At 45.1% G+C, this 71,725-nt stretch overlaps 2 protein-coding genes across 2 annotated transcripts; one reads left to right on the top strand and one right to left on the bottom strand.

The window, feature by feature from the left end:
* Nucleotides 1-15,251: 15,251 nt before the first annotated feature.
* On the bottom strand, nt 15,252-31,868 carry TMEM199 (transmembrane protein 199). Its single transcript, XM_029611370.1, has 6 exons — nt 31,592-31,868; nt 31,422-31,495; nt 30,666-30,755; nt 29,077-29,119; nt 20,351-20,463; nt 15,252-16,655 (listed from the first exon to the last, which is right to left on the bottom strand). Exons 1-6 carry the CDS (start codon nt 31,770-31,772, stop codon nt 16,560-16,562), a joined length of 597 nt encoding a protein of 198 aa, XP_029467230.1. The 5' UTR covers nt 31,773-31,868; the 3' UTR covers nt 15,252-16,559.
* Nucleotides 31,869-31,880: 12 nt separating this feature from the next.
* POLDIP2 (DNA polymerase delta interacting protein 2) lies at nt 31,881-66,907 on the top strand. Its single transcript, XM_029611369.1, has 11 exons — nt 31,881-32,098; nt 39,347-39,428; nt 41,085-41,182; nt 51,781-51,877; nt 63,662-63,737; nt 63,934-64,041; nt 64,396-64,532; nt 64,673-64,699; nt 64,791-64,916; nt 65,894-65,973; nt 66,538-66,907. Exons 1-11 carry the CDS (start codon nt 31,941-31,943, stop codon nt 66,650-66,652), a joined length of 1,104 nt encoding a protein of 367 aa, XP_029467229.1. The 5' UTR covers nt 31,881-31,940; the 3' UTR covers nt 66,653-66,907.
* The last annotated feature ends 4,818 nt before the right edge of the window (nt 66,908-71,725 follow it).

Below are 71,725 nucleotides of genomic sequence, written 5' to 3'. Positions count from 1 at the left end.
AGTCTGAGCAGCTTTCCTGTTAACCCAGTAACAGTAAGATAATGCCGACCAATTCTACTTTCTCCAGGGCAAAAGAGAAACCTCCTGAGCATTGTAAGAAATGGAAAGATGCAGCTAGGAAAAGAGAAGCTTCCTCAGCTTTACTGCTCTGCTGGTAAATCTCCTGAACCTCCCTGGTTTTAGGGAGAGCAGCGGCAAAAACCTGTTCCAATAGCGCCCGAGAACGGCTGCTGCAAAGACGCCAATGTTGACGTTTCGCCGATGCTGCGTCAGGGCGATATAATCCTAGAATAACATTACATCAAATGAGACCACAAATCACATTTCAATTTAATTCATAGAGTTACCATTACTCACTTGAATTTCTTGTCGTATCAAATTTTCTTCCAAAAATTCCCCCGGGCTATAACAGATTTATTTATTTATTTATTTTTAATTTGTATATACCGATGTTCCTGTGTAGGATACATATTGCACTGGTTTACATGAAACTGAACTGTCGCCGAAGGGCGGATACAATGAAACATGAGTTACAATGAACATGCGGAAACAAAGGACATGTGGAACATTAGGAATACACTATAGTATAACAATATAATAATACTACACATAAAATAGTAAAAATAAAGTAATAATAATAATAATAATAACAGTAACAATGATAATAAACAATAAACAATAGCAACAAAGGGCTATGCCTAATGGAGCTTCTAAATAATCTTTAGGAAGATGCTATCGGGATGGGAAAGGAGGGGTGACTGATGGATAACAGGAGAGAACCAACTTAGCAAGTGGGCAGGTTAAGGAAAATGCCATCGGGACGGGAAAGGAGGTGTAACTGATGGATGCCAGGAGAGAACTAACTTAGTTCTCTCCTGGCATCAGATATGGCAAAAGCTCGCTATTTAAATCAAACTGGACCAATCACAGCATATTGAATCTTTACTTTCATACGTATCTACGTTGTGAATACGTTTAGTGATGTAATTTGACAATTGATCAATCAATTCAGTTTTTAAAAAATGACACTCTCCTCCATTCTATTGTGGACAGTCTATTATTTATAATAAACTACTCCATTCTGTTTTACTGTTCAGTCCACGAAGTTCTTCCACATTTAATCTAAATATCTATTCTTGCTCTCTATAATACAGTGATCGTACCTGTGCTCCTCCTTTCTCTCCTTTGCCATATCTGCATTAATAGTATGTGACATTCACTGCGTTAAGAAGATTTTTGTGAAAACCTTATTGAGAAATAAGTATAAAATATTCTTGTCCTCCATCGGGTGAACTGTTGCTAGAATTAAGTTGAATACATTAAGTGGTTACAAGGACTGTTATAGGCACAGACAAAAGAAGATACATTTGGCTGCGTATTGAGGAGAACACAGATTCTTGAAGATTTTTAAAGGATTAAATCAAATAAAATAGATTTAACCTAAAATTTAAAAAAGAAGAGAGGTTTCTTCTGACCTATGATTGCAACGACTGGTGTTAGACTTGATGAAATATACAGTCAGAACCAGTGCTGAGGATGTTTCCTTTCTCAGAAATAAATATATGTACAAATTCAATTAACAATATAATTAAATATAAGTAAACATGAGAATTTAAATGCTAGCAACATTAATTCATTAATAACACCAGCTAGTTTATTTTGATTGTTGTTTGATACTGGTGACTCCCTGATTTTTAGATATACTGGCCAGTGTCAGGGCCATACAGGGCTCAACGGACCTTGGGCTTATCCAGCAGGGCATGTCTTAAGGATCTTCAGCACCTCTCTGGGACACTCTGGAAGAGGTAGCACTTTACCCATTGCTCTGGGCCACTCTCTGGTGCTTGCAATATCGTTGCAAGCTTTCCTTTTGCTCTTTGGTAGTTTGTTTTGCAAACAGCATTTGAAGTAAGGGAGAGGTCCCCTCCTCCCAGTTATCATTACCTGCTGGGGGTGTCTGTCTGGCTCTTCCTGCCTCTTGGAAGCCAACAGAAGACTGAATCCAGAGGAAGATACTTTAATTCCACTCCCAGCTGCAGAGGCAAGGAATGAGCAGGTGGAGAGGGATAAAAGGAGCCCTGAACAGGGAAGGAGCATTGCAGGCAGCCCAGTCCAGGGACATGGCACAGCATCCCCCAGAAGCCTAGCAGGGGATCTTCAAGGGCAGAAGCCGGCGACCCTTGGAAGGTAGCAGCAAGCCTACCCCTGACTTTCATAGGGCAATGCTGGGCTCATGGTTTGAGATTACTGAGGGGAGGGGAGGGGATTGCTATAGGATGCAGCACCTGACAGAGGGAGGGAGACATGGGATGCAGTTTCTAAGTGAGGGCCATCATGGGTTAAGGCTCCTACTAATTTCATGGGGGTGAGTTCTGGACTCCTGCATACAGCTGAGCACTTCTGGCATGCAGGTTATCAGCTACCCTGTATAGTGGGTAGGAAAAAAGGTGATTGTTTTGGCATTGATTACACAACACACTTATTTATAAGTATAGAAGTTTACTTATATGTCTGAGAAAAAGCAATAAAAACATAAACGGTTAGAGTTTACATTAAAGAAAATTCACAAAAATACTTCTCCTCACAGTTCCCCAATTTGAGTCTTATATATCTTTGTAGATCTGGGAACACAGCACTGGGAAATCAGCAACAACTCATCAGGCACTTCATTAACCACTGTTAATGTGCAAAGCTATTCTTTCTCTAATTTCAAACAGCTTGTCTCATGTTGCTCTTTTTAAGTTAATTCTTCTGACATTTGCTCTAGTTTCTTCTCCGGGCCTCTCCCATGAGTTCTTGAGGCCCCAACTGTCTGTTCATATTACATCAGCAAACAGTGAGGTGTGGCCAAATGGCTACTGTCCTGTTTTCCTATGATATCTACAGTTAGCCTCCTGAATAACTGCTCTTTACTATATCTGATCATGACTTGTTTTGTTATAAGCAGGCTAAGAAAAATAGGATATTTAGTCTCAGAACGTATAGGTCTTATATAAAATAATTACACTAGTATCATCAGTGATTCTCTGCTTCATTACTTTCTATTGCAGTACAATATTCTTCCACAAGATGACTCATTAAAACAAATTTTCCACACCCTAGAAAGAACAAGATGGTATAAAATGAGTTTATCTGCTGCTGAATCTAACCCCTTTAGGAGAAGAAAAGAAGCCCCAATCTGAGAAGCCAAACAGGAGAACAGGGGGTCCCTGGCATTCAGAGGAAGAGGAGAACTACCTTGTTGCGACCGTCGGTCTGCGACTGCTTCGCCCCACCTACCTTACTCTTCTTGCTGCTCCTCCTGCTCACCTCGGACTACTGGCTGCCGCGACGTCTGTCTGCCGACCTCTCCGGCGTCCCCGGACCGGCTTTGATGCTGCTTCCTGCCATGCTCCTCCAAGGTACCATAAGGCGCACGCCACCCTCATCTTTATTTTCTCATTGGTGCAAACCTCAGGGGTGTCCCCCTGAGATGATGTCATGCTGCCCGGATATTTAAGCCTACCTCTTTTGCTAGCTAATCAAGTTAACAACTACTCAGATTACTACGGATGGGATTTGCTCTGCCACTCCAGCATTAACTGGAACTCTTACCGCTAACGGGGTACCCGCTCCTTGGGGGCCTCTTCTGCTTCTTTCAGGTGCTATTAGGAAACTGGTACTCGCTCCTCGAGGGCCCATGTCCCCTGAGTCGCTGCCTGCATCTACAATCCTTTCTACTTGGAAGACTTCACTAATAGTATCCATCTGTGAGTACAACTGCCATCTAATCCACAGTACTGCTTCCCTGGAACCAGGTACTCGCTCCTCGAGGGCCTGCCCTCTGTTCCAGTGCCAGACCTCTCGTCTAGTGGAACCGCTGTGTGAGTATAATACCACTGAGTCTCCCTACTCTAAGGGATCAGGTACTCGCTCCTCGAGGAGTTATGAGTACACAGTTTCTCACTGTGTACTCATAACTCTCAGTCTCTTTCCACTACAGCACAGCCAAGCAGAGGATCCGCTGTTCCAGCGTCCTGTGGGATACTCACCCAGCCGGGCTCAACATCTACTACTCACTACTGCCACCTCTGGTGGTTTCCAAAACTGTTTAAATAAAGATTCAATCTGTGTTTGTGTGTCGAGTCTAGCCTGACACCATGGTCCCTCACGAGACTGCTCCCCATGAGCGTGGTCAGCTGCCACAATGTCCAAGGATCCACCCAAACACCAATAACCATAACATACCTTCAGCTGGGCACAGCTGTCTGAGCGAGAGAAGGTCTTTGCTGTGGCTTCTTATCCTGATATCAGCATCTGGGAGGACCTGGCTGTCAGTACCAAGCTCCCAGAATCCAAAATCCAGGTGACAGCAGCATGCCAGAGGCCACCTCCTTTCCCCTTAGGCAATTCTCTTCTGTTCCTATGATGATTCCACCTCCACCCAAGATCTCTCAGGAGTGAGGAGCCTATGTGTGAAGCATTGGGGAGAGGAAGGGCTGGAAAAAATAATCTCATCTGAAAAAGCTGTTAAACAGCACCCTCTATCTCTCTCCCATCATGCAGGGAAACAAACCCACTTTGGAGGGACCTCCCCATCCTCCTGGGCATATATTGGAATCAGAAATGCCAGTGAACGAGGGAGATCATAGGATGGACAAGGTGAGAATCAATTCATGTGTGTTAGCTGTAATTGAGCCAGTCTCATATATGTGTTTTCTGTGATGCGTTTGTGTAAATTAATTTATGATTGTATTACTTGTACACCACCTAGTGAGGCAACTCTTGCCTCACAAATTTGCTTCATTTTTATGAAGGGATTAATAAACATGTGGATAAAGGTGATCCAGTAAATGTAGTATATTTGGATTTTCAGAAGGTGTTTGACAAAGTCCCTCCTGAGAGGCTTCTAAGGAAACTAAAAAGTCATGGGATAGGAGGCGGTATCCTTTCGTAGATTACAAACTGGTTAAAAGACAAGAAACAGAGAATAGGATTAAATGGTCAATTTTCTCATGGAAAAGGGTAAACAGTGGAGTGCCTCAGGGATCTGGACTTGAACTGGTGCTTTTCAATATATTTATAAATGATCTGGAAAGGAACATGAGTGAGGTAATCAAATTTGCAGATGATACAAAATTATTCAGAGTAGTTAAATCACAAGCAGATTGTGATAAATTGCAGGAGGACCTTGCGAGGCTGGAAGATTGGGCATCCAAATGGCAGATGAAATTTAATGTGGACAAGTGCAAGGTGATGCATATAGGGAAAAATAATCCATGCTATAGTTACACGATGTTAGGTTCCATATTAGGAGCTACCATCCAGGAAAAAGATCTAGGCATCATTGTGGATAATACATTGAAATCATCAGCTCAGTGTGCTGCAGCAGTCAAAATAGCAAACAGAAAGTTAGGAATTATTAGGAAGGGAATGGTGAATAAAACGGAAAACGTCATAATGCCTCTGTATTGCTCCATGGTGAGACCGCACCTTGAGAACTGTGTACAATTCTGATCACCTCATCTCAAAACACATATAGTTGCGATGGAGAAAGTATAGAGAAGGGCAACCAAAATGATAAAGGGGATGGAACAGCTCCTCTATGAGGATAGGCTAAAGAGGTTAGGGCTGTTCAGCTTGGAGAAGAGACGGCTGAGGGGGGGATATGATAGAGGTCTTGGAAATCATGAGAGGTCTAGAATGGGTAAATGTGAATCAGTTATTTACTCTTTTGGATAATAGAAGGACTAGGGGGCACTCCATGAAGTTAGCAAGTAGCACATTTAAAACTAATTGGAGAAATTCTTTTTCACTCAACGCACAATTAAGTTCAGGAATTTGTTGCCAGAGGATGTGGTTAGTGCAGTTAGTGTAGCTGGGTTTAAAAAAGGTTTGGATAAGTTCTTGGAGGAGACGTCCATTAACTGCTATTAATCAAGTTGTCTTAGAGAATATCCACTGCTATTACTGGTATCGGTAGCATAGGATCTCCTTAGTGTTTGGATTTCCTTGGCTGGTTCTTGTAGCCTGGTTTGACCACTCTTGGAAACAGGATGCTGGGCTTGATGGACTCTTGGTCTGATCCAGTATAGCAATTTCTTACATTCTTATGCTTGCTTGCTTGTTTGTTTATTTATTTATTTGGCATTTTTATATACCGATATTCATGTAACAAGTTACAAATCACCTCGGTTTACATTCAAACAATAGCCTTGCACAAGGATGCATTACATTGAACAGGGAGATCAAGACTTGGAACCAATAACTGGGGAAAAAACAATTAGATAACTTGGTTGGAGTATTACAGCTGATGAAAATTTGATGGTATGTCAGGTGGTATGCTTAGGTGGTTTATAAATAATTTGATGGTATGTCAGGTGGTATGCTTAGGTGGTTTATAAATAAAGAGTCATCATCTAACCAGTCTTCCTCACTTCATAGTTATGATTCCAAAACGGACATGCAAAGAGAACCAAGAGTGGGAAAATGGATAAGTCTGCATACCAAAGATCTTCAGCAAACACTTCATGTGAAACTCTACCCATCTACCACTGCTCAGGACTCGGGGTACAGTCAGAGCAAACCCCTCCTCTCCAGGCAGTATGTGCCAGAGCTGAGCCTGCAGTGTACCTCACCCCAGAAGTGTCCCTATATCATGGACAGAACCCTCCTTCTCTACAGCCTACAGAATGCCAGGAAGCAGCCCGGTGGCAGGAGTTTTGTTTCAGTGCCAGTCCTAGTTCAAGAGAGGCTATACTGGTCAGCACTGGATAGGACAGTTTGCCGCAGAATCGCCACAGCTGCCTTAGTGGGAGATATTTCCGCCAGTCATGGAGAGTGAGCAGCAGACCTCTCTGAGCTGCACTTCCACTCTTATTTACAATGCAACTGTAGTCACCAACATTGGTGAATATTAGCTCTGCTCTAAAGACAAAATACCTACCTTATGATCAGGGACATCCTGACCTTTTCTGTGCTGGCTTAAACTAGGCACATCTTCTTGCAACGAGAATAGGGTCAAGGTCAGGCTTAACTCTGAGACAGGACAACGGCTCTGCAGACCAGCATGGCCCAGCCCTGGGATAGGGCAGCAGCTCTAAGGTAATTCTGCAAGGACTACACACAACAGGGATTTAGAAATCTCAGTGGTGACATTCTCCATACCCTTCTCAAAGTTGTACTTTATTTAAATATATTTATACTGAAAACGTATTTTTGCATCGTGAAGATTACGGTAAGTTATTTTATGACAAATCAAGCTTGTAGAAAACCACAAACTCACAAAAAGAGTTTATCTTCATTCCAAAATAGAGTGGAGGCGAGAGCACAGGTTAGGGGAAGTCAAAGGGGCTTTCCTTTCTAGGAGCACCCCCCAGGCCTGCTGCAGCTGCCCACTGCCCATTACCCCTGCTCCCTTCAAAACATCCTCTCTAGAACCTACTAAAAGGAAGCAGTAAATACATAAGAAAAGATGGACCTGACATCATGCTTTCCTGCTTGTTCCCAAGACAAATCTAGAATGATAAAAGAGAATACTAGTAAATTAGTACTGTACAGAATCGATGTCTTTTCTTTTCCACCAATTTCCATGGCATTACATTACTTGCTCTCATCTTTACAATATAAAGAGGGGGGGGGGGGGGGTTAAGGTTGCACTGTTCAAAGCAGTCTGTACTGTAGAGCTTGTGGCGCAGCCTCTGAATCTCAATAATACCAACTAATCTTCAATTTCTATTTGCAAATGATTATGGAAGGGAAAAGGTTCTGGCTTTAATCAACATAACCTTAGCCCAAGGCCACATTAAAGTGCATTTCAGAAGGGGCTTAATGGACTTCAGAACATTAATCAATATTCTTCAGCTTTTCGGCAGCTGAGTTACCCTGCAACCACTCTGCACACTCATTCCCAGCCTGGCACTCCTCAACATCAGGCACCACTCCTACCCCGGTGATCCTTTGTTCCACAACACCCATCCCCTTAGACTAGAGGGGGTGGAGAGTCACTAGCAGCTGTCTTTTGCAGCAGAGATGCAGAATTACCTAAATCTAAATACATATTTCTCTCCTTTCTGCTAAGTACTCAGACCACAAATCATTTTTAATGTGGGGAGTGTTGAAAATGCAAACAGAAGTGAGAGATAAAGAAATTAAGCAAACACGACTAAGATGGCTGCCAATGCATCTCACCCCTGCCCTGCAGCATCCAATGTGGGCAGAGGCCACAGAATGATTAGCCATACCCTCATATGCTGGGTATTGACCTACACCACAAAAAACCTTCATGGGTTCACACTCTGTGCCTGATAACCCCATATATAAAACATAAAATATGGCTGGCTCAGTGTGTTTAGTACTAAGGAAAATTTGATTACTGAAGTAGTGTCTTCAGTCATGAGTATGATATGGGACCAAGAAAAATATCACTATAGCCTTCATATATCTGAAGAAACCTGAAAGCAGTACCTGCATGTTAAAGGAATACGTATCATATAATAATAATTTCAGAACACTTGATGTATGTTCTGGTAAATGTACTCAATTCCATCATTATGCCCTGTATATAAGTTCACCACTGCATACAACTGTTTTTGTTAATGTTTACTGCCACTGTTTTTTGCACTTTCTGTACTTCTGTATCTCCTTAATTACTTATTTTCCCTTCCCCTACCCCTGTTCTTTGTATTTTCAATCTTTCAGTTGTAATGTAAACCGGTATGATGTTTGCACACTAATGCCGGTATATAAAAATCTTAAATAAATACATAAATATTGTATATATGTAAACAAAATCCTAAGGCAAGTAAAACATTAAATACTCATATAGAAATGGGAAATATAGGAAAAAAAAGGCAATATTTGGAAAACTATGTACACTAGTGCTCATAGCATGGGGAATAAATTCCCAGATCTAGAGGAAGTCATGGAAGAAGCTGATTTAGATATAGTAATTGTCATGGAGACCTGGTACATGGAAAACCATAACTGGCATATACCTGGCTACAGTCTATTTAGGAAGGACCGGGTAGGAAGGAAAGGATGAGGCAAGGCATTATATATAAAGAACAATATGAATGTAACAGCACTGCTGGGTTTATGAGGTAAACAGAAGGCACTGTGTGTTAATCTGGAAAGAGGAAATGGAATATCTATTTATATTGGTGTAATACACAGACCTCCATCACAGACAGAGGAGATGGATAGAGATTTAATGGAGGATATTCACAAAATTGCTATGAAAAGGGAGGTGCTATTACTAGGGGATTTTTATCTTTCAGATGTTGATTGGGACATCACAGCTGCAGCATCTTCTAGAAGCAGGGAGATCCTGGATTCTCTTTAAGAACTGTTCTGTCAACCGGTAACGGAACCCACACAGGAGGGGACAATACTGGACCTGGTGCTAACATGGACAGTTTTTCTGATGGTGTAGTGTATGATCATCTGGGAACCAATGACCACTGGATGGTGTGGTTCAATATTAGGATGCAAGAGATTCATTCTAAGGCGAGGGTCCTAGGCTTCAGGAAAACTAAATTTCTCAAAGGTTCATTCTAAGGCGAGGGTCCTAGGCTTCAGGAAAACTAAATTTCTCAAAATGGGGGAGGTACTCATGGAGGGAAGCAGAAGAGCAGTAGGAAAAACTAAAAGGAGATATCACGAGCGCAACTAAACTTTTTGTAAGGAATGTAAATAAATAAAATAAAGAGAAGAGGGAAGAGAGACTCATGGTTTTCTAAAGTAGCAGCTGGAAAGGTAAGGGAAAAAAGGCTAGCGTTCATAAACTACAAGAGATCGCAGAAAGAGAAAGACAGGCAACAATATCTGGAAAAGTTAAGAGAACCTGGGAAAGTAGTCAGGAATGCAGAAAGTAAAATAGAAGAAAAAATAGCAAATATGGCAAAATCAGGGGACAAGACTTTTTAAAATATATTAGCGATTGAAGGAACTGCAAAAGTGGCTTTGTGAGACTCAAAGGTGAAGGGGAGAAATATGTAGAGGCTGATGAGGAAAAAGGAAAATTACTTAAATATTTCTGTTTGGTGTTCACTGTGGAATGGCCTGGAGCAGGACCACATAAAACAAACACAAATAAGATTGGAAATCAGATAAATCTCAATCGATTATCAGAACAGTGCATTTGTGAAGAGCTAACTAAACAAAGTAGATAAGGCAATGGAACCAGATGGGATATATCCGAGGGTAACAAAGGAACTTACATGTTCTGACAGCTCCACTGGCTACCTTTTCAATGCTTCTTTAGAGTCAGGAGTAGTTCCAGAGGACTATAAAAGGGCAGATGTGGCTCCCATTCATAAAAGTGGAAGTAAGGAGGAGGCTGGAAACTAAAGGACAGTTAGTCTGACCTCTGTGGTGAGAAAACTAATGGAATTGTTGCTAAAATAGAGGATAGCGCAATTTTTGGAATCCAATGGATTGCAAGATCCAAGGCAGCATGGTTTTACCAGAGGTAAATCTTGTCAGAAAAATCTGATCAATTTCTTTAATTGGGTGACCAAAGAGTTGGATCAAGGGAGAGCGCTAGACATAGTGTACTTGGATTTCAGTAAGACCTTTGACATGGTTCTGCACAGGAGGCTTATAAATAAAATGTGTGCCCTTGGTATGGATCCTAAAGTGACTGACTGGGTTAGAAACTGGCTGAGTGGGAGGCGACAGAGGGTAGTGGTAAATGGAGTTTTCTCTGAGGAAGAGGATATTACTAATGGTTTGCCTCAGGGATTGGTCCTTGGACTGGTTCTTTTCAACATTTTTGTGAGCGACATAATGGAAGGGTTGATGGGAAAGGTTTGTTTTTTTGCCGATGATACCAAAATGTGTAACAAGTTGGACAGTCAGAAAGGTGTGGAAAGATGAGGAGGGATCTAGCAAAGGTCAAGGAATGGTCTAAGGTCTGGCAGCTAAGATTTGATGCTAAAGAATGCAAAGTAATGAATTTAGGCTGCAAAATCCCAAGGGAGAGGTGCAGTATTGGAGGCAAAATTCTTCTAAACATACAAAAAGAGCAGGATCTGGGGGTGATTTTATCTGATGATCTTAAGTTGGCCAAACAGGTGGAGAAAGTGATGGTAAAAGCCAGAAAGATGCTTGGCTGCATAGGGCGAGGAATGGTCAGCAGAAAATGGGAGGCAATATTGCCCCCTCATTTGGAATACTGTGTAGAGTTTTGGAGATTGCATCAGCTTAGAAAACAGCAAAATAGAGCAAGATACGCGATGAGATCCCACTGTATTGGAATCACTGCTGGCCCTCCTGACAGCAAATGTGTTGGGAAAAGTTTTATTAAAGAAAAGCTTAAAGTTTCCCTCCCCAGCATGTGAAGTGTTTGATTCATACCCCAGGAAGCTCTCAGTATGATGTGGCATTCAGAGGTGGGACTCACCTATCGGCTTTTTGGAACCCTTATGAAAAAGTGAAGGACACCCCAGAATGGAAGGATTTCACTGCATCTCTCCCATCACGGGACACAGTGAAAACAGTGTATGTGATTTCTAAAGCTGAGGACATCCAGACCTATGAAGTGAGCACCTGGCTGAAGAGATACTGGACGGTGCTAGAAGAACCATGGCCTGTGTTGGATTCAGAGGGGATATGGACTGCGGGCTGGAAAGCAGTCCTGCATCTCCCATTGGCTGATGGCCGCATAAGGCATCTGCCTAAAAGCTTCATTACAGAGGCTCTTGCTTCTACCCTGGGCAGATAAAAAAATGTTTTAAATGTGCCTTTACAGAGCATTTAACTCATCTTGAAAATATGTAGTGTGACCAATCTGTTCACATCTCTCACACCTCACCCCATCTTACAGAGTCGTCTCCACTCAAAAGCCAGGCCCTAAGACAAAACAAAGTTGGATCTTCCATGACCACAGACCCTTGAACCAGATAACTCTGTGCCTTCAAGCAAGCAAAAAGGCCAAGCCACTAGCAACCGCATGAAGTCCACATACCGTCGTTGGCGAGGCCATCTGGCGCCACCAGAACAACTTGGTTGATTTCCAGTTCTACCTTCATAGTTATATGCCTATGAGCACCCATGGAGGGAAGGCATACAGAAGCACTTCCTCTGGCCAGGGCTGGACGAAAGAATCAATGCCCAATGACCCCGGCTCCCAGCACCAGATGAAGAATGGTCTACCTTTGCATTCAGTTGGGTCACCATCAAATCCACCTGTGGACAACCCTACCTGCGACAGATCTGGAAAAAAACATCTGGGAACTCCCATTCTTCAGGATCCAACTGGTTCCAAATGAGAAAGTCAGTCTGAACGTTTTCTTGACCAGCAATGTGCAATGCCAAGAGCAACCCTGTGTTCTCCTCCACCCACAGGAGTGATATTTCCATTGAAACTCCCCGATTCCAGGTTTCCCCTGCTGATGTACATATGCCATAGGTGTGGCATTGTCCAAGAGGACCCAAACAGCCCTCCTTAGAACCAGTGGGAAGAAGAAAAGAAGAGCCAACCGAATGGCCCTGGTTTCCAATCTGTTGATGGATCAAGAAACCTCCGTTGGTGACAATCTACCCTAAGCCACCTGCTCCTGACAATGAAGCCCCCCCCCCCCCCCGCCAATCAGAAAGGGTACTGTCCATCATCACCAAGATCCACAGCAGTGTAGCCAAGTGGACCCCTTTCAGCAGATGTGAACAGTCCATCCACCAGGCTGACTCAGAGGAACCCCCCCCCCCCCCGTAGTCCTGGGACTCCAGAGACCATCTTGACAGGAGCGACGCCTAGAGCAAATGCATATGTGCCCTGGCCCATGGAACCAGATCCAGAGCCACCACCATAAAGCTGAGCACTTGCAAATAGTCCCATGCCAAGGGGACCAACAGAAATCTATAAACTTGCTGGCATATCTAAAGGACCTAGTTGTCCATGAGAAACACCTGTCCCACTTGAGTATTGAACTAAGCCCCCAGTACCCCAGGGACGGTGTGGGCTGGAGGGAACTCTTGGCGAAACTGATTACCCAGCCCAAGCTTTTCAAGATCTGCAATGCCTCATGTGATGTAGCACAGATTAACTAGTTGTCGAGATATGGGTGCCCTGTAATCCACTTTTGGAAGAAAGGCAGGTACTGTCCGTATCTGCACCCTATCTGGACTGATTATAGTCAAAAAAGGTTCTCTGCATAACAAGGCTTGCAATTCTGAAATCTGCCTCACTGTACAAACAGCAACCAGAAACACCGTTTTTAGGTCCAGTAAACGCAAGGAAATGCCCCGAAGATGTTGAAAGGTCAGATCTGCCAGAAAGGAGAGAACCAGATTAAAATCCCTAAGGTGTTTCATTTCCCTCATGAACCTACACACGTCTGGATGCGAAGAGAGGGGCCTACCCTGCACATGGTCCCGATAACACACTGTTGTCATATTATTCCATGAGTTAATCTGTAAACCGATGTGATATGCCATATCGAATGTCGGTATATAAAAACAAATAAATAAACTATAGCAACTACCTGCACCTTCAGCATGTTCAAGGAAACCCCTTACTCTGACCTTCTTATAAAAAATCCAAGATTAAGGAAATAGATGCCAAAGCAGGAAGACAAGCGCGATTCTGACACCAAGGCTCAAAAACCCACCATATGCAGATTTAGGCCAAAGAGGTGGAAAACATACGTACTCTCAGATGAGTTTCCATCACTGCCATTGAGTAACCCTGCTTTAAGAGTTAAGCCCTCTCAAAGGCCAAAACGTAAGACAAAACTGACACATGTTGTCGTGAAATATTGGACCTTGCTGCAACACCCCCCCCCCCCCAAAAAACAACAGCGAGCTGCCATAGATCCTCCATCAGAAGACAACGCAGATCCACATTCCACAGCCAATCCGGGGCCAGCACCAGGTTTGGATGTTGCATTTTCTTTTTCAATAACTGGTTGATCATGGGCCACAGCAGAAACGCATAGAGTAACTTCCCCTGCGGCCAAGACTGAACTAGCACATCCACTCCAAGTGCTCGAACATCCCTCATCTGACTGTAGAAGCTCTCCACTTTCGTATTCCTGTGACTATTAGATCCAGAAAGGGACAATCCCAGCGATCCATGATAAGGTGAAAGACCTCCGGAACCAATTCCCATTCTCCTGGATCAAACTCATGACAACAGATAATCCACCTGCACGTTGTTGACTCCTGCTATATGTGAGGCTGACAGTGCCTGAAAATGAAGTTCCACCAATGAAAGAAAGGCATCTATTTCTAGAGAGACTTGCTAACTTCAAGTTCCCCCCTTGGTGATTTATGTAAGCCACTGCTGTCGCACTGTCTGACATAACTCTTACTGCTTTTTCTTCCAATCAGTCCACGAACTGCAGGAAGGCTAACAGGATCAATCAGGCCTCTAGCCAGTTGATGGACCGAGACACCTCTTCAGGAGCCCACTGACCTTGCATCACCAACTACTGACAGTGAGCTCCCCAGCCCTGGAGACTGGCATCCATTGTGACCAAACAGTTCTTAGAGTTTCAGGAGAGCCTTATCCTCAGAAAGCCAAAAGCTTGTTGTTGTCCATGCAAAAAGCAGCAATTCAAACGAGCGTGGAATAGGAACTCTTTTTCCTAGGCTAGTAACCAGGGAGTGAATGCTGGGTTATAATGATAGAAACCAAAACTAATGAGTGCCTTGGGGTGTTTTTAGCTTTGGCCTAGGATACGGAGTTGCTGAGGCAGCACTGGACCCGTTTTTGTCTCTACCTCTATCTGCTGGCCAGAGGGCATAATCCCATTTCTGCAGACTGATCTGGCAGGACTCAAGTGGAATGCTGTGAAAGTGTGAAAGCCAATTAGCGGGAAAGAACCATATTGGCTAACAGTGATAAAATGCACCCCCCCCCCCTCCCCAAGGTAGAATATCATTGTTAAGATGGAGCCGTGTCAGGGTGTATTCCAGTGATATAAAAAACTGCCCGAGGTGTACTAATAGTGCTGAGAAGTCACCTCAAGCAGTCACTGTGCTATTTTATCTGCATTATGAAAATGATTAAAATACAGACACAGTGCTGTGGACATATTTCAGTTCACCGATGATGAAACATAAGGCAATTGAGAGCTCTTGAGCTATGCAAGCTGTTAAACTATGTTACCTAGTATAATGGTGACAATCAAGTAATATTTATAATTAGGCTTTATGTAGCAGGTTCAGGCAAGTTTTTTCTCTGTATCCTCCTGCTGGCAGAGATGAATGAGCCCATGCGTCTGGATTGATCTGGGTATGTACAGAGAATGGAGATTATAGCAACAAAAGATTCTTGTATTTTTATATCTTTTCTTGTTACAAAAAAAACAACCCAACTAAAAACCTCATCTTTTCCCGAAAACCCTTCACATTCCCTCCTCTTCCCTTGTGGTGGTAAATGTTAAGTCCTTAAAAGCCCAGAGCTGGCATTTTCCAGTCCTTTTATTGTGTCTTTCCTGCCTGGATTAGTAAAGTCAGTATATTGATGAATACTTATGACAGTGGCCAAGGTTACTGCCATGCTCCCAAGGTTATTAAATGCAGCCCTTTGCGAGTTCCTCTAATCCCGTAAGAGACTTGTCCATCACAATATTCTGGCGTTATCTGGACTTCCCGTTTCCTCCTTACCAGTGCAAACCTTCGAACGTACTGCATGCTTACAGATGTGCACAACAGGAGTGTTAATGGGGGGGGAGGTAATTAATCTCAAAACACACATCCTCTCCCACTACTGTAAACAAAATTACCTGCAACAAACCAGAAACTGATCCAGATCTGCTCAGCACACTAGGAATCTTTCCATCTGGTACTGCAGAGAATGCCAAGATAGGAATCCGTTTGGGGGCTTGTGAGGTGAGCTAGCACATGCCAAAGGTGTTGAAATTAATCAGCTCTGGCTTGGTATTAGAATTTCAGTCCTTAAGAAAACAGACAGCCCTCCCCATCCCAAATCAATGCTTGGATGTCAGCATGCGCCCAACCCCACCTTATTTGCTTATACACACTGCTTTATGGAAAACCTTCTTTAATCATATAACAAAGCGGAATGTATGTTTCTTGTGTCCTTTTTCCTAGGTGCAGTGGATCCCTTGCTAGCGGAGGACTGGATGGAAGTCTCCTCCCTTCGGGCCCCGTTCGATACAAACTCTCTTCCCCCCCCCCCCCCCAATTATTCATGGACCATCAATCTCTTACCAAAGACCCTGGAGGCTCTGCATCACTCAGTGATACTGAGCTCCCAGGATCCCCCCTCCAGCACATCACTGTACAGCCAAGCATGGGGGCAACCCACAACTCAATCTGAAGGAAACAAGGAGATGCTCGACCTGCACAGTAGAAAACTAAATGAGCAGAGTTGGGCCTGGTCATGGTCTGCTGACATCAATCCACTCTTTACCCTATAACATCCAATCCCAGATAAGGAACTGGAAAGACTCAGTTCTCTACGGTATGGGGCAGCATCAACTTCAGCAATTATCTTCAGGTCATTGTTTCTCCTTCGAATCCAGCTTGCCACTACAGCGAGCTGACTTGGCTTGCCACGCTCTTCTTCTTTTTCTTAGTCCATGGAGACATGCAGTCAGCAGCAGCAGTCACTACAGTTCTCCAAGTTCCCCTTCCATAGTCCGCACCAGTACATAGAGCTCTGCCAGACCTACCACCGAGGCCACGATGACTGCTGACAACACCCGCTGCAGAAGAGAGACAGAGTAAAAGAAAAAGGATGAGATGGGCCCGAGCCTCACAGATTTGAGATCTAACAAAACTCATTGTCCTCATCTCTAATACAGGGCCTGAATAGCTCAATGATTCTGAGCACCTCTCTCTGAAGCTGTAGGTGCTTGCACCCTGCAAAGTAAGAGTTCAGCCCGAGGGAGGAGCTTGCACTGCGGAGATCGGAATGCCCAGGCCCTGCTACACTCACTTCTAGTAATGCAGGGCTTCCCAAACCTGTCCTGGGGACCCCACAGCTGGTTGGGGTTTCAGGAGATCCACAATGAAAATGCATGAGATCAATTTGAGTGGATTCACTGTGGATAACCCAGGACAGGTTTAGAAAGCCCTGCAGTAATGTATCTGACACTGTTTATTCCTGGTGGAGAGGGGAGGTGCATTTCGAAACTTTGTCTTTATTGAAAGGAGCTTGTATGGACAAATTACAATAAATAAGACACTTTCCACAGCATTCCAAGTCTTCCTCTAACTATTCCTTAATCACAATCCATGAGGCTTTAGCAATAAATATCCCCACCACTGTACTGCTGATATACTCTTACATAACCAAGATTCACCAATATTGCTACTTGCTAACTCCTTCCAGATGGTATTAGACAAGAAATAAAACAAGAATTCTTTAACGGGGAACTCTCAGAAGTGAATATCCAGGTCTCTGCATCCTTTAAGATGAAAAGCATACATAAAGCATCCTAATTTACCGAAAGTAAAGAAAGAGTATTTATAATTTAGACCAACTAACCTCGAAACATGTCAGAATATGAATTCAAGACGCTGGAATACTATTAAATGACCTTCATACTAGGCTTCATTGGGAGGGAATGACCACTTTACAGCTCAGCCTTATATATAATCATGGGTCATTGTTAATGTCCTCACATAGTCCATAAACTTGAAAACTTTTTTTTTTAATTATTTTGTATGCAAATAAAACAGCAATTTTTTTCAATAATCACAACTATTTGAAAAATAAAATACATCCACAAACTTCTCTATGGCAATTGCGAAATAATTGAAAACAATTGTATCCAAATAAATGGAAAATAAGTTTATCTTTTCTTCTTGTCAACTTGTAACCTTGTCTGAAGTATCCACAGAAATGTTACAGTATCACCATCACCCATGCTGATAGTAAATACAGCTGGAAGTGAAGCCCAATTCATGAATGCCGCAGACACACGCCGTCATATATCGAAACGCATCTCATTGGCCCCATAAAAAAAGGACCTAGCGTCTGAAACACGAACCCATGTCTGGCACTGCTAACGGCGGTAACAACTGAATCAGGGCACTGCTACTGGCGGCAACAATTGAATCTTCATAAAGTTATCCTTTATATTTAATGCTGAATTGGGCTTCACTTCCAGCTAAACCTTTTCAAGTTTCAGCTTGGAGAAGAGACGGCTGAGGGGGGATATGATAGAGGTGTTTAAAATCATGAGAGGTCTAGAACGGGTAGATGTGAATCGCTTATTTACTCTTTCGGATAATTGAAAGACTAGGGGTCACTCCATGAAGTTAGCATGGGGCATATTTAAAACTAATCGGAGAAAGTTCTTTTTCACTCAACGCACAATTAAACTCTGGAATTTGTTGCCAGAGGATGTGGTTAGTGCAGTTAGTATAGCTGTGTTTAAAAAAGGATTGGATAAGTTCTTGGAGGAGAAGTCCATTACCTGCTGTTAATTAAGGTGACTTAGAAAATAGCCACTGCTATTACTAGCAACAGTAACATGGAATAGACTTAGTTTTTGGGTACTTGCCAGGTTCTTTTGGCCTGGATTGGCCACTGTTGGAAACAGGATGCTGGGCTTGATGGACCCTTGGTCTGACCCAGTATGGTATATTCTTATGGACTATCAGGCCGATTCAGTATGGTGCGCTCAGGCCGAGCACATCGTTAGCCCCCGTCTAGATGTGCGTTTTCGACGCGCTAATATTACCCCTTATACAGTAAGGGGTAATAGCGCAAAGAAAACGCATGTCAAACCCCCCAAAAACTAGTAGCACCCGCAACATGCAAATGCATGTTAATGAGCCTATTAGTTAGTCCCGCGCGATACAGAAAGTAAAATGTGCAGCCAAGCCGCACATGTTACTCTCAGAAATTAACGCCTGCCTATAGACATGCGTTAATTTCGGCCGGCACTGGGAAAGCGTACAGAAAAGCAGAAAAAAACTGCTTTTCTGTACACCCTCCGACTTAATATTATAGCGATATTAAGTTGGAGGCCCCAAAAATAAAAAATCGTAAAAAAAAAAAAAAATCTGCCGCGGGTTGGAAGACTGATGCTCAATTTTGCCGGCGTCTGTTTTCTGAACCCACTGACAGCCGCTGCTTCTGTCAATAAGGAGGCGCTAGGGACACGCTAGTATCCCTAGCACCTCATTTCCGCGGGCCCTAATTTAAATAGAGAATCGCGCGCCCAGGAGGGTGGCCTGGGCGTGCGTCGGGAGAGCGGGCGCTCGCCTCGGAGCGCTGGCTCTCCCGCGCATTTTACTGAATCAGCCCGTATGTGAGGACATTAACAATGACCCATGATTATATATAAGGCTGAGCTGTAAAGTGGTCATTCCCTCCCAATGAAGCCTAGTATGAAGGTCATTTAATAGTATTCCAGCGTCTTGAATTCATATTCTGACATGTTTTGAGGTTAGTTGGTCTAAGGCTTTTTTGTATTGATTGATAACCTCTATTCCTCGCCACAAATGTGTTTGTTTGCTGAGTCCACCATTCGTTATTTATAATTTAGGACAGGGGTGGCCAACTCCAGTCCTCAAGAGCCACAAATGGCCTAGCTTTCAGGATATCCATAACGAATATGCATGACATATTACCATACAACCGAGGCACTGCATACAAATTTCTCTCATGCATATTCATTGTGGATATCCTAAAAACCAGACCTGCTTGTGGCTCTTGAGAACTGGAATTGGGCCCCCTGACTGAGGCTGTCTGTTATCATCCACTGTTGGCAGTCTGAGGTTTATGAAAGCAGAATCAGCTAGAAGTATCCCACATTTTCTGGACAAATCTTTACCATCATTCCTGGCAGCACCAGCCTATCCAATTTGTACATATCTTGGTAGCTCCAATTTTTTTTGCACTTATAATTTCAATCATACACACTTTAAATCTGAAGAGAGAACAATGCCAAGATTCTCTATTTTTTGAACTGCCTTTTGAATATCTGCTTCTGCATTAACCTTTAATCCAGATACCTCACAGACAAGCTGTATCTTATCTAAAGCTGCACTTCTATTTCCTATTCAGGACTCTCCAAATGTAAACAGGAAAGACATGGCCTATATTTCTCTAGTAAAAGCCACTGTCTGATACCTGCCTTTCCTTACAGATTCCAAACACTCTTAGGTTTAATCTCTTGCACAGAAGCTAAATGACCACCAGAGGGGGCAGCTGCTCTCCATGCCTCCAGGATTTCATTCCTGGCCATTTCTAGACTGAGTTCTGTCTGTTCTGAATTCCACATTCTAACTCTAGGAAAAGCAATAAAGCACAGCTCCAAGTCCCAGTCTGGCTCGCTATCTCAGTTGATTCTCTGGTGCAAAGTTGTATTGTACTACATTCACATCCCCTTTCCTTGGACTTTATTCTTACAACATTTCCTGGAACCCCCTTTATTGTACTTACTGCTGCAATTTCAGTGAAGAGATACTGACTTCCCAGGTAGGTACAGACAAATGCAGCTCCCACAGTGACAATAAAGTTGAATATGGTTATCACCAGAGCTTTCATGGACCTCACTGTGGCAAAGAAAACAGACGGAAGAGAAAAAAAACAACACAAATGTATCAAATTAAAAGTTGTTAAATGGAGCAGGAGAGAAAACAAGCCTATAATATAACCCCATGCCCCTAACTGATATGAGAAACATGGAAAATAGGGACGGTAAGAGCCAGTCTGCCCAGTTTACTTCCTGATTTAAAATTCTTTGTTGCTGACGTGTCATCCGCTCCGCGTCGGGGAGGTAATTTTTCTGAGATGCTTGTTCGTAGGGAACAAAAATGGATTTACACTTTCAACAGTCTCTCTCTATACGGTCTTAATAACGAGATAGAATGGGGTCTTTTCACTTAGTATGGATATGTAGGTTTCTGTCAGGCCCGACTTACTTTTGATTGGATAGTGGTTTTTCGCACCAAATCTCTCAGCATTAAAGGGATCTCTGTTTCACCTTACCTGTGCACTCCCAGCCACTCTGTGCGCAGAAATTTTTCAGGTATGTTAAAACTTTTGTATTTTAAGATGTTTCCCATCCTTTGTTGTGTTTCCACACGCTTATTTTTTTGTCTTTTTAGAATTGTTAAAGTTTACTGCTGTCCCTCTCGACGCAGCCGCACGGCGAAACACGGATACCGTGTTGGGGGGACTTGCTGAAACATGGTGATGTGCCTAATGTAAACTGTGGAGTTGCCTTACCAAGTAAATAAGTGATACAACTATTTGACTAAAGTGTGGATCTTTAAATATTCCTGCACGTATTCCCTTGGATTATCTATCTTCCTGATTTAATGCCATTGTGGGGGACTGGCAACTCACATCAATCGGTAGAAGGCCACAACTTCGGGAGTTCTGAAGCTTCTGAGGGTGGTCTCATTGCTTTAACCTTTGATATTTACAGATATCCTCAGAAATCTCTACTCTTCTCAGGCTGTGAGGCCTTTACTCAATGCACAAAAGCCATTTCCTAGTTTTTCCTGCGTGGCCTGGAAAAGCTCAGGCACAGCAATGTCTGTGGAGGATTCTTCTATTGCTCAAAAAGAAAAGAAATGCAGCTTATACAGAATCCAGCTCTCTCTACAACTGCCAGCTGTCATGGGAAGTGATTTTTCAGTAGCCCCAAACACCATTTCCCTATCAGTTTATTTACTGAGCAAATCCTGCCTTTGAGAGGCTCTATACACAGTTCACCATGTACTTTTTTTTTTTTTTTATTAGTCTTCATGTATATTTTTAAATAATTTCAAGAAAATTTCTTGATAGAAGATACAGAGATAGCATAAGGAATCAGAAGAAAGCAAAACATTTGAGTCATTAGTGTGAGGCAGAGGTTTATATGTACTTTCAGGCACAATCATTTAGTCAGTTAGCTCTGCAATGGCAATAACAGGGTGTATCCAGAAACTATCTGAACATAAGCAATGTTACTTTCACAGGCTGGTATGACACTTAAGAACAAGAACATAAGTTTTGCCATACTAGGTCACACCAAAGGTCCATCAAGCCCAGCATCCTGTTTCCAACAGTGGCCAGTCCAGGTCACAACTACCTGGCAGGATTCCTAAGTTCAATGGATTCCACACTGCTTATCAGAGGGACAAGCAATAGACTTCTCCAAGTCCACCTTAATGGTTTAGGGACTTTTCTTCCTGGAACTTGTCCAAATCTTTTTTAAACCCAGATACATTAACAGCTTTTACAACATCCTATGGCAACGAATTCCAGAATTTAATTATATGTTGGAGTGCAGAAAAATTGGTTCTTACCTGCAAATTTTTGTTCCTGTAGTACTACAGATCAGTCTAGACCTCCCTTCCAGCAGATGGAGACAGAGAACCAAAAACTTTGAGGCACTGCTACATAACCAAGAGTGCCACCTACAGTCCCTCAGTATTAATCTGTACCCAAGCCAATGCAGCGTCAACCATAATACCAAGTAAGAATCCTCCCTCCTAGGGTGAACATAGAAAGATAGGTTGGAGCCCTCACACATCCAAGGCTACAGCCAACTAACTTCGTATAGGTCCTAGAACTCAACTATATACAGCTTTAATTTCTGCTGAAAAAAAGAACTAACCACAATAATATTGTCTTTCAGAATCAAGGGGATGGGTCTCTGGACTGATCTGTGAAGATGTCAGAACTGTAATGCAAACTCTAATTTTCTCAAACCTAGACTATTGTAACTCCTTATTTCTTGGTCTTCCCACATAACTCTTAAAACCATTACAAATACTGCAAAATGCCTCAGCAAGGCTCTTGCTAGGATCCAGGAAATTCGATCACATTATGCCCTCGCTGATTTCACTACACTGGCTACCAGTATAATCACAAATCTATTTTAAAGTATTAATGTTAATATTCAAAATCGGTGGCACCTCAGAATGGCCTTCAAGCACCCCAAAAGGATTGACCCCCCGGACTGCCCCAGAGGAGAAAACTGCCTTTGGGTCCTGGACACAGGTCTTGACGGCTGAGCCCTCCTATCCAACTGAAAATGAGAACGTGTCTGAAAAAAACGTTTGCCCCTAGGTTTATCCTCCGGCAACCTGAGGACTTTATTCTCCTCAAGAGACAGCATCAATTGTGTTAAAGATCCTCTCCAAATAAGAGTCGACCCTTAAAAGGCAGCGAGCCTAACTGTGCCTTGGAGGAGATGTCCGCCGCCCCAATTTTGCAGCCAGAGCAACCTTCTGGTGGAAACCGCAGATGCCATAATGCAAGACAAGGTACAGACCAAATCATTTAGAGCAACCGCACTAAAAGCAACTGCCGCCTCAGTTCTCTCAGCCCTGTCTGCCTCCTTGCCAGAGGTTGGCAGGTTCTCTTGCGACTGCTGCACCCAACGGAGACAAGCTCGTTGCATAAAACTAGTATAAATAGCCGCGTGCAACCCCAGGGCAGAGACCTCAAAAATCAAGGTGCACCTCTAACTTACGATACTGAACATACTGCAACGCTGTGGACCTACCACCGGGATGGTCATCCTCCTCGTAACCGCTGACACCGCCACAACGACCTTAGGGAGAGCAAAAAGCTCCAATGCCTGTTCGGATAATGGATAAAGCCTCGCCATGGCCCTTCCCACATTTAAACCGGAATCGGGAGGACCCCATTCCACATCTACCATTTTCTGCACCGACTTGTGATACAGGAAGGCCGTGGGGGACCTCGTATCCCATCCGGGACCAGATCCGCCCCATCCAAATCAGAGTCCTCCTGTGGGATCTTAACCCCAAGAACCTGAAAGGCCAGCAGCGGCAAGGCTTCAGGCTCTTCCTTCCTAAAAAGATGTACAACCTTCGGGTCATCCCCTTAGGAGACTGGGACCGCCATATCATCCCCTGGATCCGCATCTCCAGCCACCAGAACTGTCAGATCCACCAGAACATCCTGACCCTGAGACACCTCTGCCTCTATGGGAACCTCGACAGACTCATCAGTCACCCCCCCCCCCCCCCCCCGGCCAAAACCCAAGGGGGAGCCCGATGACCTCTGCACCAGAGAGACCCGATTTTGCCCAAAGCGAACCTATTTGGGGTCTAACATACGTGTGTTCGTTCGTCCCCCCATAGGCTGGACCATAAGGAACCGCTGCTCCCTGGCTGCAGAAGCTGCTTGGCCAGGTTAAGCCTCGCGCAGTAGCAGCAGGACAAAGAAAGGGCCTCATAGTTCCAGCTTTCGCAGACAAGGAACCAGAAAGTGGCAGCATGGGATTTACTACCTCCTCAAAGTCTCCCTGATCACGGCTGGAGACAGAACGGGTTGGAGACAAACATGGAGGAGCATCCCCCTCCCCCCACCCCAGCAGCGCGGGAACGGCCGAATGCAAATCCAAGATGACCGCTGCCTCCCACGCTGATCGGGAAGGATTCATCACCCGGTCACAGCAGCCCGATGCGACAGCGGGGGCAGTAGCGGAAGACACCCCACCCTCCCGCCGACACTGTTTTGCAGCAGATGGACCGGACAAGGCCCTCCTCACCCTCAGAACATACGGCACAAAGCTAGAGTCTGCTGACTCGCAACCACGTGGAGCCGCACGTGTGGCAGGCCAACCCGCGTCCCATCACTGAACGCTCAGTGACTAAGAGGGAGAAATAAAGCTGCCACTTAAAACTGAGGAGGGAGCCACTGAAAGATAAGAAAAATACCCAGAGAAAATAAACCTACCGCTTTAGAAGCTGAGGAGGGAGCTGCACAGCCAGCAGAGCTGAACACTGCTTCACTTTTTTTTTTTTTTTTTTTTTTTAATTTTACTGAAAACTACCCTAACAGACAGAATCCTACAAAAAAGCATAGGCTGTCCCAGACAAAAAAAAAAAAATGTACCTGGATCCTGCAGTCGCCTAAGCGGCCTCATGAAGTGGAGGGATCTGGACCACCAGATTTTCACCCCAGGGGTGCACGGGTCGAGCACACACACACACACACACACAAGGGTCACCAACCCCCGGCCCACGCGCCTCAACCGGACAGGGAAGAACCCCTTGGGATTCAAAAAAAAAACCAAACAAAACCCCCAGGAGAAAGGCTCAAAAGGAAAAAAATTGTCTCAGTTGCAGAACTGCAGGTTTGCACCCATCTACCATCTGCTGGAGACAGAGAAATACTGAGGAACTGCAGGTAGCACTTGTGATTAAGTAGCAGTGTCAGTAAAACTTTCCCTGTCTCCATCTGCTGGAAGGGAGACAAAACCCAGGAATTTGGACTGATCCGGGTACGTACAGGGAATGCTAAGATCCCAAAATAAAGGACTACTGACTGTCCCCACAATATGGAGCACACACTTGACGCATGGTAAGAGATCATGTTTTCCCCCATTGTGGGCCCAAAGCATTGGAATTCTTTACCTGAAATGTTACGTTTGATTCCAGATAGAAAGAGATTTAAATGGGAACTAAAAACATGGCTATTCAAAAATGCATACAACCTAACTTAAAACATCAGAAAGCAGAGATGTACATAACAAGGACAACAAGAGATACTAAATTGATGCATAAGGAACAAATGTAATGAGAGAATGTAAGAATCTCAATACAACACACAGAATATGTAAAACTTATTTTTTTTTCTGTACTTCACGTCTTATGTCCTTGATCTTCAATATATATATATATATTGATCAATTCAATTGATAGATGTTAACGCCTGCTTATGAATACTTCCTCTGAAACCCATCATTATTTGCTGATTTATACCTATGAATGCCATTATTGTAAACTCTTGTAATCTTTACATTGAACAACAGTCTATAAAATGTCTGAATATATAAATAAACAAACAAAACAATCTGTGGTACTACAGGAAGGAAGAACCAAATTTCCTTTCCTGTTTGTACCCCACATCAATCCAGATAAGTGGGATGTACCCAAGCTCCCTATATGGGGCAGGATCCCGAAAGACCCGCTCTCAGAATACTCACATCAAATATAGCCTCCTCCCGCGCTCATACATCTAGACGATAATGCTTGGCGAAAGTGTGTAAAGATGACCAAGTGGCTGCTCTACAAATCTCCTGTGGTGACACTAATAGACACTCCGCCCAGGAGGTTACCTGCACCCTAGATGAATGCACCCGCAACCCCCTCAAGACAGGTCGATGCTTACAAAGATAGGTCAAAAAAATTGTCTCCTTTAACCAATAAGCGATAGTGGCTTTAGATGCCTTGGTTCCCTTCTTTGTGTCACTGAACAAGACAAAAAGATGATCCGACCAACAAAAGGCATTCGTAACCTTGAGATATCGTAACAGCATCCGCCGAACATACAGACAGTGAAGCTCCTTCGCTAACTGTCCTTCCCCCATCACACTTGGGAACGCAGGAAGTTCTACCATCTGGTTAAGATGGAAAGACGAAACAACCTTCGGCAGGAAGAGGACATGGTCCATAGAGAGACCCTATCATCCAAAATTCTTAGAAACGAAAGCCTGCAACTCTGAAATCCGACTGGCCAAGCTATCAGGAACACAGTCTTCAAGGTAAAGTCCTTTAACAACACCCTCCACAACAGTTCAAATGGAGGACCACAAAGACCCCGCAATACCAAGTTCAAATTCCATGAAGGACATATCTTCTGAACCAGAGGTCGTAAATGCTTTACTCCTTTGAAAAAACACACAATATCCGGGTGAGCCGCTAATGGCCTTCCTTGAACCTTCATCCTAAGGCTGCCACCTGTACTCGAAAAGAATTAAAGGAGAGTTCCTTCAATAAGCCCTGCTGTAGAAAGGACAGGATGTGTGAAACATCCACCCATAACGCAGCCACGTGCCTGTCTACACACCAGGCCTTAAACACCCTCCACACCCTGACATAAACCAGGGATGGGAAGGGTTTCCAAGCCTGAAGCAACGTAGTGATCACAGCCTCCGAATATCCTCTGGATCGTAAACATCTCCTCTCAAAAGACAAGCCACGAGACAAAAGCGATCCACCAGATCCGAGAAGATAGGTCCTTGCCTGAGTAGGTCCTGTAGGTGAGCCAATCTGAGGGGCCCATCCACGATGAGATGAACCAGATCTGCAAACCAAAGATACCGAGGCCACTCTGGAGCCACCAACACCACCACGCCTGGATGCTACTCTATGCACCGCAAAACTCGGCCTACTAGTTGCCACAGAGGAAATGTGTATAGCAGAATCCTTGTTGGTCACAGGAGAACCAGAACGTCGATTCTTTGGCTCCCAAATCTTTTCTGTGACTGAAAAATCTCTTTGCTTTGGCACTGCTGCTCGATGTCATCAAATCCAGCTGGGAATCCTCCCTTCTAGCCCGAATGAGGTGAAAGGCCTCTGTCGACAACTCCCATTCTCCCAGATCCAACTGTTGTCGGCTGAGAAAATCCGCTTGAACATTGTCCACTCTTGCCATGAGATGTCATGATCCCCCGAAGGTTTTGCTCCACCCAAATAGCTCCTGGGCCTCCAGGGTTACTCCTCGATTATTCACTCCGCTTGGCGATTGACATACGCCACCATTGTTGCATTGTCCAAAATAATTCTCACAATTTGGTCCCGAACTTGAGGAAGAAATAACCAGCACCTCTCGAAACACTCTTGTTTCCAAAGTGGTTGATAGACCAGGTGCTCTCTACTGAAGACCATAGGCCTTGGACCGTCCTTGCAAGACCGCTCCCCAACCTTTGAGGCTGGCATATGTGGTCGCCACTAACCAGTCCGGGCCCTCAAGATCCACTACCCTCTCCAAATTGAGTTGCGACAGCCACCATGAGAGATTGGACCTGGAGGCCCCTAGCAGTGGTAAGGGCTGAAGAAACTCCTCCGACAACAGATCCCAACGGGACAGAAGCATCCTCTGTAGCAGCCACAAGTGAGCAAAGGCCCATGGTACCAAATCCAGAGTGGACGTCATAGACCCCAGAATCCGCAAATAATCCCATGCCCTGGGTACCGGCATGCGTAACAGTCAGGTCACTTGAGACTGCAACTTCAGAATCCTCTCTGCGGTGAGAAAAGCCTTGCCCAACCGGGTATCAAATCTCACCCACAAATACTCCAAAGACTGACTCAGAATGAGATGACGCTTTGCCAAGTTCACAATCCAGCCCAGAGACCATAACATCTCCAGAATCCTCTTGACCGATTGGCTCCAACTTTTCCCGAATAAGCCAGAATGCTAGAAATTATTAGGAAAAGAATGGAGAATAAAACAGAAACATAATGCCTCTGCCTCTATATCACTCCATGGTGCAACCTCATCGTGAGTAATGTGATCAATTCTGGTCACCACATCCCAAAAAAGATATAGCAGAATTAGAAAAGGTACAGAGAAGGGCAACCAAAATGATAAAGGGGATGGAACGAATTCCCTATGAGGAAAGGCTAAAGAGGTTAGGACTCCAGCTTGGAGAAGAGATGGCGAAGGAGAGATATGATAGTGATCTATAAAATGAGTGGAGTGGAATAGGTAAACATGAATTTTTTACTCTTTCAGAGTACAAAATCTAGGGGCAGACAATGAAGTACTAGGTAATACAGTTAAGACAAATAAGAGAATTTTCTATTTAGTCCTACTCTCTATTTTCTTTTAACCACTTCTCAATCTACAATAGGACAATGCCCCCTTTCTATTACTTTTTAATTTCCTCACAAGTCTCATGAGGAGACTACTGTTTTGTGTGTCTTTTGTCTACTTTGTTTTATATTATGCATGTTATTGTGTATTCTGCCTCAAACTTTGTTATTGTATAAACTTAGATTGTAAGCCCTCCGGGGATAGGGAAATACATACAAGTACCTGAATGTAATCCGCTTTGAAGCGCTGAAAAAAGTGCGAAAAGCGGAATATAAATAAAATAAATAAATAAAAAATTATGAGGGTGGGTTAGTAATTTTTTTAAATAAATAAATAACCAGAAGGTGGAAAAAAAACACCATTCATATATGCCATTTATACAAGTATAGAGATACCAATGCTGATATTTTCATTGATTTGTATGCCACTGTAATGAGTTTGAGAGCATAAAAAAAAAACAAAACACAGAGGAAAAGAAAAAAAGATATATACTTCAAGGTCCCACCTCCACAGCAACACTTCCTATTGAGTTCAGCTCAACACCACATCCACTTTAATTCCACTCCACAACAGCACTTTATATTTAAACAACTCACCGTGCCTTCCAAAATCAGCTAAAGATCCATACCGATTCAATTCCTGTCAAAGAAAGGTATAATTTACTATTTAAACACACTTTTAAACATAAAATGGATGACTGTAAAAGCTGCATTCAAACAAGGACTCAATATCCTTTCCCTGGATGATGGTTATTAAAGGGGTTTGTGGAAATTGCTGATTGTTTATTTTCAACATCCCTCTTCTCTGTCAGGCCGATTCAGAAAAACGCGTGGGAGAACTGGCGAGCACCCACTCTACTGGCGTGTGCATAGGCCACTCTCCTGGGCGTGCGATTCAGGAGGGTGGCCTATGCAAATTAGGGCCCGCGGTAAAAGGAGGCACTAGGGACACTAGCGCATCCCTAGCGCCTCCTTTTTGACAGGAATGGCGGCTGTCAGCAGATTTGACAGCTGACGCTCAATTTTGCCGGCGTTGGTTCTCAAACCCGCTGACAGCCACAGGTTTGGAAAACGGACACCGGCATAATTGCGGGCCGATTTTTAATTTTTTTTTTAATTTTTACTTTTGGGGCCTCCAACTTAATATCGCCATGATATTAAGTCGAAGGGTGCACAGAAAAGCAATTTTTACTGCTTTTCTGTGCATTTCCCTGGGGCCGGCAGGCGTTAATTTCTGAAAGTAAAATGTGCGGCTTGGCTGCACATTTTACTTTTTGTATCGCGCAGGAATAACTAATAGGGCCATCAACATGCATTTACATGTTGCGGGCGCTATTAGTTTTTTGGGGGGGGGGGGGGGGTTGGACGCGCGTTTTCGACATGCTATTACCCCTTACTGAATATGGGGAAAAGCTAGCGTGTCGAAAACACGCGTCCAAATGCGGGTTAACAGTGCGCTCCATTTAAAGATGCTTACATGGAAATGCTCCAGGCACGGAATGATTTTTGCAGGGCAGAAGGTTGCAGTCCTGTGCGTTTAAGATCATATCAGAATACAACAGAATCTGAGCAGACTAAATCCTTTCTACAACAGGGTAGAATAGTAAAGAAGAGTGATGTGAGAACCTAGCTAAAGGAGAACAAATTATTCAACTAGCATAGTTAGGGAAGTAGCGTGTGGTAGAAACCCTGGTTTGGGGCCAGATTGCAAGTTCAAATCCTAAACTCCCCAGTTGGAAGCCTCAGCAGTGACTACAGTATAAAGTGTATAACCTTTATACTTACCAGTATGTTATGATTCCTTCTATTGCAGCAATAGTAAAGATGCTTTCAGCATCCCATTTAAAGCAAGGACTGATGTGGTTTTGAAAATGTATATACTACAAGGACTGCAGCTCTCTCATAGACTATGGGTACTCCTGGATCCTGTATATTGTTATCTAGTGTGTCACATCTGACAGTCTTCCACTGCAATTTATCAATATGGTGCATCAAGGCACCCTGAGAGATATCAAATCTCATGGGTTCCTAAGAACATAAGAAGTTGCCAAACTGGGTCAGAGCGAGGGTCCATCAAGCCCAGCATCCTGTTCCTAACTATGGCCAATCCAGGTTACAATCTTCACCTGGCAAATACCCAAACATTAAATAGATGCTATTTAAATGTTTCTTATTACTTCTGCTACCTGGCAATTGATGTTTCTTGTAATACGCTTATAGTCGTCATTTGCTAATTTTGCCTTTATCTTTTCCAGACGGGCCACGAGCTCTGGGTTCTAAAAAAATACAAAAAAACCAACCAATTAAAACTAAAGATTGCTTTGTAGCCACATCCTTTTCTGCTTTTCTCACAATCTCCCCCCCCCCCCCCCCCCCCCCCCGGCTTAAGTGCTTTACATTTCCCTAGATCATTTTCTGAATCTTTCCCAGCTATACATAACCAATAATTGACTAAATCTTGTAACTTTCCTGTCCCACGGGGCCTACTAATGGAGACAAAACGACTGTATTAATGTTTTCAGTCGTCTTCTCTCTTAAGAGGCAAAATTCCGCGGTAAAAAAAAAATGCAGTTTCTTTATACTTCGCTCGAAGCTGCTCTGCAGTGGGTGCTTTAAACAGATGCACTTACTATAAATTGACAACAGAAAGACATCCCATCCCACCCATCGCTGATGAGCTGCTGAAGGGAGTACAAATGTCTTACTCGGCGATGTAGAATTCATTATAAAAAGCTAAAAGTAAAATAATGCGGCTGGCGTGTTAGCCAACTAAGCGAAATAAAGGTCACGTCCCCCTTCCCCGGCCCAAGCTAACGTTCGCAAACGCGTCACAAATGTACTACATTAGGCCAATAAAATGTTTCTACTACAACTTGCTAGCTGGCGCTACTTCTACCCACACTTATAAGAATAAAAATTTAAACCAAAAAAAGGTAACGTACCCTGGGGGGTGTCTCCACCTTGGGCAGATATATTCGACTTCCTTCCAGTAGCTCATGGAGATATCCGGGATACCCTAGAAATGAGATTATTATTTGCAGCTATAAAAGTCTGTAATGTCATTCCCTACCCTCGGAGGGCGGCGGTAAATGACAGGCCCAGATTCCCTCACCTGACTCCCGCAGGAAACCGTGCAATCTTCTCAGCACCTGGAAGGATACCAGGGGCTCAGCCTCCGGGCTCAGTACTTCCTGCAGGGCCGCCCTCAGATCTGCGGGCAGCTGCCGCTCTCCCCGCAGCAGAGTCCGCATTTCCCTCTGCAGCCGTTCTCCGGCCTCGCACAGCGACGCCATGACAGTAAACTGCACACACTACCTTCCGGGAAACCGAAAGCGCATGCGCCTTGCACTTCTCGCCACTGCAAGAACGCATGCGCTGTGCATGCGACCGCGGCGACAGCGCATGCGATTGCTTAGTCGCTCTCCGGTGCGCAGGCGCCCTGCGTTTCGGTCGGTTGGAAGATGGCGGCTTCTTGTGTTGCTCGGCGCTGCCTGGCGGCTGTGAGCCGGTACAAGCGTGGAAGCTTTGGCGCGCTGGCAGCTTGTGCCGACCTTCGACCAGGGCCGCTGTGCGCCGGCTGTGGTCGTAGTTTCCAGCAGGAGAAGCGGTTCTCGTCCAGGTAACAAGGGCTGGATAGAGTGAAGTGGGGGCAGTAGAGGGTCTCTGCAGGTTTGTCCCCGGCCTCCCCTGGTAGGGCCATGGGAGTCAGGACCGGAGAGCCTGTGGCCCCGTCCTCCACCAGACCTCTCCTCGTGAGTGTAGGCACGGGGAATAGGCATCCCGCGGAGGCAGGTGTCAGCAAGACATTTTGTGTTCCGTTGTGTTTAATGTTCCTTTCGTACACTGTGAGTCTTGTGCCGCGAGAGGATAAATGTTAGGTATAAAGCCAGGAGGACGGCACGGCGTTTGCTGTAAACTTCTTTGGTTCTTTGAACCATTTGTGTGTCTGCATTAGAAGCAGTGTAACGTCTGAGTGATGTGAGCAAGTGCTAGGGATGTGCTAGTCCAGGCAAGCGCAGAGAAGATTTTAATTTTACGGTCTTCTTTCTATCTTGAATATGTTCATTGTTTTATTGTATATAGTGCTGCGACGTTTTTTTGCTGTTTCTCAGTTGCTGCTTTGTCAGCTTGCCTCCTTGTACCCACAGATTTCTATTTGGCCTCAACATGTGTTAACAAATTTCTAAAGTGTGAATTCCAACTTTTGACACATCAAACCTTCTGTAAAAGTTCTGAATTAGTTTTAACTATTTAGCCTATGCCATTTTGTCTTGTGCTGCAAAAAGGATATTTGTCTTTATTTATTTTATTTAAAGTCTTTTCTATACCGTCGTTAAGCGGTGCCATCACAACGGTTTACAATAGGGCACATAAACTATGTGTTAGATCCAGTATCTGGAATTCTAAACTCTTAAACAGGTGCCGTTAATTTACTGTAACATAGTTTCATAAAAAATATAATGTGGTGAGTGTTATGTCATGTCCAGTTTCCTCTTACTCGGTTATGATATATCGTACTCCTTTATTTTGGTTCTTTATTGTTTAAAAAGAAAGAATAGTTTAGGATAAAGTAATGAGAGGCACACACTTAAAGATACAAGGTGTGTGAGCGTGAGCTAGGCTGACTTGGCTTGGCAGATATGTTTATTTTACTAAAAAAAAAAAAAAGATGTCTAGACCACTTCCCCGATCATACACGTCACCCAAAGCAGTGTCCAATAAGAATATAAGATATGCCATACGAAGGGTCCATCAAGCCCAGTATACTCACTTCAGCAGTGACCAATCCAAGTCACAAATACCTGGCAAGTACCCAAACATTAGATTCCATGCTACTAATGTTGCCAACAAGCAGTGGCTGTTCCCTTTTGATTAATAACAGTTCCCTGTATATACCTGGATCAGTCTAGACTCCTGGGTTTTGCCCACTCACCAGCAGATGGAGGCAGAGAAAGTTCCAACTGACTCCACCCCTTCCTGTCCGGGGGGGGGTGGACATTCCTAAACTTAAACGCTCTCTCAGGACTCCGGTGTCTCTGCCCTTAGCAGACACCTCGGTGACCCAAGCGGCAATCCTCAGGATCCTCATTCTGCTGCTGGTCAGGATCCGTTGCCCTCTCAGGGTTCCCATGAGGTCGAAGGCGATGATCCTAAGGTGGTCTGCCTCTTTAGGAAGGATGAGCTTATTCCTCTCATTCCTGCTGTTCTTGAGGAATTGGGAATTGATTTCCCGCCAGAGGATTCTCATATGGGCCCAATTGACCCGGTCATGGTTAGTCTTCGTGGGCCAACTCGGTCTTTTCCTTTTCATCTTTCGGTCACAGACTTATTATTTCGCGAATGGGACACTCCTGACTTGGGATTAAAGGTCAGCAAGGCCATGGATAAGTTATATCCTCTGCCTGAGGATGCTTTGAACCTTTTACGGGTTCCCAAGGTTGATGCAGCGGTCTCTGCGGTTGCCAAAAAGACTACTATCCCGGTAACCGGTACAACAGCTCTCAAAGATCTTCAGGATCATAAGCTAGAGGTTCAACTAAAAAAGATTTTTGAAGTTTCGCATCCCTAGCACCTCCTTTTTGACAGGAGCGGCGGCTGTCAGCGGGTTTGACAGCAGACTCAATTTTGTCTGGTTTCTGAGCCCGTGACTGTCAGCAGGCTAGAGAACCGACGCCGGCGAAATTGAGCGTCCGGTTTTCGGCCCGACAGCCGCGGGCCGAATTAAGTTTTTTTTTTTAACTTTTTTTTACCCTTTGGGACCTCAGACTTAATATTGCCATGATATTAAGTCGGAGGGTGCACAGAAAAGCAGTTTTTACTGCTTTTCTGTGCACTTTCCCGGTGCTGGAAGAAATTTCTGAAAGTAAAATGTGCGGCTTGGATGCACATTTTACTTTCTGTATCCCGTGCGCATACCTAATAGGGCCATCAACATGCATTTTCATGTTGAGGGCGCTATTAGGTGCTGTGGGTTGGACGCGCGTTTTCCTCCCCTTACTGAATAAGGGGTAAGGGAAAACGCGCCTCCAATAGCAGGCTAACAGTGTGCTCTGTCAAAGTACACTGTACTGTATTGGCCTGAATGGAAGGCCATTTGAAAGAAGTGGAGAAAATTCAAACAAATCTAATTCAAGGTGAATCCGTAGTCAACAAGAGACTGGAGAGCATTGAAAATTCTTTGAGATCTCACAACTTAAGATTTTTAAATTTTCCAGTCTTGAGAAATATTATACCGCTCGAGTTATTTAGATTATACATATCACAGATTTTGAAGATTCCTCAAGAAGTGAAACCAGTCGTGACCAAAGCTTATTATTTACCAACTACAGAGATTAACCGTGGAAATATTAAAGAACAGACATTACCTGATGTTACCACATTACTTGAATCTTCATAAGAAATGATAGTTACCCAGTGGAGAACTTTGTTGATTTCTTTTGTGTTTCTCATGGATAAAAATAATGTTTAAGTATTATTTTAGAAATAGTCAAGAAAACGTTTTTGGTCACAAGCTTATGGTGTTACCCTGATTTAGTTAAATCAACCCAAATGAGACTTAAATCTTTTCTCAATATGAGAGCTGAAGTGGTCCAAAAGGGGGCTCAATTTAAACTGCACTTCCCATGCAAATGTTATATTACCTATTAGGAACAAAAATATATTTTCTTAGAACCCTCTCAGCTTAGGGACTTCTTGGTCTCTCGCTCCTAGATTGTCTCACTATAAGCGGGGAAAAAAACTTAACAGGCGAAGTGTCTTCTCAGGTTGCCTTTCCGCAATAATATATTACATTGGTATTGGTTTCGCACCATTTTTCTTGGGCTCTCTCGTATTTTCTTTATTGTTAAATACAAATTAATAATTGTTATTATTACTGTGATTATTGTATTATTTCTTTTTGTATTTTACAATTTCTAAAAACAAATTCTACTTGTATGTATATTAAAAATTTGAGAAATAAAAAACAAAACAAGGCTACGCTTTAGATTATGTACGGCACCCCCGCGACAGTTTTCTCATCTCTCCATGCTCTTACACTCAAAAGTGTCAGGTGGTACGGGACACCTTATATCACTTAAGCGAGCTCGGGGCCATTGTTCCACTTCCTCCTCCAGAAAGATGAAAGGGTCGTTATTCCATCTACTTCATCGTGCCCAAAAAGGATGACACATTTCATCCCAATCTAGATTTTAAAAGGGTCAACCGATGTCTGCGAATTCCAAGGTTTCATATGGAGACCTTAAGAGCGGACTTGGCATCAGTCCACAAAGGCAAGTTCCTGGCTTCCCTTGACCTGACCGAGGCTTATCTTCATATAGGAATTTGTTCCAACCATCAGAAGTTTCTGAGGTTCTCGATTCTGGGGGACCATTTCCAATTTTGCACTCTTCCATTCAGTCTTGCCACGGCACCCAGGACTTTTACCAAGAAAATGGTTGTAGTAGCCGCTCAGCTCCGAAGGGAGGGATTCTTTTTTCATCCCTAGTCATGGACGATTGGCTCATTCAAGCAAAATCTGAACATCTGTCGCTCAGCTGTCTCAAGTTCTTCAGCTGCTGCAGTCGTTGGGCTGGGTGGTCAACCCAGCGAAGAGTCACTTAGTGCCATCCAAATCTTTGGAATTCCTGGGAGCCCTGTTCAACACCCAGTTGGGGAAAGTTTTTCTCACGAACGAATGTGCAAAATACAGTGTCAGATTCGGGTCTTGTTGTCCAAGTCTCCTCCCAGAGTTTGGCATTATCTTCAGGTTCTAGGCTCCATGTCTTTCATTTTGGAGTTAGTTCCGTGGGCCTTTGCTCATATGAGACCTCTTCAGTCAGCATTGCTTTCCCGGTGGAATCCGGTGTCTGAACAGTTTCACCTTCCCATTCCTCTTACAGACTGCTCGTTCCAGTCTTGATTGGTGGCTCTTATTGCAGAACTTGCTTCATGGAGTAGACCTAGAGGTTCCTGTTTGGACAGTAGTTACTACGGATGCCAGTCTATTCGGCTGGAGGGCAGTTTTGTCTCGACAAGTCTGTATAGGGCCAATGGTCTCCGGAGGAATCTCATTGGTTGATCGGTCGTTTAGAGACCAGAGCGGTGAGACTATAGCTGTACAGGCTTTTCTACCGCTTCTTCAGGGGAAGTCAGTCAGAATTCTTTCCGACAATGCAACAGTGGCATGTATCGACCGCCAGGGGGGAACCAAGAGCCAACCGATGGCAATTGAGGCTCAGCTGTTGATAGCATGGGCGGAACAACATCTTGTTCGCATTGCAGCATCTCACATCGCCGGGCTCGACAACTTTCAAGCAGACTTTCTCAGTCGCCATCCTCTAGATCCCGGGGAGTGGGAACTTTCCGAGCAGGCGTTTCATCTCATATGTGAAAAATGGTCCGCGCCGAGCATAGACCTGATGGCACGTTCCGAAAATCCAAAGCTCCACGTTTCTTCAGTCGACGTCGGGAGCCAGGAGCAGAAGGAGTCAATGCCTTGGTTCTTTCCTGGATGATGAACATTCTGCTTTGTGTTTCCTCCCTGACCTCTAATAGGCAAGATTCTTCGGCGCATAGAAACTCATCCGTCTGAGGTGATTCTGGTAGCTCCGAAATGGCCGAGACGTCCATGGTTTGCAGATCTTCTCAACCTCATAGTGGACGGTCCGCTTCACTTTCGGGACCACCTGAATCTTCTCCGCCAAGGTCCCGTTTGTTTGGAAGAGGAAGATCACTTCTCTCTAGCGGCCTGGCTTTTGAAAGGCATCGATTGAAGGATAAGGGCTATTCTGATGCGGTAGTCACTACTCTTCTTAGGTCAAGAAAAACCTCTACTTCCCTGGCTTATGTCAGGGTTTGGGGAATTTTCAAATCTTAGTGTGTAGAGAATCATGTGGTTCTTACTTGGGCTTTGATTCCTGACATTTTGTCATTTTTGCAGGCTGGTCTGGCTAAGGGCTTATCCTGCAGTTCTCTCAGGGTACAGGTAGCAGCTCTAGGTTGCTTCCGTGGGAAGATAAAAGGAGTCACCTTGGCTTCTCATCCTGATGTAGCTCATTTTCTTCGGGGAGCAAAACATTTGTGTCCTCCTTTCAAAAATCCTTGCCCTTTATGGAGTTTAAATTTGGTTCTTAAAGCTCTTTGTGTGGCGCACTTTGAGCCTCTGGGAAGGGCTACTCTTAAAGAACTTACGTTAAAGGTGACTTTTCTGGTGGCTATTTCCTCGGCCCGTAGGGTTTCTGAGCTTCAGGCTTTATCCTGAAGGGAGCCATTTTTAAGAATTACAGATTCTGGAGTTTCTTTGAGGACTGTTCTGTCTTTTCTTCCGAAAGTGGTTGTTTCTTTTCACTTGAATCAGTCGGTTGACCTGCCATCTTTTCCTGATTCACAGTCTTCGGATCCTCAGTCGAGATTTGAGAAAGCTAGATGTTCAGCGGAGTCTATTGCGTTACCTCGAGGTCACAAATAGTTTCCGCATGTCAGACCATCTTTTTGTGCTCTAGAGCAGCCCCAAGAGGCATCTAAGGCTACTATAGACCGATGGCTAAAAGAAGCTATTGGTTCGGCATACTTACGTCATGGTCGGTCGCTTCCTTCCGGTCTTCGTGCTCATTCTACTCGGTCACAAGCAACTTCCTGGGCGGAGTGTCAGCAAGTTTCACCGCAAGAGATTTTTGGATGGCGACTTGGAAATCTTTACACACTTTTGCTAGACATTATCGCCTGGATGTTCAGGCCCCAGGGTCTGGGGGCTTCGGTGAAGCTGTGATCCGAGCGGGACTCTCAGGGTCCCACCCTGTGTAAAAAAGCTCTGGTATATCCCAGGAATCTGGACCGATCTGGGTATGTACAGGGAAAGGAAAATTGGTTCTTACCTGCTAATTTTCGCTCCTGTAGTACCATGGATCAGTCCAGAGTCCCACCCATATCAGTTTGGGGATAACGGAGAGTCCGCTCGTTTAGTTTTTCTTGGTTATTTGCTTTGCAGATAAGTATTTTTCAAATAAAATGTTTGTTCTATGTTAGGTGCTCTGCTGCCGTTTGGGTCAGTGAGTCTAGTTCTTATGGAATGTACTCCCAGTTTTAGCGATTAGTTTCTTAGTTGGGTTTTTCAGTTCCTCTGCTTTGATACATTTAAATACTGACGTACTGTAGGTGCACCTCATGGAAGGGGTGGAGTCAGTTGGAACTTTCTCTGCCTCCATCTGCTGGTGAGTGGACAGAACCCAGGAGTCTGGACTGATCCGTGGTACTACAGGAACGAAAATTAGCAGGTAAGAACCAATTTTCCTTTTATGGACTTCTTCAGGAACTTAGCCAAACCTTTTTTAAACCCAGCTACATTAGCAGCCTTAACCACATCCTCTGGCAATGAATTCCAGAGCTTAATTGTGCATTGAGAGAGGTTTTTTCTCTTTTGTTTTAAATGTGCTATTTGTTAACTTCATGGAGTGCCCCCTAGACTTTGTGTTATCTGAAAGAGTAAATAACCATTTCACATTTACCCGTTCAAGGCCTTTCATGATTTTGTAGGTTTCTCACATCTCAGCCGTCTCTTCTCCAAGCTGAACAGCCCTAATCTCCTTAAGTCAACATAATAACAATAATACATAAAATCATAACCACAAAATAACATCACATAATAAAAGCCAGACTGGCAATCCCTGCCGTGTGGAGATTTATTCATGTTCCTGATTTTTTCAACACTTCTAGATGTCAGAGTAAGTATTCAGTTGATTGAACCATATTTGCAGAATTTTGTTAGTCCTTGCAAATTCATATTGTTGTTTCTTAGGAAATGGTCTTTGGTTTCTTGTTCATGGGCTGTAGTCAATACAAAGTACACACTGCTTCATAATAATTGTTCAATCATTTTTTTTTAAATCAGAAATAGGCCAGAAGGAAAAGTGCTGGAAACTGTGGGAGTTTTTGAAGTGCCAAAACAGCAAGGGAAATATGAGACTGGCCAGGTAAGAGAAACCTGTCTGCTGTTGGATTCACATTCGTGGAATAATCCAAACTATCATTAGGAGACATTGTTAAATAGCTGCTAAGAAAATGAGGCGTACATATGATGCTTTGCGTACAGTGTGGTATATCATGCATGGGGACCTACATGTTCAGTTTTTCTTTTATTGGTTTTGGCCATCTGTCAATGTTTATTATAATGAACAAAAATGGGAGAAAATCGGTGGGCGAAAGATGACTTTTTTCCGCTGATTTTCACCCAATTGTGCACATTATAATAAACATTGAGAAAGTCCTGAAAAAATAAAATAACTGAACAAAGCTCCCTATTCATCCATCAACTTTCATCTGAGTGATAGAGATCTGTGCTTCATGTATGAAGGGTTACCTTCTGTGATGATAACCTTTTGAAAATATCAGATTTGTAGTGAGAAAAGGACTTATAATTGTAGTACTAGTGCAGACAGCTGTAGAATATTTTTATCATTGTAGCATGAGCTGCAGCTTGTTAAACTCCTTGTTTTTAGATGTTTTTCAAAAACCATTCTTTGCAGCCAAATAGAGAGAATGCAAATAAATGTTGTGTGGATTGTTAATATTCTTACAAGCCTTGTTTTCACTGTGTGTTTCAGGATCATTTTGTTGAACAGAACCGTAATAGCTGGATTGCTCCAGCAGAAAGTTGGATTCTTTGCAAATTGTAATGTTTTTTTCCTGTGCAGAAGGGGACTGTGATGGTTTTCACAGCTTTTGGAATAATTCTTATGTGGTCCAATAAAAGATGTCAGAGTGCTGGGAATCTAGCAGAATTTTGTTGAAAGTTTCCTTGAGAGTACTGATTTGAGTATTATGACCTCATCAAAACTAAATGCGCTGAAGTTGATATCAAAGCAAGCATGAACAGCTCTGCTTTCAGGGGCTGTTTTCAGTGCAAAAAGGGTCTCTGTGCTTTGATTCCCTGCTGAGAAAAAAATACCCAGGCAAGCGCTGCTCCAGCGCTTTGAATCCCTGCTGAGAAAAAACCACCCAGGCAAGTGCCGCTCCAGCGCTTTGAATCCCTGCTGAGAAAAAAAACACCCAGGCAAGCGCTGCTCCAGCGCTTCGTAACCCGGCTGAGGAAAAAACACCCAGGCAAGCGCTGCTCCAGCCCTTCGTATCCCGGCTGAGGAAAAACCACCCAGGCAAGCGCTGCTCCAGCGCGTCAAATCCCGGCTGAGGAAAAACCACCCAGGCAAGCGCTGCTCCAGCGCGTCAAATCCCGGCTGAGGAAAAAACACCCAGGCAAGCGCTGCTCCAGCGCTTCAAATCCCGGCTGAGGAAAAAACACCCAGGCAAGCGCTGCTCCAGCGCTTCAAATCCCGGCTGAGAAAAAAATACTTGCAGTGGGTGTTTTTCTCAGCATGGATATTTATTTAAATGTTTTATATACCATTATTCCATGTGAAAATCACTAGTTCATAACGGTTCACAAGAAAACATTCATAAATAAAATGAGTGTTAAAAGCATATGAAGCACAGAGAACTCTTTTGCTGCTGGGAAATGTCTGAATGTGAATCTGGAGGGAGAGTTTCTTCCCATCTAGTGTTGATGCTGTAACTGAGAATGATAGCGAACTGAAATATCCGCTTCTGTTTAGCGTTTTCTCTCTTGTCTGCAGTTATTTCTTCACAGTGTTTTTGGATACCGGGGTATTGTCCTTTTTCCCTGGCAAGCCAGACTGTATGATCGGGATGTGGCATCCCCTGTCTCAGACAAGTAAGGATTTTTTTTACGCTTTCTCTTTATCTTGCCAATGACATGATCTTCCTTTCTTTTATTTATTTACAAAATTTATAACCTGCTGATGCACAAATCTCAGCGAGGAACAAGTAAAGATACATAATGGCATCTCAAACTAGACCAAACAAAACACAAAGACATGTTTTGCTTATAGTGGCATCCGCCCAAGCCATCCCATCATCCTCACCCAAGAAACTCTGCGCTCCCTGTGCTAACCCACTAAGTAGCAAAAGCCAAGAAAAAGAGATGTTTTCAGCTGATTCCTGAACTTCAACAGGTCATCCTCCCTTATTAAAGCCTCAGGATGTTTGTCCCAAAGAATAGGACTTGCCACCCCAAAAATGCATTCCTTCAATTCTTTTCATTATTTTGGCATGGAACCTCCAATAGATATTTCTCGAAGGAACATAAATTACGAGGAGAACTATAGTGCACCATTTTTATCAGACAGATATTGAGGTATCAAATCGTGAATAGCCTTAAAGACTTGAATCCATTGTGCCAGTATATTAGTAACCAATGAAGGCTGACCAATACAGCTTCTTTTCTTGGAAGGAATTGTTCCCCGAGTGGTGCGCCCATACCTTGGGTGTGGGCGTACCACTCGGGGAACATACACATACACACGGTTAATGCAACACCAACATTGCTCTATGCTTCATGGCAAGAGGAAATGTGGAAAAAAGGATTTGCATCCACAAAAATGCAGGGGAGTAGCTTGCTTGTTACGGCGGTTACTACCCCAAACCAAATAAGCCTGATACTTAACTTTCAATGCATATCCAGTATAGCGCTCTGCTTCAACGGCAGGGGGAATGAAGAAAAGTGGATTTATATTCAGACAGCAACCAACAAGGACTGAATCACACAGGCTGGGTAAACAAGCGTGGGAGTAGCTTGCTTATTACGGCGGTTACTACCCCTAAACAATTAGCTAGATACTTCACTTAGATGCAGCACCAGCACTGCTATCTATATCGATGGCGGGGGTGGAAGGGAAATAGAACCAAAAAGTTACTTATAAGGGACAAGAGTAACAGCTAAGTATGAAAAAAATAAGCGTGAAAGCTTACTGGGCAGACTGGATGGACCGTTTGGTCGTCTTCTGCCGTCATTTCTATGTCTCTGTGTTTAGTTTCCCCATCTCAAAAAAGATATAATGGTATAGAGAAGGGCGAGCAAAACGATAAGAGATAGAATGGCTCCCCGATGAGGTAAGGCTAAACTGGTTAGGGCTGTTCAGCCTGGAGAAGAGACGGCTGAGAGGAGATGTGATAGAAGTCTAAAACATCATGAGTGGGTTGAACCAGGTAAATAGGGAATAGGTATTTCCCTGTACGTATCTGGATCAGTCCAGACTGCTGGGTTTTGCCTCCCTTCCAACAGATGGAAATAAAGAAAAAATTGAAGAGCACCCCCTCTTAACCTGATGTGCCACCTGCATCTCTTCAGTATTTCTCTGTCCAGCAGATGGAGGTGGTGCAAAACCTGTGGTCCTGAACCAAACTTTTTACCTTCAAAAAAAAAAATAGGCATAGGAAGAGAAGATCAAGCAAGCACTTTGGTGGGGAAATTCCTTTCAGGGAGTTGGCAGGTCCTAATGGGACGATCCTCCCTGGTCGTGAGGCTGGTGGAGCAGGGGTTGGTTACCCCATGAGGCTCCTTATCTGGGGTGGCGCCAGGGGTGCATACTGGTGGTCCAGTCCCTCCCCCTTCCCCATCCCGGATCTGGAGCAGCCTGTGTGCTTTTTTTCATTCTTGGAGCGTCTAGCAATTAAAAAAAAAAAAAAAGAAGACCAAATGTCACCAGTTTTGGAAGTAGTGTCATACAAGCGGGACTCTCAAGGTCCCACCCTAACTAGGGAAGCTTTGGTACACCCCAGGAGTCTGGACTGATCCAGGTACGTACAGGGAAAGGAAAATTGGTTCTCACTTGCTAATTTTCGTTCCTGTAGTACCACGGATCAGTCCAGAGTCCCACCCAGGGGGAAATGGAGAGTCCGCTTGGCTGGTAGTTATTAATTTCTACAAGTTTTCAGCATGCCCCCCTTTTGCAGGGTAAGAGTATGGGCATCCATTTGTTCAGCAAGTTACTGGTTTTTCATTCCCTCTGTTCTTCGGGGAGAGGTGGTTTATATAGATGTTATAGTTGAATTTTCTGCTTGGGTACAGCATAATACTGACAGATTCTAGGTGGCACCTCAAGGATATAGGACGAAGTCCGTTAAAACTTCTGTCTCCATCTGCTGGAGGACAGGCAAAACCCAGGAGTCTGGACTGATCCGTGGTACTACAGGAACGAAAATTAGCAGGTAAGAACCAATTTTCCTATAGGTCCTTCCCTGTACGTACCCAGATCAGTACAGACTCCTGGGTTTTGCCTCCCCTCCAGCAAATGGAGACAGATAGATAAAGTTTTACTGCCACTTAAGCTGAGGTGCCACCTGCAGTCCCTCAGTATTTCTCTGTCTCCAGCAGATGGTGGAGGTGCAAAGCCTGCAGTCTAACTTAAGATAAAAGAAGGAGAAGTTGACAGATCTGCGATTGGCAGTACTTCTTGCCTCCCAGAGGGTTGTTAGGTCCTGGTGGGATCATCCCCTCTTGTCTTCGAGGTGGTCGGGGACCCTTCTTCAACTCGCTCACCCTTCTCGCCAGGCAGGGCTGATACTTGAGGGATCCGGGTCACTCGCTCTGAAGGACCAGCGGAGCCTCGCCCACTTGTCAGGGAAGTTTTTTTGTTTGTGCTGCACTGGCTTAGTTTGTTTAAAAAAAAAAAAAAAAAAAAAAGGCATGTATAAAAAGAAAAGCTGGGAGTGCCTGTGCGGCAGTGCTTCTCCCGTCCCGAGGTTTACTGTCTCTTCTGGTGGCTCCAGCGCTTGCCCGTTCCGGTGCTTGTTTTTTCCTGTCGGTTTGGTGCTGTCCTCTCTTTCTACCCGTTGATCCCGATGCCGTGTGGTGCGGCCTGTGGGGGATGTGCGAGTGCGTCTTTCCTGCAATGGTTTTGTGCGCGCTGCCTCCCGGGGGAGGGAGGGAGGGAGGGACCATTGGGGAGCATGGTCGGGGATTGGGCAAACCAGTGCCGCAAGCCTGGAAGGCTCGGATCAGCGCGGCAGGCTTTGGAGGACCCGTTCCCGCTGAGTGTGGGAATGGTGGCCATTTTGGCCTCATTTAATGCTGTGGCACGATCCACGGATGAGGATCCCCCCCCCCCCCCCCCTGCTGTCTTCGGAGGTTGGAACCTCCGGGGAGAGGCCCTGAGGTTGATGGGGCTCCTGTGCGGAGTGAGGAATACCCCGGGGTGGAGGGGGGTCTCTGATGCATCGTCGTCATCTGCCGATTTTTTGATTTTGTTCTGCTTTTACACAAGGCCTATAAGGTACGAAAATCGACTCGCCATAAGGTGGCAAGGGAACCTCCAGTGATGCAGTCAAAGAGGGCATGGACTGATATTGTGACCACAAGGGTCAGGCGGCTCCTAGGGGCCTCGTCTCCACAGTCAGTCGCGGATTCCTCTCCGGACCCCTCAGATAAGGACGATCACCAGGACCTGGGCCCTCAGAATGCGTTTCTAGCAGTGGTTGACCAGGACCTGGATCAGCAGTCTGCCCAAAGGACGGCAGTCAAAGGGGATGATCCCAAAGTAGTCCGTTTGTCTTCTTTCATCCAGGTGGTTCTTGAAGAGCTGGTCATTGAGATCCTTCGGGAGGGTACTGAGTTGTGAGTCGTGGACCAGGTCATGGTTGGCCTCTGGGGTCTGGCTAGATCTTTTCCTTTCCATTTTTCACTCAGCGCTATCCTATTCAGGAAGTGGGATACCCCAGACACAGGTTTGAAGGTCAGCAGAGCTATGGGTAGGTTGTACCCGTTGCCTGAAGATGCGCTGGATCTTCTCAAGGTCCCCAAAGGTGGACGCCTCAGTCTCGGCGATTACTAAGAAAATGACCATTCCAGTTACGGGAGCCGCAGCTCTGAAAGATTTTTAGGACAAGAAGCTGGAAGTTCATCTCAAAAAGATCTTCGAGGTATCTGCTCTTGGAGCCCAAGCAGCTATGTGCAGCAGTTTTATGCTGAGAGCGGGGCTGCGCTGGGTGCAGCAGTTACAAATGGACACATCTTTGTCTGATTCTGAGGATCTTCAAGCGGAGCAGGTGGATGCATTCGTGATTTTCTCAGAACCTCTTCAGGACCATGATGTCGGCGGTCTCGGCCCAGCGGCTCCTCTGGCTGAGGAATTGGTAGGTGGATGTTTCTTCCAAGTCTCAGCTGGGGTCATTACCCTCTAAAGGGACATTGTTATTTGGTAAGGACTTGGAAGAGATGATCAAGTCTCTTGGGGAGAACAAGGTTCACAAGTTGCCAGAAGATAAGCCAAAAGGAAAAGGTTCCTCCCTTCTCGCCTTCGTTTCAAGGGGAGTTGCAGATTTCGGGCATCCAGGCCTTCAGGGACCACTCAGAGACAGTTCTCAGTCAGACAACAGTCGTGGAGTCAGTCCTTTTGGGATCATCGGTCTGGCAGCGATGGCTCTTCACAGGGAGCTGGTGATGCCAAATCCTCAAAATGATGCCAGTCTGGTCCAGTCCTTGGTCCCAGTGATAAGAGGCTGATTGGGTTTGTTTTACAAGGAGTGGACCAAGATCACTTCCGACCAATGGGTCTTAAGTGTGATAAAACTAGGCTATGCTTTAGAATTTGCTTGGCTTCTAAGAGATCGCTTCCTAATATCCCCGTGCTCTTACCGCGATAAGCAGGTGGCAGTAAGAGATGACATTTCTCACCTGCGCCAGTTAGGAGCCATTGTCCTGGTTCCCCTGGCAGAACAAGGAACGGGTCGCTAGTCCAGCTACTTCAGTGCCGGGAAAAATAGTGGAAACTTCTCAGATCAAAATCGTAGAGCATATAGAACGATATGGTTTAATGGAACACAGTCAACATGGATTTACCCAAGGGAAGTCTTGACTAACAAATCTGCTTCATTTTTTTGAAGGGGATTAATAAACATGTGGATAAAGGTGAACCGGTAGATGTAGTGTATTTGGATTTTCAGAAGGCGTTTGACAAAGTCCCTCATGAAAGGCTTCTAAGAAAACTAAAAAGTCAGGGGATAGGAGGCAGTGTCCTTTCGTGGATTACAAACTGGTTAAAAGACAGGAAACAGAGTAGGATTAAATGGTCAATTTTCTCAGTGGAAAACGGAAAACAGTGGAGTGCCTCAGGGATCTGTACTTGGACCGGTGCTTTTCAATATATATATATGATCTGGAAAGGAATATGAAGTGAGGTTATCAAATTTGCAGATGATACAAAATTATTCAGAGTAGTTAAATCAGAAGCGGATTGTGATACATTACAGGAGGACCTTGCAAGACTGGAAGATTGGGCATCCAAATGGCAGATGAAATTTAATGTGGACAAGTGCAAGGTGTTGCATATAGGGAAAAATAACCCTTGCTGTGGTTACATGATGTTAGGTTCCATATTAGGAGCTACCACCCAGGAAAAAGATCTAGGCATCATAGTGGCTCAATGTGCTGCAGCAGTCTAAAAAGCAAACAGAATGTTAGGAATTATTAGGAAGGGAATGGTTAATAAAACGGAAAATGTCATAATGCCTCTATATCGCTCCATGGTGAGACCGCACCTTGAATACTGTGTACAATTCTGGTCGCTGCATCTCAAAAAAGATATAGTTGCAATGGAGAAGGTACAGAAAAGGGCAACCAAAATGATAAAGGGGATGGAACAGCTCCCCTATGAGGAAAGGCTGAAGAGGTTAGGGCTGTTTAGATTGGAGAAGAGATGGCTGAGGGGGGGATATGATAGAGGTCTTTAAGATCATGAGAGGTCTTGAACGAGTAGATGTGACTCGGTTATTTTCACTTTCGAATAATAGAAGGACTAGGGGGCATTCCATGAAGTTAGTAAGTAGCACATTTAAGACTAAGTGGAGAAAATTCTTTTTCACTCAATGCACAATAAAGCTCTGGAATTTGTTGCCAGAGGATGTGGTTAGTGCAGTTAGTGTAGCTGGGTTCAAAAAAGGCTTGGATAAGTTCTTGGAGGAGAAGTCCATTAATGGCTATTAATCAAGTTTACTTAGGGAATAGCCACTGCTATTAATTGCATCAGAGGCATGGGATCTTCTTAGTGTTTGGGTAATTGCTAGGTTCTTGTGGCCTGGTTAGGCCTCTGTTGAAAACAAGATGCTGGGGTTGATGGACCCTTGGTCTGACCCAGCATGGCAATTTATGTTCTTAATGTTCTGTCCGATCCTTGATTTAAAGAAGGTAAACGAAGCTCTGAAAGTTCCTCTGTTCTGGATGGAAACTCTACGTTCTGTAATTGCGGCGGTCCACCTGGGACAGTTCCTGGATTTAACCGAAGCCTACTTACCCATAGGGATTCGCCATGACCATCAGAGATATCTCCGGTTCATGTTTCTGGGGGAACACTTTCAGTTCTACGCTCTTCCCTTTGGTCTAGCGACTGCACCTCGGACCTGTACCAAGGTGATGGTTGTTGTGGCGGCAGCTCTCTGGAGGGAAGGCATTTTGGTTCATCCGTTTCTAGACGACTGGCTGATTCGGCTAAAGTTGGAAACTCTGTGAAGCAAAGCGGTGGATCTGGTTCTCTGGCACCTGCAATCTTTGGGCTGGATAGTCAATTTCTCCAAGAGTGATCTTGTTCCTTCCCAGAGTGTTTGGAGTTCCTGGAGGCGTGTTTCAATATTAAAGCAGGTAAGGTATTTCTTACAGAGGAGCAGATTTCCAAGTTTCAGGCTGAGTTTCGTGGATTCCTAGCCATGCGAATCCCCAGGGACTGGGATTACTTGCAGGTGCTCTGATCTATGGCCTCTACCCTGGAGTTGGTTCCCTGGCCTTTTGCCCATTTGAGGCTTCTTCAATCTATGTTGCTTTCCCATTGCGATCCATTATCAGAGTGTTTTCAACTTCCTCTCCCGGAGTTTGCACGTTCCAGTCTTTTTTGGTGGCTCCTCCCAGACAAGTTGAGCACTGGCGTGGATCCCGGTCTCCCGGTCTGGACAATAGTCACCACCGATGCCAGTCTCTTAGGCTGGAGAGCAGTGTGACAGAGCCAGTCCGTTCAGGGGCGTTGGCTGTTGGAGGAAGCCTCTTGGTCCATCAATTGCCTAGAAATGAGAGCAGTACGTCTAGCACTGATGACCTTTTTGCCCTTGGTGAGGGGAAAGCCAGTAAGAGTCTTGTCAGACTCTGCGTCTATTCACTCGCAGGTGTGACTTGCCAGCTGTGGACTTGATGGTAACCTTCCGCAATGCCAAGGTCCCATGCTTCTTCAGTCTTCGAAGAGAAAGAGGGGTGGAAAGGGTAGCTGCCTTGGTTCACCCCTGGCCAACGGACGTCCTACTCTCTGTTCCCTCCATGGCCGCTAGTGGGCAAGATCTTGCTGCGCATAGAAGCTTATCCAGACAAAGTCATTCTCATTGCTCCAAAGTGACCGAGGCATCCTTGGTTTGCAGACCTATTCAGCCTAGCAGTGGACGGACCCATACGACTTGCTCATCTGCTGAATCTTCTGCATCAGGGCCCCATTTGTTTAGATCAGGCAGATCGATTTTGTCTACCGACCTGGCTTTTGAAAGGCAGCGTTTGAAGAATAAAGGTTATTCGGACGCAGTCATCACTACTCTTTTGCAGTCCTAGAAGACCTTCACTTCTCTAGCTTACGAAAGAGTCTGGAAGGTTTTGAGTCCTGGTGTACCAGTGAGCAATTGTACTCACTAGGCGAGCCGCAGTGGGTCATATTTTGGCCTTTCTCCAGGATGGCTTGGTCAGGGGGTTATCCTTTAATTTCTCCGGGTTCAAGTGGCAGCTTTAGGTTGTCTGCAAGGTAAGGTTCGCGGAATTGCTCTTTCAGCTCATATCCAGATGTGGTGCGTTTTCTTCAGGGAGTGAAACATTTACGTGCTCCGGTCAGACAGTCGTGTCCTTCCTGGAGCCTGAGTGTGGTCTTAGAGTAAGTGTGCGCCTCCTTTCTAACCTCTGAGGCGTGCGACCATGAAGGATCTCACATCGAAGGTGGTTTTCTTTTTGGCTATCTGTTCGGCTCATAGGATTTCTGAGCTTCAGGCTCTATCTTGCAGGGAGCCCTTTTTGAGAATCTTGGACGACAGGGTGTCCTTTCGGGTGGTTCCTTCCTTTTTACCTAAGGTGGTTCGTCTTTTCACTTAAATCAGTCAGTGGAGCTCCCATCCTTCTCAGCTTTGGATCCCTCGGAGCCGGATTCTAAGGACTTAAGATGTTTGGATGTCAAGCGCTCTCTGTTGTGGTACTTGGAGGTCACCAACAGTTTCTGCTTGTCAGATCATCTTTTTGTTCTATGGAGCACTGCCAAAAAGGGGCATAAAGCATTGAAAGCAACCATTGCGCGCGGCGGTTGAAGGAAGCTATTAGTTTGGCATATATTTGTCAATCAGCCTCCTGGACTGAATGTCAGCTGGTTTATCCACAGGCGATTTGCAGAGCAGCTACTTGGAAGTCATTGCACACTTTCGCCAGACATCATATAGATGTACAGGCCACAGGGACCAGGGGATTTGATGAAAGTGTGCTTTGAGCGGGACTCTCCAAGTTCCCACCCGGTTTAGGGAAGCTTTGGTACACCCCAGGAGTCTGGACTGATACAGGTACGTAGAGGGAAAGGAAATGGGCACTTACCTGCTAATTTTCATTCCTGTAGTACCACAGATCAGTCCATAATCCTGCCAATGTATTATCTATCTAAATTTAGAAGTGTGACTGCATGAGAGCGGAATAGATTTTCTCCAGTGAGTTCATCCATCTCTGCTTTCTTTGAATCATCTCTAAACATTACTGCTTGAACAGCTCTAGTTAGTAACTTTTGCCTAGGAACAGGACAAAGAGATGTTTTTTGGGAAATTTTGTTATAATGACTTGGCTTTCTGTGGCCAGAAAATGTGTTCCCCCAGTGTTTTGCAGATCATTCGGTATCATAGGAAGCAATTCCTACAATTAAAATCAAAGGTTCTGGTCCTGGGAGCTTCAGTCTTTAAGTATCCCTGTAAATGTCACATATCATATCAGAAAATACAATTTGGGTTTTTAGATCCTTAGCACATTGAGATCTTTATTAAGGATAAGGATGGAGGGCAATAATTTTAGACTTGGGTAACAATTTAAGAATGTAAGCTCCTCCACTTGTGATATATTGATTTATTTCTTTGTATTTTCTTTATAATCTCCCCCTATTATGTTCTGGTATGTATAGGTATGCTATTTTATTTATGTTTAAAATGGTTTTCCTTATCTTGATGCAAAATGATAGAAATTTATAAAGCTTAAATAAAAAAAAAAAAATAGAAATGTCAGTATCGAGTGAGTCTTCCCTTGACCATACCAAATGATGTGGTAGATAGTCTGATTTGATTTGGGTGCTCCTGGCCTGATTGAAAAGAATTTTCAGGTGCATATAAGATCTTATGAATTCCAGAAGAAAGCTCTTTGGCACAATGCAGGTATTAAGAAGGGTATTAGCATAAATTTGAGAGACTGAGATGATACTCGGCATATCCTGGGTTACGAGTGAGGTTCGCTTCTGTCAGTGTGCACAAAATTAATCCATTTGGAGACATTAACCTGTAGCATATTTAAAAGAAATCAGAGTATTTATTTCACTTAGTACATAAGAACATAAGAATTGCCTTTCTGGGTCAGACCAAGGGTCCATCTCGCCCAGTATCCTGAATCCAGAAGTGGTCAACCCAGATTACAAGTACCTGGCAGGATCCCAAACAGTAGATAGAACCCATCTATTCTAGCTGCCTTTACCACGTTCTCTGGCAAAGAATTCCAGACCTTAATTGTACATTGAGTGAAATAATTTTCTCAGATTTGTTTTAAATGTGCTACTTACTAACTTCATGGAATATTCCCTACTTTTTGTATTTTTTTGAAAGAGTAACTAACCAATTTACTCTGCATTTGTTGCCAGAGGATGTGATGAAGTAGAGTAGCTGGGTTTAAAAAGTGTTTGGACAGATTCATGAGGGAAGAGTCTATAAGTTATTAATCATGTAGACTTGGGAAAGCCACAGCTTATCCTTAGTTATAAGCAAAAAGGATTGGATCTATTCTTTGGGATCCTGCCAGGTATTGGTGACCTGGATTAGCCACTGTTGGAGACAGGATGTTGAGATTTGTGGACCCTTTGGTCTGGCCAATTCTAACATTTCTTATGTTTATTGTGACCCCTGAAAACTTTGTTCACATTAAGCTTTGTTGCGGGCTAATGGGAGTCCGCTGGTAGAGAGTTAAGAACATTAAAATGGTGAACTGAATTAGATCAAACCAGCCCAGCATCCTCTCTCTGACAGTGGCCATTCAGTCCAGCTTAATGGACATTTTCCGTTAAGATCCGCCAAGTTTTTAGGGAGGCATGAGATGGTGGGTATGGGATCTTAGCAGGTAAAACTTGTGGCATATTGGTTAACAGCCATATAACGCTTCTTCCTGGTAATGGAATAGCAGCCTGTATGTGCCTAATACATCTCTTCATGCTTGAAATCATTTCTTTCTAGAACAGAGAACTCGGCAGGTCACGGATCTAAAGAAGTCAAAGGCAAAACCCACACTTACTACCAAGTGCTGATAGATGCTCGGGACTGTCCACACATAGTAAGTTACTAGCAGTTAGTGAATGTGAGGTTCTTTCTGTCTGTGTTTGTAAATCTAGTTTTCTAGCATGTAGCAGATGGACTCAGGACCAATGGGTATAGTGTACTCCTGATAGCAGTTGGAGACTGATCAGATTTCAATCTGACGTCAGCCCTAGTACATATACCCCTGCAGGAAGTGCAGCTCTTCAGTATTTTCCATCTCCATAGCAGTTAGGGACTCTATGCACGCTAGCACAGCGTTAGAGTAATTTTACCAAAGAAAACCAAATTAAGAAGAAATCTTACCTCTACAGACGAGCCCTGCTCTCCTGCGGTGACACCCGTTGGGTCCCTCCCCCAGTTGAGATTTCCCGAGGTGATTTCCGTGATCCCTCTGAAGTAAGCCTCGGACCGGCGGCTGAACCTCGGCGGGGACCTAGTCCCCGACATCGGGTGAGGCTGAGAGGCAGCGGGTGCAACCTAGAGTGCGGTGGTGAAGGTATTTTCCCTCTCCCCCTGCAGCCGGAGACCGCCCGGAACGAAATCGGGAAGCGCTGAGACAAGGTAAGGTAGAAATCTATTTAAAAGTCTCCGGTCTCCGAAGCTCGAGGAGACGCACAGGTCGCCAGCCGGGACCAGTGCCACCGGGTTGATCGGCCCTAGCAGGGCTAGACCCCGGTCATATCAGAGGGTCCTCCCACGTGGAGACCCTCCGAGGTGGTCGCCATATTGTCCGCGTGGTCGCCGTCACCATTTTGGCTCTGTTCGCCGCCCTGTCCGCCATATCGATCCGTGCGCACAAATACCTTGTGTACACACAACGTCGTGCGCATAAGTACCAGGCGCACAAGCGAAGCGCATAGCCACGCACTTACTGTGCCGGGCGCATAATTTCGACCTGTGCGCACAACAGCACGCAGATCTCTCTGCACGCGTGCACCAAACCCACATACACCGGAGCACATAACTGTATTGTACGCGCCCGAGCCATGGCACCACCTGAAAATAAACTCAAAGTTTAGGGCCTTTGCCCAGCATGCCACATTAGAGCTGCACAGCATGAGGAGGCCACGGCCCTGTGTATACAGTGCGAAGAGGCCCTAGGGGGACCCAGCTCATGGCCCTCCCCTGCCGGTACTGGACCCGTCTCTCGAGCAGTACGCCGGACCTAGCATTACACAGCGGAGGCCCCCCCTCAAATGGGGCTCCCCAGGGACATGGCACCCCGTAGTCTAGACCCAGCTTCTATCTCCTGGGTGGAATTCTTCAAAGGCCTGCATACCTTCGTCCACATGCAACCAGGGCCTCCCATAATGTGGCCACAGGCTCCACCAGAAGACCTCAACATGCCGGGACCCTCTATGCCCAGGGAAGTGATCCCACCGCCCAGAAGCCCCACTTCCGGGGACACGGACAACTCAGATGAGGAGTCAGAACCCCTGGAGGAAGGGGAACTCCCTCTGGGGACAGAACACCATCGAACCATGAGACGCTTCTTCACCAAGGACGAGCTTCCAGACCTGGTCACACACAGCTTAAAAGAGCTTGCCATCCCGGGCACAGATGCCTCGGGGGAACCTAAGACGAGCCCACTGTTAGAGGGACTCCGTCAGACCTCCTGCCATTTCCCACTATTACAAGCCGTCCAGCAACTAATTGACCTGGAATGGGATGCCCCTAGAAACTACATTCAAAGGGGGCCGGGCTCTGGCAACCATTTACCCTCTGGACCCAGCCGCCAAAAATCTCCTGGCATGTCCGAAAGTGGATGCCATGGTCTGCGCGGTCTCGAAGCGCACTACTATCCCAGTGGAGGGAGGAGCAGCACTCAAGGATGCTCAAGATAGACGTCTGGAATCTATCCTCAAACAGTTCTTTGACGTCTCTGCTATGTCTTTACAGATCGTGGCCTGCTGTGCCGTGGTGACACGTGCCTGCTTAGCACAGACCAGGATCAACACTCCTGGGGAGGCCCTGGAACCAGCTGTATCATTCCTCGCGGATGCTGCTTCAGATCTGGTACACACACAGCATCTAGAGGAGTCTCGTCTGCCCTGGCAGCCAGAAGACAAATCTGGCTCCGAAACTGGTCAGCCAACACATCCTCCAAAACGAGACTCACAAGGATGCCTTTCAAGGGAATGCCCCTGTTCAGAAGCGAACTAGAAAAGCAAGCCAACAAATGGGCCGAGTCCCCACTACCGCAGCTACTGGAGGACAGGAATAAGAGAAACCAGCGATCCTTCCCCCAGACCTCCAGGGGCAGAGGATCACAGCGCTTCAACCCATATAGAAGCTCATACCAAGCGGCCCGCCCCGCAAGCCAGAACCAGTCCTTTCGGAACAAGCACAATAAAAGGGGAGCCAGCTCGGCCCCAGCCACACCCCACAATGAAAATCAGCCGACCCATCCAAAGGAAGAAGCCATAGGGGGCAGACTTGCCCTATTCTACCAAAGATGGGTCGAGATAACTACGGCCAAGTGGGTCCTATCCATCATTCGAGAGGGATATTACCTGGATTTCCACCACCTCCCTCCGGACAAGTTTGTGGAATCTCCCTGCCACGATCCTTCCAAGAGAATGGCAATGGAAGCTACACTGACCAGATTACTAGCCTTAGAGGCTATAACACCGATGCCTCCAAAACAAATAAATACTGGCCATTATTCCATCTATTTTATTATTCCCAAGAAAGAAGGAACGTTCAGACCTATCCTGGACCTCATGGCGGTCAACTGTCACCTGAAGATTCCTCGCTTCCCCATGGAAACCCTACGCTCGGTAATAAGGGCGATACAACCGGGAGAGTTTCTTACCTCCCTGGATCTGTCGGAAGCCTACCTACACATTCCGATCAATCAAGAGCATCAGCGTTTTCTACGCTTCTCGATCCTGGACTGTCACTACCAGTTCCAGTCACTACTTTCGGGTTAGCCACTGCCCCCCAGACGTTCACCAAGATCATAGTGGTGGTGGCAGCAACACTGAGGAAGGAAGGAAAGAATCCGCGTGCACCCTTATCTAGACGATTGGCTGATCAGAGTGAAATCCCCAGAGGAAAGCCACCAGGCAACCAACAGAGTCAAAACTCTACTGGAGAGCCTCGGGTTGGTGGTCAACACAAACAAGAGCTGCCTGCAGCCCTACCAATCTCTAGAATACTTGGGAGTCCGGTTCGACACCAAACAAGACAAGGAGATCAAAACTGATGACCCAGTTACAAACCCTGTAGAGCGAACTTCGCCCCACAGCATGGGATTACCTACAAGTTCTCAGCCTCATGGCATCCACACTGGAAGTAGTCCCATGGGCACGAACTCACATGAGACCCCTACAACACTCACTACTATCACGATGGAATCCACTGTCCCAGAACTACACCGTACAGCTTCAGCTCCTGGACAGAGTTCGGGCCCAACTACAATGGTGGCTTTAAGAAGCCCATCTGAGCCAGGGAACGAGACTATCCTCACCAACCTAGATCCTACTCACCTCTGATGCCAACCTACGAGGATGGGGAGCACACTGCCAGGAGCTAACCGCCCAAGGGCAATGGACTAAACGAGAGTCGGGATGGAACATCAATCGCCTAGAAGCCCGGGCAGTCAGACTAGCCTGCCTAAAGTTCGGTCACAGACTCAGAGACAAAACAGTCAGAGTAATGTCTGACAACGCCACAACAGTGGCCTACATCAACTGTCAGGGAGGAACCAGAAACCAACAGGTGGCTCTGGAAATAGACCTCCTAATGTCATGGGCGGAAGTTAATCTTCAAGAGATCTCGGCCGTCCACGTTGCCGGGAAAGACAACATCGCGGTGGACTACCTCAGCAGAGAAAGTCTAGATCCAGGAGAATGGAAGTTGTCGACCAAAGCATTCCAATTGATAGTAAACCGTTGGGGAACACCAACCATGGACTTTCTGGCAAACTGGTCCAACGCCCAAGTACCCAGTTTCGTCAGCTGCAGGCAGGGAACCCCAGTCCCAGGGAATCGATACCCTGGTACAAGCCTGGCCATAGGAGACTGTTATATGCTTTCCTGCCATGGCCCCTATTGGGCGCGATCATCCACAAGATAGAACACCACAGGGACCAGTACTTCTAGTGGCCCCGGACTGGCCAAGAAGACCATGGTACGCAGACATGCGAAGACTGCTGACAGGGAACCCCCTGCCGCTACCTCCACACAGAGACCTGCTCCAACAGGGACCGATCCTCCAAGAGGATCCAGCTCGATTCTCTCTTACGGTCTGTCCATTGAGAGGACTTGCCTAAGGAGGAGCGGATACTCGGGGGCAGTAATTGACACCCTACTCCGAGCACGCAAGTTCTCCACATCCCTAACATACATAAGGATATGGAGAGTATTCGAAGCTTGGTGTGAGGACCACGACATCATACCACGCTCAGTCAAAATTCCTGCGATTTTGGAATTCCTACAGAACGGACTACAGAAGGGATTGTCCCTCAACTCCATCAAGGTACAGGTGGCTGCATTGTCATGCTACGGAACCAAGAGCGAGGGCGGCTGCATAGCCTCTCACCCGGATGTCTCCTGCTTCCTGAAAGGAGTCAAGCAGATCCGACCACCCCTAAAGTGGCCGGTGCCTCTTTGGAACCTCATCCTAGTCCTAGATTTCCTAGCAGGAACCTCCTTCAGACCTCTCTGCGGCCTGTCTCTCCGACTATTAACATTGAAGACAGCATTCCTGCTGGCAGTCTGTTCAGCCCGTCGTATATCCGAGCTACAAGCACTGTCCTGCCGAGAGCCATTCCTCAGACTCACTCCGGGAACCATTCAGTTACGCACAGTTCCGTCGTTCCTCCCCAAAGTGGTGTCTCACTTCCATCTCAACCAAACCATCTCGCTACCATCGCCAGATGAGCATAAGAATTCGGAAGAGGCTCGAAGTCTACGCCATCTCAACATCGGCAGACTCCTAGTCCAATAACTGGAAAGGTCGGAATCCATACGAAAGACGGACCATCTATTCGTCCTTCACAGCGGGAAGAAGCAGGGGGAAGCGGCCTCGCAAGCAACCATAGCCCGCTGGATCAAAGAAGTCATCGAGGCGGCCTACGTAGAAGCAGGCAAGCCACCGCCTTTACAAATCAAGGCCCATTCTACTAGAGCCCAGGCAGTGTCCTGGGCGGAAACCAAGATGCTGTCACCCGCCGAGATCTGCAGGGCGGCGACATGGTCATCCATCCACACCTCCAGGTTTTACCGCCTGGATGTTCAGGCTCAGGAGGACACAGCATTTGCAAGGGCAGTACTAAGTGGGTCACAGGCAGCTTCCCACCCGGTTCGGGAGTAGCTTTTATACATCCTGTTGGTCCTTGAGTCCATCTGCTACACGCTAGGAAATGGAGAAATTACTTACCTGATAATTTTGTTTTCCTTAGTGTAGACAGATGGACTCAGCATCCCACCCACAGCTGCCGTTACTCATGGAATTCTTGGGGGACATCCCCAGGAGCGAGTGATTCAAGGGTAAGTCATGCTTTCCTTCATCTAGGAAACCCATCCTACCGGGTGTCAACATTTCTCGGTTGAGGACACTGGCGGTCTCCAGCTATAGCCAATTCAACCAGTTCAAATTAATTAAGTTAACAAAGTTATAAAGTTAAGCAAGTTATCCAAGTTATAAAATAATCAAGTTATTCAAATTATTCAGTCATACATATATCCACAATGCTTTTCAAGGAGAGTACTGAAGAGCTGCACTTCCTGCAGGGGTATATGTACTAGGACTGACGTCAGATTGAAATCTGATCAGTCTCCAACTGCTATCAGGAGTACACTATACTCATTGGTCCTGAGTCCATCTGTCTACACTAAGGAAAACGAAATTATCAGGTAAGTAATTTCTCCAATAGTGCTAGGATCATACTGAGAAACAAGAAAGGGCACTTTCCTAGCATGTAGATAGATGGACTCAGGACCAGTGAGTTATGCTCCCCTGGCAGCAGATGGAGACTGAGCAAGCTGACGTCACACTATATATAACCCTGCAGTGACCCCAGCCTGCCAGTATTCTCAGTCTCCAGCAGATGGTGGATGTGCATCTTCCTATGGGGATTGCTTCAGATTTTGGAAGGAGAATTTAACATAGAAAAAGAAAAGCCCCAGTCTCCAGTGGTGATACCAAATGGTCCCTCCCCCACTTGAGAATTCCTGAGGTGGTTTCCATGGTCTCTCAGATGTGTACTTTGTCCTGGAGTGGACTTAGCTGATTATACAGCTTAAAGGTAGTGGATGCAGGAGGTTGAGTGTGGCAGTGTCGGCACATACCCTCTCCCCCCGCAGACGGAGACTGTCTCTCTACTCAGCCGGTAAGAGCTGAATTTGGGTACGTTTTTTTAAAATTTATTTTAAAGATGTGTAAGACACAGTATAGAGGAGTTTACAGGACTTCCTCTGGTCTCTGTGCTCGGTGCGCCGTTCCAACGTTCGTTCCCACTCCCATGGAGGTTAGGGGAACTAGGCAGCCTAGCAGGTTGAGCGTCCCTGGTGGGCTAGGCCCACAGTTAGGCTTTTTGCCTGCATGCTGCATGATAGGCTGCAGCAGTGTTTTTGTGCACTTCTGTGCATGCCTTATTGCCCTCTATATGATGTCAGTGTGCACAGTGCATTGGCTCTGTGCACGTGTGGTGCACTCAGTTTTAGGAGCACCTTTTGCACGCCCAAATTTCTACGCTCTGGTAGTGTGCCCAGGCCTTGACATACAGTTTGTGTGTGTGAGTGTGTGTGTGTGTGTGTGTTTTGGGGCTCCTAGTTTTTGTGTGCATAAATTTTGTGTGCTTGAATATTTTTTCAGCCCTAGCCAGCTGGATGCACATTCTCCGTTGCCTGTGCACTGATGGAGCCAGTGAGCAAGAAACCTAAATACCTTTCTCTCTGTGTTGCCTGTCATATTCAGGCATCTCAGCCTGATGTGTCCTCTAACCTGTGTCAGCGCTGTTTAGAGGCTCAGGGAGAGTTGGCTTCCTCTGGTTTCACCAAGTCTGGATTCTCCCAGCCTGATGATGGTCTGGTTAAGGATCTGTCTGGAGGTATGCTGGATCTTGGAACTTCCTTGACTGGTTTCTCCGCAGGGGATGGCAGTTCAGTGGGCCCCTACTCCTGTTTCTTCCTGATTTGGCCTGGATCTTGCTGCTTTTTCTTGGGTGGAGTTTTTTTTCAAGATTTGCAATTCTTTCTTCAGGTGCAGTCCTCAGCTTTGCCCACTCTTGTCAGGTCGGACTCTCAGGCGGTGGCCCCTCCCTCATCCAGCCCTATGTTTAGGCACCGAAGCATGCCTCTGTTTGCTGAAGGTAATCTCGGATGGCACTGATGATGAGGCAGATCCTGATTCCTTTGAAGATGGGGAAATTCCTTTGGGGCTGGAACTGTATTGGACCATGTTACGGTTCTTTCATAGAGATGAACTGCCAAGCTTGATTTCCCAGACTTTGAAGATGCTGGGTGTTGCTGTTACAGATTCCATGTCTGAACCGAAGAAGAATCCTATTTTGGTTTCCTTGCATAAAGCCTCTTGTTTTTTTTTCCCTGTTATGGATGCCATTCAGGAGTTGATTGAGCTTGAATGGGGAGCCTCAAAGGAAAGATTCAAAGGGGGTCGGATATTGGAAGGCCTGTACCCCCTGGATCCCAGCAGTGAGGGAGCGTTTACATTTTCCCAAAGTGGATGCTCTGGTCTTTGCTGTTTCTAAGCGGACAACTATCCCTGTGGAGGGAGGAGTGGCCCTGAAGGATGTGCATGATAGGCGGATTGAGGCTATCCTTAAGCAAGCCTTTGAAGCAGTGGCGATGACTTTACTGATAGCTTCTTGTTGTGCCTTAGTGGCATGATCTTGACTGCTTCTCTTTCAGGAAGCTGATGATTCTAGAGTGAATTCCAGAGCGGTTATGGAACCCACTACCATCATTTTAGCTGATGTGGGTTGCGATTTGGTCCATACCACGGTCAGAGGAGTGGCTTCGGTGGTAGCGGCCAGGCGTCAACTATTGTTCTGACATTGGTCAGCAGTCACCAACTCCAAGGCTAATCTTACAGAAATGCCCTTTAAAGGCTTGCTCTTGTTTGGAAGCGAGTTGGAGAAATTGGCTAGTAATGGGGGAGAATCTCCGGTCCCTCGGTTGCCGGAGAATAAGAAGCAGTTGCAACACCTCTCTGGTATGAGTGGTCATGTCCGAGGTTCCAAGCATTTTCATTCCTACAGAGGGTCGACCTTTCAGAGGACTTGGCCTTTTGGTAGGTCTCAGTCTTTTCTTCCCAGACAGCCCAAGAGATGAGTGGGCTCGAGAGGGGTGGGGAGGGATCCTCCCAAGCTTCCCAATGAAGGTTTGCCAACCCACCTTCGGGAACAAGAGATAGGGGAACACCTCCCTCTCTCTTATCAGTGGGTTGAGATCACATCAAATCAGTGGGTCCTGGAGATGATACGAGAAGAATATGCGCTGGAATTTCGCAGTATTCCTGGGGATGTGTTCATGTTGTCTCTTTGCCACTCCCAAAGGAAGAAGTAGGTAGTACCACCCTGGATCTGTCTGAGGCCTACCTTCATATTCCCATCTGTTTGGAGCACCTGCGTTTTGCGGTGCTGGGGCGCCATTATCGGTTTCGGGCGCTGCCTTTTGGTCTAGCCACCGCTCCCAGAACGTTTTCCAAGGTCATGGTGGTATTAGCAGTGGCGTTGAGAAGAGATGGCATCATGGTACGCCCATATTTGGTTGACTGGCTGATTCGAGCCAAGTCTCGGGAAGAGAGCCGCCTAGTGACCCGCAAGGTGATCTCCTTGTTGCAGGAGCTTGGTTGGGTGGTGAACCTGGCCATCGCAGTCATTGGAATATCTGGGTATTCGGTTCAACAAGAGGCAGGACAAGGTTTTCCTGCCAGCAGTTCGAATTCAGAAATTGATGTCATGAGTGTGTCAGTTGGTGAGCACTATATGTCCATCAGTGTGGTCCTATCTACAGGTGCTTGGTTTGATGGCAGCAACCCTGGAAGTGGTGCTGTGGGCAAGGGCAAATATGCGTCCTCTTCACTGTTCACTGCTGTCTCGTTGGAACCTACAGTCTCAGGACTATTCGATTCGGCTTCACTTGTTGATGGAAATCTGCTCTCACCTCCAGTGGTGGTTGCAGGAGGCTTATCTGAGAGAGGGTATTTCTTTGATCTCCCCGACCTGGTTGATACTTACGACAGATGCGAGTCTCCAGGGTTGGGGAGCTTACTGTCAGGAGCTGACGACCCAAGGGCATTGGACTGCCGAAGAGTCCCTCTGGAACATCAATTACCTGGAAGCCTGGCGGTCTGGCTGGCATGCTTGAAGTAAAGCCACAGACTGCAGGGTCAAGCAGTCCAAGTGATGTCGGACAATGCAACGATGGTAGCCTACATCAATCGATAGGGAGGTACCAAAAGCCAGCAAGTGTCGTAGGAAATAGACCAACTTATGGAATGGGTGGAAGGATATCTACAGATGATCTTGGCCTTTCACATTGCAAGAAAACGTAAGAGCAGACTTTCTCAGCAAGTATAGTCTGGACACAGGAGAATGGGTTTTATTGGATGAGGCGTTTCAGCTGATAGTGGATCGCTGGGGTCTTCCATTCTTAAACCTGCCAGTGACTTCTCACAATGCGAAGGTTCCTCGATTCTTCAGTAGCAGGAGAGATCTGTGGTCCCTGGGCATAGGTGCTCTCATACAAGTCTTTCCGAAAGACACGTTGCTTTATGCCTTTCCTACATGGCTCTTGTTGGGCAGGATGGTTCACAGGATCGAAGGCTACAGGGGGATGGTACTCTTGGTGGCACCGTATTGGCCCAGACGACCGTGGTATGCAGATCTGAGAAGACTACTGGTGGAGAACCTCCTTCGCCTTCCACCGAACAAGAATTTGTTGCAGCAGGGACCTGTCCTTCACGAAGATCCGACTCTATTTTGTCTTACGGTTTGACTCTTGAGAGGGCTCGCCTTTTGAAGTGGGAATATTCTGCGGTGATTGCTACCTTGCTCCGTGCTCAGAAGTTCTCCACTTCCTTGGCCTATGTGTGGGTTTGGAAAATGTTTGTTTGAGGCCTGGTGTGAGGATCGGGGTCTTCCTCTCATTGTCAAGATCCCACTCATTCTGGAATTTTTGCAAGATGGATTAAAAAAAAAAGATTGGCCCTTAATTCCTTGAAGGTACAAGTTGTGGCTTTTGCCTTTTTCCGGGGCCCAGTGAATGGTGATTCCATATAGTCTGATCCTGATGTGGCCCATTATTTGAAGGGAGTGAAGCATCTTCGGCCTCCCTTGGTTACCAACCCCTTTGTGGAGTCTTAATTTGTTGTTTGTCTTCTTGGCAGGCCCCATGTTCTGATTGCTGCTTAGCCTTTCCTTGCGGTTATTGACCTTGAAGACAATGTTCTTGGTGGCTCTCTGTTCTGCATGTCGAGTTTCCGAGCTATAGGCCTTGTCTTGTCGGGAGCCGTTTCTTCAGGTGTTACAGCTGCGTACTGTTCCATCCTTTTTGCCCAAAGTGGCGTTGGACTTTCATTTGAATCAGTCAATTTCATTGCCGTCCCTAGATAAGGTCAGGGATGCAGAGGAGTATCTCCTGCGTCCTTTAGATGTCAAGAAACTTGTGCATGATCTGGAGGTTCTGAACCTTTCTGAAAGATGGATTGCCTGTTTGTCCTTCATGGTGGAAGGAAGCAGGGTGAACTGCTTCGTGGGCTACTATAGCTCGTTGGATTATGGAGGTAGTCACGGCCGCATACATGGATGCTGGAAAGCCATTGCCTACTCAGGTTAAGGCTCATTCCATTAGGGCTCAAGCAGTGTCATGGGTGGAGCTTAGATTGTTTGTCTCCCATTAACATTTGCCGAGCTGCGATGTAGTCTTCGTTACATACGTTTTCCAGGTTTTATAGTCTAGATGTGCAGGCCTAGGAGGACACAGCCTTTGCACGTGCAGGTTTGACTGGACCATTGGCAGCCTCCCGCCCTACTCGGAAGTAGCTTTGGTACATCCCATTGGTCCTGAGTCCATCTGTCTACATGCTAGAAAATGGAGAAATTACTACTTACCTGATAATTTTGTTTTCCTTAGTATAGACAGATGGATTCAGCTTCCTGCCCTCGGCTGCCAAATGATTGTCAGTGATCCTCCTGTGGGGCTACTTGTTCCAGGAGATTGGTAAGTGTTCATCCAGTCCCTAGAGTGGGATATATATACATTCCTTGCTTGAATTCAGTGTTTCTTGTTTGAGTACAGTAATGGTTGACTGTTTTTAATCAAGTTTTTTGCTAGTCTGTCTACAGTTGCTTTTGAAGAGAATACTGGCAGGCTGGTGTCACTGCAGTAGTATATATACTATGACGTCAGCTTGCTCAGTCTCCATCTGCTGGCAGGGGAGCATAACCCACTGGTCCTGAGTCCATCTGTCGACACTAAGGAAAACAAAATTATCAGGTAAGTAGTCATTTCTCCATTATTGTCACCAAAGGCAGTGTCAGAGTAACATTGATTGCTGCAGTGGAATAGACTGGAGCTGAGAGACCTCTTTGCTTCCATACCCTGCAGGAAAGAGTAGTCTGACTTTCTTCCTTCTCATGGATTCTGGTTATAGTTCTTGGTATTACTGTCATGTTTCTACAGTATTTATCTGAAACATTGATAGAGTAAAGAATTAAGAATTGCTGATGAGGGGAGACTGTGACAGTGAAGGAGCCTTCTCAGGAATATTAAAGATTCTCTTGTTTCGTTTTTAAAGTGAGCAGTAATCTGTTCTCATTTCTTCTCAGTCTCAGAGGTCACAGACAGAAGCTGTAACGTTTCTTGCAAATCATGATGACAGCCGGGCACTTTATGCTATTCCAGGTGGGTAAAGACTTGTGTTTGCTGAGCACTATGAGGATGGCTGTGTGTAGGTGTAGCAACGTGTATTCCAGACTGAACTTTTTTTTGACTTTTTTGTGCTGGGTGTAATTTCAGTACATTTGATAAAGGATTTAGTCAGATTGATGCTGACTAATTAAATCAAAAGTGAGCATGTCATGTGTCGCCTCCTCTGCAGGGCTGGATTATGTGAGCCATGAGGACATCTTGCCGTACAACTCCAGTGACCAGGTACCCATTCAGCATGAGCTGTTCGAGAGGTTCTTGGGCTATGACCAGACAAAAGGTAACGTCCTCTCCTGCACCCCAATGAAGAACCATCCCCATATGGAAGCCATGAGACCTAGCTAATTAAAGGACTGTTGCAACAGGACATGGTTGCTTAGCAGTGGGATTCAGTGAAGTGCTGGGAAATAGGGTCATGGTGGATCTCAGCTGCATCATTCAGGTGATGACTCAGGGTTTGCAGACAGATCTCAGCCATATTCTTTAGGCATGGGAAAGTGTGATCACCACTCTGTTCATTATAGCAAAAACAGTTTCTCACTATGTAGTGGATTCAGACCTCCCTTTTGTAACTTTGTTACCTGGAATCTAGTAATTCTCTTAGCAGAAAAAATGTCCTATTCCATCTCCATAGTTCCACCATTTGCAGCAAGGGAGACACTGCGTGCATGGCAAGAAAAAAACCACCCATGGTTGGAGTTGTCAGACGTCCACAGAGAAACCACCGAAAATATCCGCATCACAGTCATCCCCTTCTACATGGGCATGAGGGTAAGTCCCCTGCCTTATGTGGTGGGAGAAAGAGACATCAGGGCATCCCTGCTTTTCTAGAGGAGGTGGCCCTTTATCTTGGCCTGTATCGATGATGTAATGAGCTGACATCTCAGCAAGAAACTTTGTTTGCTCTGCAGGAGGCGCAGAACTCGCACGTGTACTGGGTGAGTGTGTTTCCAAGTGTGATCTTTTTATTTATGGTTTTCCTTTTGAAAAGAAATAGTGCTTAAATGGCTCTGGCTTGCCTCTGCACAGTGGCGCTACTGCATCCGCCTGGAAAATTTGGGAAATGAAGTAGTTCAGCTCCGAGAACGACACTGGAGGATTTTTAGCTTGTCTGGAACACTGGAGACTGTCCGGGGCCGTGGGGTTGTGGGACGGGTGAGTATCCCTCATTGCTTCCCAGTACTGCACACCTCTAAGGGTCCCACATTTTCCTGCAGTGTTCTCCATAGCCATAGCTGATTCTACAGTCTTGTGTGAGGATCCTGGATTCCCTGCAGTATTTTTCCTAGTTGAAGATCTCTGAATTCATGTTTTGAGATTGACGAAAGGTGGAAGGGAGAATGGCACAAGTTGAGCAGCATGATTTATGCCTTTTATTGCAAAAAGCTCAAATGCTTATGATATTGTGTGCTCTGTCAAGTGCTTTTAAACATTAGAATCTGTGACAGCACAGTAGGCAGGTACAGATGGGTAGACTGAGGGGACCAAGTGGTCCTTATCAGCCAGTATCATCTGTTTCAGTAATATTTTGCCTTTAAATCAGGAATTCTATTTTGATAAAAAGAAAAGCAGCTCCTAATAAGTCCATTTACTGAAGTAGTCTGGCAACTCATTTTTCTTCCTTTTTTCCCCTCAACACACGGCAAATGCAGTAGGAAAAAGAAAATCCTGACTAGATGAAATCCTTTTTCATGCCAGCTCTTGTGCTGCTAGGTGGAGGGTCCCTAGTTCGATTCCCGGATCAAGTCGTCTGCGCCTGGGTTTGCTGGGAATGTTACGTAGGCATTGTTCATGTGCCCTGTGAAGGGGGCTGGGGGAGTATTGTTAAGTTGTGACACTTGGTTGGTTTTAGAGTGATACAGGTTCTGGGAGGAGGTCTGGGGCATGGCTCCTGACTATACGAATGTTCTCCAGTGACCAGACCAAGAACAGGGGGGGGGGGGGGGAGTCTATTAAAATAGGGGACATCCCTGGGCAGTTATGAACACAGGCTCAAGGCAGCAGAATCTCAGTACTGCTTCCATTTGAGCTGGAAGATTTTCTGCCGACACAGAGAAGAGAATCTCATTGGGAGCAGATATTGAGCCTATCTGAGCCCTGCCTACCTCACCCATCTCATCTTCTCTCTGCAGGAGCCCATCCTCTCCAAAGAACAGCCCGCATTCCAGTATAGCAGTCATGTATCCCTGCAGGCATCCAGCGGACACATGTGGTAAGAGCCATCCTCCCTCCCTCCCTCCCTGTTACAGCTTTTCCTTTAAGTGTCTTTAGATGTTGATCCCTCCCCTCCTGGAGGAAAGGATTAGGCCACTATTTTGAGGTCTCCCTGCTGATTGCTCCCCTATTAGGATACAAGCTGTACTTGTGCACATCCAGTGATTGGTCCTCTGTGGAAAGTTATAGCTTTTGCTGTGAGAATTGGAGATTGCTTAAACTTTGTATTCTTTCTTTCCTCCATGCTCTGATCGTGTATGCATGATGGAACATGTGCATTGCATATAAAAGGAATTCTATTTTTCGGCTCACTGTAACTTTGCCGTATTATGCTGTGACTGAATTCCTTTTGCGTCTTCTCAGGGGGTTATATTGTCTTTTGTTTAGTTGCTGTAATACTGATAATGGGAACCGAAAATGAGGCTGCAACTTAATGATAAATCACCTCCAGGGAAAATGGTTTATCTTTGGGTACTAAAGTTAATTTCCTCTGCCTGTGCAGAACACACAAGCTGGCAGGCACTACATTGAGCTCCTAAACACTCGCCCTTGTGTTCTGCAGGGGGACGTTCCGCTTCGAGAGACCCGATGGCTCCCACTTTGATGTCCGAATTCCACCTTTCTCCTTGGAAAGCAACAAAGATGAGAAGACGCCCCCTTCAGGCCTTCATTGGTAGAGGAGAGCAGCTTCCCGCTGGGATGAGCTGAGTTCTTACCCATCTTGCTGCAGTCATTCTGTTTCTCCAAATTCTTTTAGCTTCACACAACAATGTTTTTAAGACTGATGGGATATTTTGAACTCCAGTGCTGGAAAGCTGTATTATATTAATCATCCCTAAGCCCTTCTCCAGCTCATGAAGGGAATGTTTCAGGTTCTGTACAACCTTCCACATTGGCAATTTCTTTTAATAAAGAAAATACACTCATGTTTCCTGGTGAATAACCAGCTTTATTCTCTTTCAGCCATTTAAGGTGCAGGGCACAAATTGGCAGCTGTTCTGGTTTGGTTTCGACATCCAAGGGAAAACGAGCAGAAAAGTCCAAAGTCCACACGTTGGTTAAATGAATGTATTACTCATTTATTTGGTACGGCGACTCCACAGATTAAATTAAACGCAGTTCTTATATTTCAACAAATCAGAACTGCGTTTAATCTGTGGAGTCGCCGTAACAAATAAATGAGTAATATATTCATTTAACCAACGTGTGGACTTTGGACTTTTCTGCTCGTTTTCCCTTGGATGTCGTTTACATGCAGAATTACTCTTCTTGTGGTTTGTGGATTATTCCCTGGTTTGGTTTCACCATTGGTTTAAATGCCTTTATAGTAATGGGAGCACAAGGAAAGAAGCATTACAAAGTAAATGGAAAAACAATTAAAGTCAGAGAAATTACATTTCAAGGTAGGCAGGTTGGAGGGAGGCCAAGAGTGTGATGACCATGATGAACTTGGGACAGGTATGATTGGAGGGTTGAGAGACTGGGTGGAAGACCCAAGGGGGGAGGAGTTGTTGGGTTGTATTTGGGATTTTTATATATTTACTAAAAGAGGATGAATCTCTACTGGACAGGCTGGATGTGCCATTTTGGTCTTTATGTTCATTCTTTGTAGTCAAAGTATTTCAATCTACAGATTACCGGTCAATATTAATGAAAGATGCCTTGCATCAAGAATGGGGGGCACATATGGACTCTATTTCTACATAACGTGAGTGGACACAGTGAGAATAGTTCAACCCAGTAGGAGAACATCACTCTGGTGTAGCAGGAAGTGATCCTGTAGCAAGGACCTGCTCTCCAGGTGATGTATTGTCCTCTCGCACTGAGGACAAGTCTCCCAGGGCTACTGCCCAGGAGGGAAGGGTTAGGCCGGCCATCATAGTTGGTGATTCAATTATTAGAAATGTAGATAGCAGGGTGGCTGGTGGATGTGAGGATCGCCTGGTAACTTGCCTGCCTGGTGCGAAGGTGGCAGACCTCACGTGTCACCTAGATAGGATTATAGACAGTGCTGGGGAGGAGCCGGCTGTTGTGGTACATGTGGGCACCAACGACATAGGAAAATATGGGAGAGAGGTTCTGGAAGCCAAATTTAGGATTTTAGGTAGGAAGCTGAAATCTAAAACCTCCAGGGTGGCATTCTCTGAATTGCTTCCTGTTCCACATGCAGGTCCCCAGAGGCAGGCACAGGTCCAGAGTTTCAATGCGTGGATGAGATGATGGTGCAGGGAAGAGGGATTCAGCTTTGTAAAGAACTGGGGAAACTTTTAGGGAAAGGGGGAGACTTTTCTGAAAGGATGGGTTCCACCTTAACCAGAGTGGAACCAAGCTGCTGGCACTAACTTTCAAAAAGGAGAGAGAGCAGCTTTTAAACTAGAACAAAGGGGAAAGCTGACAATCACTCAGCAGTGCATAGTTCAGAGAAATGTATCCTTGAAGGATACTAATGAAACAGGAGAGTTAGGGCATCCCAACAGAGAGGTTCCATTAAAAGCAAACGTAGTCCGTGTGCCTATATGTAAAACATCACCTGAGCTAAAGATTTCCAAATTATCCCTATCAACTGAAAAGCAAGTTGTTAATACAAACAAAAAACACACTTTGAAATGTCTGTATGCCAGAAGTCTAAGAAGTAAGATGGGAGAGTTAGAGTGTATAGCAGCAAATGATGATATTGACATAATTGGCATCACAGAGCCTTGGTGGAAGGAGGATAACCAATGGGACAGTGCTATATCAGGGTACAAATTATATCGTAATGATAGGGAGGATCAACTTAGTGGGGGTGTGGCACTTTATGTCCGGGAGGGTATAGAGTCCAACAGGATAAAGATCATAGAAGAGACTAAATGTTCAGTAGAATCTATATGGGTAGAAATCCCATGTGTGTTGGGTAAGAGTATAGTGATAGGAGTATACTACCGTCCACCTAGACAAAATGGCCAAACAGATGATGAAATGCTAAGAGAAATCAGGGAAGCTAACCAATTTGGCAGTGCAATAATAATGGGAGATTTCAATTACCCCAATATTGACTGGGTAAATGTAACATCAGGACTTGCTAGAGACATAAAGTTCCTGGATGTAATAAATGACTGCTTCATGGAGCAATTGGTTCAGGAACCAACAAGAGAGGGAGCTATTTTAGATTTAATTCTTAGTGGAACGCAGGATTTGGTGAGAGAGGTAACGGTGGTGGGGCCACTTGGCAACAGTGATCATAACATGATCAAATTTAAACTAATAACTGGAAGGGGGACAATAAGTAAATCTGCAGCTCTAACACTAAGCTTTCAAAAGGGAAACTTTGATAAAATGAGGAAAATAGAAAAAAACTGAAAGGTGCAGCTGCAAAGGTTAAAGGTGTTCAACAGGCATGGACATTGTTTAAAAATACAATCCTAGAGGTGCAGTCCATATATATTCCACACATTAAGAAAGGTGGAAGGAAGGCAAAACGATTACCATCATGGTTAAAAGGTGAGGTGAAAGAGGCTATTTTAGCCAAAGAAAATCCTTCAAAAATTGGAAGAAGGATCCATCTTAAGAAAATAGGATAAAACATAAGAATTGTCAAGTTAAGTGTAAAACATTGATAAAACAGGCGAAGAGAGAATTTCAAATGAAGTTTGCCATAGAGGCAAAAACCCATAATAAAAACTTTTTAAAATATATCCGAAGCAAGAAACCTGTGAGGCGAGTCGGTTGGACCATTAGATGACAGAGGGGTTAAAGGGGCTCTTAGGGAAGATAAGGCCATTGCAGAAAGATTAAATTAATTCTTTGCTTCCGTGTTTACTAATGAGGATGTTAGGGAAATACCAGTTCCAGAGATGGTTTTCAGGGGAGATGAGTCGGACAAACTGAATGAAATCACTGTGAACCTGGAAGATGTAGTAGGCCAGATTGACAAACTAAAGAGTAGCAAATCACCTGGACCGGATGGTATGCATCTTAGGGTACTGAAGGAACTAAAAAATGAAATTTCTAATGTATTAGTTAAAATCTGTAACCTATCATTAATACTGAAGGATGGATAGCCCCAATATTTAAAAAAGGCTCCGGGGCGATCCGGGTAACTATAGACCAGTGAGCCTGACTTCAATGCTGGGAAAAATAGTGGAAACTATTCTCAAGATCAAAATCATAGAGCTTATAGAAAAACATGGTTTAATGGAACACAGTCAACATGGATTTACCCAAGGGAAGTCTTGCCTAACAAATCTTCATTTTGTTGAAGGGGGTTAATAAACATGTGGATAAAGGTGAACTAGTAGATGTAGTGTATTTGGATTTTCAGAAGGCGTTTGACAAAGTCGCTCATGAGAGGCTTCTAAGAAAACAAAGTCATGGGATAGGAGGCGATGTCCTTTTGTGGAGTACAAACTGGTTAAAAGACAGGAAACAGAGTAGGATTAAATGGTCAATTTTCTCAGTGGAAAAGGGTAAACAGTGGAGTGCCTCAGGGATCTGTACTTGGACTGGTGCTTTTCAATATATATATATATATATATATATATATATATATATATATATATGATCTGGAAAGGAATATGATGAGTGAGGTTATCAAATTTGCGGATGATACAAAATTATTCAGAGTAGTTAAATCACAAGCGGATTGTGATACATTACAGGAGGACCTTGCAAGACTGGAAGATTGGGCATCCAAATGGCAATGTGGACAAGTGCAAGGTGTTGCATATAGGGAAAAATAACCCTTGCTGTAGTTACATGGTTAGGTTCTATAGTAGGAGCTACCACCCAGGAAAAAGATCTAGGCATCATAGTGGATAATACTTTAAAATCGTCGGCTCAGTGCGCTGCAGCAGTCAAAAAAGCAAACAATGTTAGGAATTATTAGGAAGGGAATGGTTAATAAAACGGAAAATGTCATAATGCCTCTATCGCTCCATGGTGAGGCCGCATCTTGAATACTGTGTACAATTCTGGTCGCTGCATCTCAAAAAAAGATATAGTTGCAATGGAGAAGGTACAGAGAAGGGCAACCAGAATGATAAAGGGGATGGAACAGCTCCCTATGAGGAAAGGCTGAAGAGGTTAGGGCTGTTCAGCTTGGAGAAGAGATGGCTGAGGGGGGATATGATAGAGGTCTTGAACAAGTAGATGTGAATCGGTTATTTACACTTTCAAATAATAGGAGGACTAGGGGGCATTCTATGAAGTTAGCAAGTAGCACATTTAAGACTAATCGGAGAAAATTCTTTTTCACTCAAGGAACAATAAAGCTCTGGAATTTGTTGCCAGAGGATGTGGTTACTGCAATTAGTGTAGCTGGGTTCAAAAAAGGTTTGGGTCCATTAATGGCTATTAATCAAGTTTACTTAGGGAATAGCCACTGCTATTAATTGCATCAGTAGCATGGGATCTTCTTAGTGTTTGGGTAATTGCCAGGTTCTTGTGGCTCGGTTTGGCCTCTGTTGGAAACAGGATGCTGGGCTTGATGGACCCTTGGTCTGACCTAGCATGGCAATTTCTTATGTTCTTAACCTGTTGGAAATGAGGGCTATTCTCAATGGCCTAAGACTATTTGATACTTAAAAAGGTTTAACAAAATATGGATTATTACCCAAAAACAGTATTTAAACCATGCTTAAACAATAAGACACTTCAATTCCGAACAGACATTCAAGTAGTGATGTTCTATAAACAAACCAGGAGGAACTAGATCCTCACAACTTTGCAGGGAAGCACTAGCAATTTGGAATTGAGTTATCAGAGAGGTGCAT

The sequence above is a fragment of the Rhinatrema bivittatum genome, chromosome 8, assembly GCF_901001135.1.
Source record: "Rhinatrema bivittatum chromosome 8, aRhiBiv1.1, whole genome shotgun sequence".
NCBI lineage: Eukaryota > Metazoa > Chordata > Amphibia > Gymnophiona > Rhinatrematidae > Rhinatrema > Rhinatrema bivittatum.
Note: the sequence above shows the minus strand (reverse complement) of the source record. Positions and strands in the feature narration are given on the sequence as shown.

Excerpts from the sequence above, each read along its gene's own strand:
- TMEM199 (XM_029611370.1), bottom strand. The coding sequence starts at position 31,772 with ATGGCGTCGCTGTGCGAGGCCGGAGAACGGCTGCAGAGGGAAATGCGG. Across the intron at positions 31,496-31,591 it reads CGGTTTCCTGCGGGAGTCAG|GGTATCCCGGATATCTCCAT; the intron begins GTGAGGGAATCT and ends TCTCATTTCTAG. Across the intron at positions 30,756-31,421 it reads AGGTGGAGACACCCCCCAGG|AACCCAGAGCTCGTGGCCCG; the intron begins GTACGTTACCTT and ends GTATTTTTTTAG.
- POLDIP2 (XM_029611369.1), top strand. The coding sequence starts at position 31,941 with ATGGCGGCTTCTTGTGTTGCTCGGCGCTGCCTGGCGGCTGTGAGCCGG. Across the intron at positions 39,429-41,084 it reads GGAAATATGAGACTGGCCAG|TTATTTCTTCACAGTGTTTT; the intron begins GTAAGAGAAACC and ends TCTTGTCTGCAG. Across the intron at positions 63,738-63,933 it reads GGCACTTTATGCTATTCCAG|GGCTGGATTATGTGAGCCAT; the intron begins GTGGGTAAAGAC and ends CCTCCTCTGCAG.